Consider the following 71,157-nt stretch of genomic DNA (forward strand, 5'->3'; position numbering starts at 1 on the left):
CTGCTTATTTAACTTATATGCAGAGTACATCATGAGAAACGCTGGGCTGGAAGAAGCGCAAGCTGGAATCAAGATTTCGGGGAGAAATATCAATAACCTCAGATAAATAAGTCTAAGGAGCAGGCAAATTACTTACATGATATAAATGTTGCAGAAAAATCAGCTCATCCACCTTGCAGTGTATTGGCTAGAATTCTACAGGGAGGACAGAAATTGAGTATCTTTTACATGCTCTTAGGTAAATGGCAACCCACTCCAGTGTTCTTGCCTGAAGAATCCCAGGGATGGGGGAGCCTGGTGGGCTGCCGTCTCTGGGATCTCAGAGTCAGACACAACTGAAGCGACTTAGCAGTAGCAGCAGGTACAATAACAATATATACTACTCAAACTAAATTTAAAGAGTACAAAGTGGAAGATGGCGTGGTTTGCAGGAGGACGTGTAGGTTCTCACAGAGGACTTGGTTTGAAAGAAGTAATTGAAGCAACGTCTGTCCAGAGCTGTTATATCGTGACCTTCTGAGGTTTGGAAGTTTCATGTCCTTTGAATCTTCATCGCCCTTGACCGTTCATCTTCCTCCATGTTGGCAAGGTCAGGTTAGGTGGCAAGAGATGAAAAGATCCAGGAATATCTTCTCACTCCCATCAGCTTGTTTCTTTCAGTAAATCTATGTTTATTGTGCGTCTGCTATTCCCTATGCATTGTTTTAGAGGCTAGGGAGTAACAGTGACACCTAAAATAGGAGGCTCCTGCCAGGCCTCATGAAGCTTAAAGTCAGAGGAGACATCTCCCAAATAAACATATGTTAGGCCGTGACTGAATGCAGTGAGCAAGAACGAAGTGGTTGAGTGAGGCATTCGACTCACTCAAGTGAAGATAAGTGAAGTCCTCTCTGAGGAGTCGGCATTCGAGCTCTGATCTACGTAGAAGGAAAGAACAAGGTCTGAGAATATGAGGAAGGACATTTCCAGCCTGAGATGAGCCGATGCAAAGCCCCTGGGGTGGGCATATGTGAGGCCTGTTCAGGGAACAGCGAAAGGGCTGGTTTGGTTAGTGAACATCAGGGGAGAGGAAAGTGATGGCAAATGAGGTTGAAGAGGAAGTACAAGGTTGATCAGGCAGGGCTTTCCGCTTTGAATTTTTTCCATCCCGTTAAACGGGGAGCCTTTGGAGGGTCTTGTTTTGGGAAGTGACTGGATCTGATTAACTTATGAAGAGAAAGAACTCAGAAGGGGGCAAGAGGGGAAGCAGGCAGCACAGCTAAGAGGTCGGTGCAGGAGTCCAGGGGGACTGACTAGTGGCTGGACAGGGTGGCACCAACGGGCGTCAGGTGAGGCTGGACTCAGGACAGAGTCTGCAGGGTTTTGCTGCTGAATTGGGTGAAGGGGATGAGACAAAAGGTCAAGAATGTCAAGAAATCTCTGTCTGTGATTAAGTGAATAATGCTGCCACTTTATTTGGGGAATGATTAGGGTTTTATTTTATCTACATATTTATTTGGCTGCACCAGCTCTTAAATTTAGGCTTGAATCTTTTTGAATTGCATCATGTGGGATCCCGTTCCCCGACCAGGGATCAAAACCTGCTTTGGGAGCACAGAGTCTTTGCCACTGGACCACCAGGGAGGTCTAGGAATGATTGGGTTTAAAGAGTAAAATCAGGAGCTTATTTTCAACCGGAGATGTTAGCCTGCTGTTGCATAGACTAGTTGGAGTTCAGTGTGGGACTATGGTAAGCAACTGAAGTAACCCCTTCAGTGGATAGAAAGATCCCAGGTCTCCCCACTTATTAACATTTATTCACTCAGCCAATATTTTCTGAGTACCTACTGTGTCTCAGACACTGCACCAGGTGCTAGCAACACAGCACGGATTTGGACAGAAACAGTCACTATCTTCATCACAGCTTAATTAGTTCACTGCTTCTGAGATACTTCTCTGAATGTTGTGTAAATATGTAGAATCAACTCTCAAGAGTTATAAATACTGAGATGTTCTCTGACTCAGCAATTTGGAAGAGCTCAGATTTTCGGAAAGGAGCCATATATAGATTTGGACCAAAGACAGATTTACCTAATAAAATATCTGAAGACTGCCTTAAGATGAATCAGAAGAGACTGTCTCAACCAAATTAATGTTTATGAAGAGTCAACTTGGTGTAATGGAAAAGCTTACAAGGCTGGAAGGCAGAAGCTCGAGGCCGGTCTGTTCTGCCCCAACTAGGTCACATGTGTGACCTTGACTGAGTCCCTTACTTCTCGAGCTTCAGTTTTCACTTCAATAAAATGAATCCACTCAAGTCAGTGTTTTCTAAAGAACTTCTAAACTATTAATTCTTTTGCTTTGCATCATCTCTTTTACTGGACTCTTATTCCTCTTTCTAACATTTATTTTAAAAGAAAACCCCAAAGTGATTCTTTTCTTGAAGGGTTCATTTTTGGAAACAAAGTATTTCCTTTTTGGAGATGAAAATTGTTTTTTCCTGATTGTAAAATGATACATGATCAGGAAAGCAGGAAGAGAGTAAAAGTCTCTTGGATGATGGCATGGGAGGAAACTGTGTTTTCAACATCAGCACCTCTGCAACATGTACCATACAGCAGCAGGTGCTCAATAAATGTTGAGTGGATGACTACTGTTAGTACCTTGTGAAAATATCCTTTTCAGTCTTCAGACCCAAAGAAGAATCCTTCCTCTAGGGCTCTTTAGCCTCTAAAGAGGGATCACTGATAGTCACCAGAGACGGAAACTGCTGGGACGTTTATTAAATCGCTCAGATTGCATGTTTCACAACGGCTTGATGTCTGATATACATGGAATGTAGGGAAACAAGAACACTAAATACACCACTCTGATGGCCATAAACAATGTCAAGGGTGGCTCGGTTTGAGCAGTATCAATAGACTGCAAGACAGTTCACGGTCTAACCAGGAGTGGCTCCGGCAGCAGCTGCCCGACAGATCCTCCCACATGTGGGCCCTCTTCCTTCCCTACACCATCAGGATGAGGCTTAGTGGGGGCACCCGAGTTCAAGTCAACAATTTTATTGAGGATCTAGCACCCTCTGGATTGTTAACTCCCTTCTCAGTAAACCAAGATGGTCTTCTGATTGCCTCTGGAAATGAAAAGAAGCCAGATTTTGTTTGCAGACACCTGCGGCATCTTTTTTTTTTTTTCCCCCTCAAATGTAATGTGTGGCTAATGTTGAAAAACTGGGACACCACACATGTGGATCTGAATTTTCAGATCTTTTGAAAAATTATTGGATTTGGCACCACTGGCCCCTTATCTCCTGGGGCCATCAGCTGGCAGTGAAGGATGGCCTCCCACCTGACCCGAGGGTGTGCTCTTCAGCTCCCTGTGAGACCATCTGCCCCTACCGTGTTACAGCCTGCCCCCCATGCTCCTTTACCCAACTTGCCACCTCTGATTACGTGAGGCATTCAGGGGGTACCCACTAAGCACCAGGCACTGTGCAAGTCCCTTGAAATAGGTAAATACAACCTAGCTCCTTCCCTGGAGGAGCTTGCAAACCAGCGTATAAACTGGTGAATTACAGTGCTGCCAGCTAAGTGCAGAACAGAAGAAGGCATAAACATGGTGGAGCATAAACAGGGAATCTGCCCCGAGAAGCTGGCTGGAGGTCACTGAGCTGGATTTTGAAGGATGAATATGAGTGATTCAGGCAGGTGGTTGGTGGGGAATACTGCAACGGCGGGGATGGAATGCAGAACATTCGCATGGCCTTCGGTCCATCTGCTGCCTGCTGCACAGGGGAACCTCTCAAGCCAGCAACTGCCTTTCCTGTGCCAGGTGTCAGGTGGGAGGCTGCCCTGATTGACGTTGGTCTGTCTACAACCCTCTGCCCAGGCCCTCCTATACCTTCCTTCTGTCAAAACATCAGAGAAGTTTCACCTCTACCAGGAAGAACCTGCCTGACTAATCCCCATTCACCTCCAGTTACTTCAACTAAGCCAACACTCCCATTCTGGGAAAACTGGTTACCTGAAGGTGATTCTGTTATTTGAGCTCTTTGTTTTGGAACCGCTGACATTTGAAGACTAGATGAGCATTCCAAGTAATTCTAAGTAAGTGTTTATCAAGTACCTACATATTTGATATGAAGGCTTTCTGTTATATGTATCATTTTTGACTCCAGCAACAACCCAGTTGAGAAAGAAGACAAACACAAATAAACTAAAAACTGATTGCAATTCAGAAAACATTTATTAAATGCCTGGTATTCACAATTTTTAAAATCCCTCCATCCATCCAACATCCACTGAGCACTAACAGGGCTAGGCGGTGCACTTGGGATCTGGAAATGGAGATGCACTAAATTTACAAGCTAGCAGGTGGAGAAGGCAAGGGCACCCCACTCCAGTACTCTTGCCTGGAAAACCCATGGGCAGAGGAGCCTGGTAGGCTGCAGTCCGTGAGGTCGCTAAGGGTCAGACACGGCTGAGCGACTTGACTTTCACTTTTCACTTTCATGGATTGGAGAAGGAAATGGCAACCTACTCCAGTGTTCTTGCCTGGAGAATCCCAGGGATGGGGAAGCCTGGTGGGCTGCCGTCTATGGGGTTGCACAGAGTCGGACACGACTGAAGCGACTTAGCAGCAGCAGCAGGTGAGATGGACAAATAAACCCCTTACAGTAACTTTCCTGCCAGAGCAATGTTCAAAGTACAGCAACAACTTCAAGGAAGAAGTGTTTCGACTGCTCCCAGGGATACTGGACAGATATTATGGGGGATATAAGCTCTAGCCGCTTATCTTGTTGACTTTGTATTATAACATTTTACCACATACAAAGAAATACGGAGACTAGCACAACGAATCTCCACATATCTATGACCCAGCTTTAAAAGGAGTAACTCATAGCCACTTTGATTCATTTATACCCCCACCTACTTTCCTCCTTCCCTTCATATTGTTTTGTAGCCAATCCTAGATGTTTTAATCATTTTATCCATAATACTGATCTAGAAATGTCTGGATTTTCCACTGTGCTTAGTCACTCAGTTGTGTCCGACTCTTTGCGACCCCATGGACTTGTAGCCCACCAGGCTCTTCTGTCCATGGGGATTCTCCAGGCAAGAATACTGAAGTGGGTTGCCATGCTCTCCTCCAGGGGGATCTTCCCAACCCAAGTCTCCCTATTGCAGGCAGATTCTTTATCATCTGAGCCACCTGGGAAGTCCAAGAACACTGGAGTGGGTAGCCTGTCCCTTCTCCAGGGGACCTTCCTGATCCAGGAATCCAACCGGGGTCTCCTACATTGCAGGCTGTTTATTTACCAGCCAAGCCACCAGGGAAGCCCTCTAGTAACTTCCTTCTCCCTATCTATTCTTTGGTCAGTGACTCCACCAGTTAAATATCCTGATTCCTGCCAGTAACCCCAAACCCCTGGCTGGTTCAGGATAAAGATGCCAGACATTATTGGGGCCTTTGAGCTGGCTGAAGGAAAAACCTAAGCTGATCCACTGAAAACCCTATCCCTGCCTGTCTGGAATACTGACCCTGTTCTTTGGGCCTTTGGCCCTGGTAAAACTGCTAATTCCTTAGGAGCTTGTGGAGTCCCTAACGTTTGGACAAAACGGGGGCTACATTTCACGTTCCCATGAGGCCTTAGCAGCCTTCCCAGAAATCTCTGACAGTACAGGGCGTGCTCCGTAGACAAAGCTGTCCCATATTTGCTTCCTGTCAGCCCCTTGATCCTCACTGAATGGGGAGCCTGGTCACACCTGTACAGAGCCCACATCTGTCTGGGCTCTCTACCTTCCACTCCTTCAGCGTTTCTGTCTCTCTCTGAAAGGTACCAACATCACGCAGCTACTCAATCCAGAACATTATCCAGGACTCCCTCCCCCTCCTAATTCTGCCTGTTCTTTTAAAGCCATCCGCTACTGCCCACCTCCATCATCACCCTTCCATCTAGGCCACCAGTCCCTTCCCTCAAATAAGGCGATATTTAACCACGTTTCTACCGCTGGCATCCAATCCCACCCTCCAGTGCTCCACGCAGCAGCTGAGTGATCTTCGTGAAAAACCCTATCACGGTTCCTAACATCTATGGGATCAAGACCAACCTCCCGACCGTAAGTCAAAGAGGTCTCGCTTACGTCTTCAGCTTCATCGGCTGCATCTCCCTCCCGGGCCCGCAACCCAAACGCTCTTTTCGGGGATGGCTTTCTCGGATCTCTGTGCTCTCACCTGGGAAGCGCCTTTTCTCTCGTAAATAATCAAAGCTACACCTAGTGCGCCCTCTTTTACGTGCGGTTATCTCACATCAGCCAGCAACAACACCTAAGAAATCATCTTCATCTTGCAGAAAGACAAACTGCGGATGGGACCTTACCCATGGTCACACGGCTAGTGAGCGGAGGAACCGAGGCTCGGATTCAGACTCACGGCGCCAGAGCCACGGACTTGACCCTAGAGCGCCGGCGCGCGCGCATACCGCTTCAGCGCTGCAGAGATCGCTCTCAGCCTCGGACCCGCGCCCAGGCAGCGCCAGTTCCGGGATCTGGGCATTCGGGAGGGGGACGAGGCTTCTGATTGGCCGCCTCCGGCGACGGAGGGCGGGACAGAGAGAGAAAGAGAGGAGGGAGGGCGCGGGGGCGTCGCGGAGAAATGACGCAACGCCGCGGCTCCTTAAAGGCACCGGCCGCTCGCGGGGCGGACGGCGCAAGCGCGTTCCAGAGGCTCGGGCTGGATCTCGCCTCGCCGAGCGCGGGGCCGAGCGGGCGGGGCGCGCGCGGGCCGAGCGGACTGGGCGCGCGCCGAGCGCAGGCGGCTCGCGAGGTCCGGCGGGGCGACTTCCAGAGCCTCCACGGGCGGGCGGAGGAGCGTGTGCCGCGATGGCCGAGGGCAGCGCCGTGTCCGACCCTCAGCACGCCACGCGCCTGCTGCGCGCGCTGAGCTCGTTCCGGGAGGAGTCCCGCTTCTGCGACGCGCACCTGGTCCTCGACGGGGAGGAGATCCCGGTGCAAAAGAACATCCTGGCGGCCGCCAGCCCGTACATCAGGTGAGGCGGGGGCCGGGCGGGGCCGCGCAGCCCCGGGCCCAGGGGCAGGGAGAGCCGGGCGGGGCGCGGAGCCCCGGGTCCCCAGTCCCCGCCGGCCGCCGGGGTCCCAGTGGTCAGCGCTCGGCTCGGCGTGCCTCCCGGGAGACGCCCCGGCCGCCGGGCCTCACCCCCGCCCAGGACAGCCGCCCCGGGGCCCGGCCCTGCTCCCCGGAGGGGACCCTGAACCGCAGTCCCCCCCGCCCCTGCCGTCCCTCGCTCCTCGGGTCTCCGCCGCCCGGCCTCCGAGGCCCCCAGACGCCGTGCTGGGCCGGACCCAGGGCCGCAACCGCGCGCAGGGCGGGGCGGCGCCGGGGAGAGCCTGTCCCCTCGCACGGGGCCCGGCCCGCGGATCCCGGCTCAAGTTTGCCGGCCCGTTCTCCTCGGAATCGACGCGCGGTGGCCCGGGTCCCACGCAGCGAACGCGGCCAGGGAGCGCCCCTCCCACGGAGAAGCCGAATGCACGCCTCCCCTCGGATGTGGGCAGAGGGCAAACCCATCGGATGTTTTTCTTAGGATGGACGGCCCAACCCGCCCCCCCACCCCCACTCCAGGCCCGGGCTCTTCGCAAAAGTGGCTTTGCCACCCCTTGTGGGTCCTCCGTTTAAAAAGAAGGGCAGTGTGTTATAGACAGACATTACAGTAAGCTGTCGCACATTTCGAAAGACTTACTGTAATTCTCAGGATGCTGTTATACAATCCGAGGACCATGATGAGATTTTAGCGATTTAGAGAAGGCATTTTAAAACGAAGATCAGCCTGTTTCGTCAGCTCAACTAACGTGATTTGAAGGTGGATAGGACAGTGTTCATACAAGGGTATCACATCTTGCAGGGGCTGGTATGTTGTAGGAACTTTCTTGCAGACTGAGTTGCTCTTTTAATAAAAGGGGGGAGGGGTGGGGATAAAAAAAATAATAATAATAATAAAAGAGGGGGGAAATGCTAAAAGCTGGAGAAACTGCCCAGTAAGCTGGTTAAATATAGACTAATAGTAGAGAATGTCACTAGAATTGACAGGTCAGAAAAAAAGCAAAATGATGTGTGCTGTAGTCTCAATGCCTTGTCCTGGCGGACCTCGGCACACAAATTGCTTTTTAACCTGTGCGTTGAGACATCTACGCCTAGTCAGAAGCATTTCAACTAATTTCTGGTAACTTCTCCTGACTCTTCCTGGCTCTCTTTCTTAAAATCTATTTGCACTCTGTGGATTTCCAAGGTGGGCTTGGGGTGAGTTGATGTTAGTGTGGGGTTTAGATTGCTCACGTGACAGATAGCTCGCGGCTGGCAGTTTAGAGCTTTTGAGCAATCAATATAAAATTGGAATCAGCAGGCTAGCATCTTCCTGTGTACAGAGAATTCCTTGTTTGATGAAATGCTGAGGAAAACTACTTTAGATGCATTCTTGTAGTTCTGTAAGTGGCATCCAGCTGGCTTAAAAGAAAATCGTGAATCACCAAATACATGCTCTCTGTTCCCTTGGCATGCTTCGTTTTTCTCCCTAGCCCTTAGCCCTTACCATGATAATATACCCTGCATTTTACTCATTTACTTTGTGGTTCTTCCCCAACCACAGAGTAAGCTCCATGAGGCCAGGGACTTTGCTTTTGTTCATTTCCACATCCCTGGCATGCAGAAAGACCAGTGCCTGGTGGTTAGCAGATGAGTGGAAGCAGGGACTGCCCTCCTTTTTGCCACAGCAGACTGGACACGAGGGGACCGGTTCTGGTGCATTTCCATCTCAGACACGCAGTTGTCCCTGATGGAGAAGAGCCCTGCACCTGCTTTCTGCTCCCAGCTTTCACTCTTTTTCGAGTTGTCAGTAGATGACTTCATCTCAGCTTCCGCTCACTAGTCTGATCAATGAGGGATAAAATGTGTCTTCCTCTCATTTAATCTTGGACCAACCCTGTGCAGAAATAGGTAATTGGGCTTTAAACCCCTCCCAGGTCTGCACACAGGTCTCCAGAAGTATCACTGGTAAGGTACCACTGCTATATCTGCCAAGTTAGGAAAGATGGTGTATCTGCTTGTGACATAGTGGCACAGATGAGAATATTTAGTAATATTAGTTTATACTAGTAGTAATTTAGGTGTGAAATATTAGTGATCATACTAGTAGAGCCAAAAGGGACTTCAAACGCTCTAGTCCAATTCTGTTAACCTTCCAATTAAAAAAATAGAACACGGTGGGCATTAGTGATTTATATTACAGTGAGGTTACTAGCACTTAGTGGTTCAACTAGGATTAGACTCCAGGTTAGTGATGCCTAGTCTCCTTCTTGTTTACTATACCAGGTTAAAGCATTACTTGCGTTTAACTAGTCTTTGTGTAAACTCTCTTACTGACTTTGTTTATTAAGTACTTTCACATACTGTCTCATTTTGATTTTTATTTTCAGCCATCTTGCACAGTAGGTAGGGCACTTATTTTTGACATTTTCTAGGTAAATATGAATTGGTCAGTGTGTGTTTTTTCAGGGACTGATTGACTGCTGTAGGTTTATTTGGTCATTGAAGCTGTAGATTTGTTCCTGGGGTTCTTTTAAAATTATCAGTCTCAAGGCTTCTTCAAAGTAATATGACTAATTTATATTAGTATTTAGAAACGAACTGTTTAATTTTTGATGCTGATTATATTGGGCTTTTATAATATCTCCATTTTGTTTGAGTGAAACTTTAAAGAGTTATAGTGAAACAAAATGAATTTGTATGTTCTAAGGCAATGGCACCCCACTCCAGTACTTTTGCCTGGAAAATCTCATGGATGGAGGAGCCTGGTGGGCTGCAGTCCATGGGGTCACTAGAGTCAGACGCGACTGAGCGACTTCACTGTCACTTTTCACTTTCATGCATTGGAGAAGGAAATGGCAACCCACTCCAGTGTTCTTGCCCAGAGAATCCCAGGGACAGGGAAGCCTGGCGGGCTGCAGTCTGTGGGGTCACACAGAGTCGGACACAACTGAAGCGACTTAGCAGCAGCAGCAACAGAACTTGATGTTTCTTACTTTCCCTTTTGAAGCATAAACACTTAGGCCTGTGATGTCATTAATGTCCAGACGGCAGCCCACCAGGCTCCCCCATCCCTGGGATTCTCCAGGCAAGAACACTGGAGTGGATTGCCATTTCCTTCTCCAATGCATGAAAGTGAATAGTGAAAGGGAAGTCGCTCAGTGGTGTCCGACGCTTCATGACCCCATGGACTGCAGCCTACCAAGCTCCTCAGTCCATGAGATTTTCTAGGCAAGAGTACTGGAGTGGCTTGCCATTGCCTTCTCCAAATGTATGGATTGGGTGTTTGTAAATTTGGTAGTCTGAGTTTTGTTTAATGTCTCCAGTTTGCCTGGTTTTGGTAAGTGTCCCAGGGATGGAGCCTGGTGGGCTGCCGTCTGTGGGGTCTCACTGAGTCGGACAGGACTGAAGTGACTTAGCAGCAGCAGTAAGTGTTATAGGCCTCTGAAGTTGTGTGGCTTAGAAACAATGTTATATATTGTTTCTGTATCATCAGCCAAGGGAACCAATCCAAGTTTGTGGCACTAGGAATTGAAGCAAATCATTTGACATACTTTTTACTCCGTATAAAAAGTCTTTTAGCCTAACTTGGTTTTAATCTTTTCCTGTGCTTTATCTTTGGTTTAACATTTGTTTTTCCTCCTGATCGTCTTAGCACTGGAGGACTTTCATTATAAAAGGAAAAAGCCAGGAAAACCTAAATTCAGCAACAAACTCCTAATGATCACCTGGAGGAAGGCTGGGGGCGGGGGGGGGCATCTGTCACACCACTGAAGATTGAGGTGCTCCAGGAAGGGCGGGCAGAGACTCCCGGAGCTCGTCACTCCCCGCAGCTTACCGTGGGATGCTGCTTTCCCAGCGTGCCCTCTGCCCAGCACTTTCTCAGGATCCCTGAATGACATTTTCCCTTTGGTTTGTTGGCAAAAAAACAATCTAAACGTAGCTGATGACCTTTAAGAATGATGACATTGAATTCAGAGCTATAATGACGACCCACAGCAACCCTTTCCTTTCTCAGCAACCATGAGACCTTCTGGGAAAGGTTCCCTGAGGCTTGTAGGAAATTTCCTTTTCTCCTGAGTGTTGCAGAGTTGCACAGTTCCCTTGATCTGGTGTGGAGTTCGCCCTCCTCTCTTTCGCGAGCTGTGGCTCTTGGGGCACGATGTCTGTGAAGGAATTTGCAGGTGAATTGCCGTGTGGCTCTGTGGTGGTGTAACAGGGCTCTGTGCAGGATCCAGTCCCATATCCACTTTGGGGAATTTTGGGTTTTCTAGGGAATCTGTTGGAACAGGAGTTTGCTTAGATTTTAGTCCCAGAGAGTAAAGGAAAAAAAGATTCCCAAGAATTTGGACCCTGTGATAAGTTAGCCAACAGTAAGAATGGCGATTTCTGTCCCTTGTGTTTTGAGGAAGAGCTGGTCTGGTGGGTGTGGAGTGGAGCCATTGGGCCTAGACTCCAGCCTGGATCATCTTGGACAGTTCTGTGGGCCTTAGTCTAGTCTTCTTGTCTGTGAAGTGAGGCTGATTGGGCTTTGGGCTGGTTTTGCTCTGCTCTGTGTGTCTGTGTCGTGAGGAGGCAGAGGTCTGTCTCCGTCTTACAGCTCCGTTGGACCGCCTGTAGTTTTCCCTGGTGGTCCAGTGGTTAAGATTCAGACCTTCCACTGCAGCGGGTGCAGGTTCCATCCCTGATGGGGGAACTGAGATCCCTCATGCTATGCAATGTGGCCAAAAAGATTTTTTTTTTTGATTTTGTGGCACATTGATGTTACAGCCTTCCCTTTGCCTTGTCATGCAGGACTTGGTTGCATATTCTGCTGCATAAATCTAGCTCTGTAGAGTTCTTTTGTTACAAGCATTTACTTTATCCTGTTAATTTGGATGCGTTCCAAGGCCTAATTATTGATGAGCCTGTTTTGCCATTTAAATCTAAAATTTGACTCATCGATGATGCTGATGAAACTTCTTAACGAGACTCATATGATGATCTTTGTGGGAGTCCAAGTTTCGTGGTAATGTAGAAATTGTTGTCATCCTTTCCTTGGGTACTTGAAACCCGCCCTTTAGTTTCTGAGCACTGATGTCTGCTAGTTTTGTCTGCTGTGTGCAGAGCAAGCTTTCAGTCCTGAAGTCTCTTTTCTTTCACTTGCACTTGAGTTCTTAGTTTCCTCAAAGCAGCTCATGAATGATTATCTTAAGGGTTTTGCATAGTGATTGTAAGCTGTTCGGTTTCTTAGTCCTCACGGGTTCAGCTGGAAACTCCAGGTTCTGAGATGCTTACTGAGTCCTGAGCAATCTTTAAATCAACTGTACCTACTCATGCTGCGCTCTGGTGGTGATGGAAAATACACTGGGCTTGACTGTCTTATTAATGGATCTAGGCCGTGTTTGGCCTTGTTTGTTTCTATCTGTTTACTGTAAGGCATCCCTAACAACTGCTTAAAAAGGTGAAATCTTGCCCTGAACAGCTTACAGTCACATGCTTCAAAATGATCATCTCCATTCTCTTCCTCCTCTCCTTCCCCTCCCCCCACTTCTCCCTCCTCTTCCTCTTCTTCCTTTAGTATTGGATTGAACCCTGTTCTTAATGTGAGATTTTCCAAAACCAATACTGAAGCATGTTCTCTTTCAGAAGATCAAAGAAAGATTTTCCCAGCGCTCCTAAGAAAACCAAGAGCTTGTGAGTTGGAGCCCTAAGTTTAACATAGATCACTCATTTCAGCTGAAAGACACACGTTTATTTATACAAGGCAGCGGTTGCCACTCTTAGTAGCAGTGAAAGCTCTAATTCTGGACAGGTTCTCGGAAGGTTTCAAATGATGAAACAGATCAATAAAATTCTTGTTGGACTAAGGGATCTAACATTAAGTGAAGTGTTGAATGTTTAGACTTACTGTATAGCTTTCCCAGGGCTTGTTACTTTGAGCAAAAAGCAGTGTGACAGAGGTGCATCTTTAATCTTAGCTCCACTGAATGCCGGCTGGGAAGCTCTCCCTGTCTTACCTGCGCCCTCTGACTTCTGCCTCTTCTTCCAGTTGGCATTTTCTTCTGCAAGTTCTCTTCAGTGTTCTTAAAGTGATTTTTATTATATAATTTAGAGAGTTGAGCGAAGTGCTTTTCCGCATAGAAATTCTGGCTTCGCAGATTGGTTGTTGTTCAGTTGCTAAGTGGTGTCTGACTCTGTGCCACCCATGGACTGCAGCGTGCCACGCTCCGTTGTCCTCCGCGATCTCCTGGACTTTATTCAGATCCGTGTCCATGGGTGATGGTGATGCCATCCAACCATCTCATCCTCTGCTGCCCCCCTTCTCTGTCTGCCTTCAGTCTTTCCCAGCAGCAGGATCTTTTCCAGTGAGTTGGGTCTTTGCATCAGGTGGCCAAAGTATTGGAGCTTCAGCTTCAGCAGCAAGTCCTTCCATTGAATAGTCACTGTTGATTTTCTTTAGGATTGACCGGTTTGATCTCCTTGCTGTCCGAGGATAATATAGACCAAGCATCCAGATTATAAAACCACCTTATCTATTGTTTAAACTGTTAATCAGTCTGTCTCATGATTTCAAAGTGAGGCTTAAACTCTATTTATATTCCATAAAGAAAACATAATTAGGACAAATAAGGAGTCGTTTTGCTTCTGAGTCCTTTGGGGAGTGGCTTCATCGTTTGGAAGAACACAAGTCTATCATTTTGTATGCTCGAGCTATGATATAAATGAATAATTTGTAAGTTGGAATTCTAGGTTAAGGGTGGAGATGCAGGGGTGTGAGTGTGACAAGGGGCAGGTTATGGTTGCAACCTTGAATTCTGAGTGCTTCCCATGGGTCGTCTGTCTCCTAAAACATGATGAGTCCAAAGAAGGAAGGCAATCAAAGGCTCTAGTAAAGCTGGCAACCACAGCTGTGTGGAGGGTGAAGGTGGTGTGTCCTTCTAAATGTCCTTCATTGCTCAGCTTGAGTTCCTGACCCCTGTGCTCAGAAGAGCAGAGACTGAAGTTGTCTCCCTAAGCATTTATTGCCAAAGAATGTCTTCACCGTAGAATGATGGTCTAATGTTTGCTGCTTTCAATTCTCTATGGGAATAAATTGTAATTTTTTTACCTTCTTTTCAGAGATTTTAGGAAAATAAGATCTCCGGGAAATATTTTGTTAGATAAAAGAGTTGGCCTTCAGGCAATAAAGCTTTAAGAGGCAGCACATATCAAGTGGAAGTGGGGAAGACTGGTTTTTAAAAATAGACTGTTGTAATGGGGTATAGACCAATACAATGTGCTTCGTTTTTCTTTTTACAGTTAATGTGCTAATGGATATAGAACTTTAAATGTACATTTTTGCTCATAAGTATTTTGTGATTCTTTTTAAAGTTCATTTGGCACTTGCAATTTTTGTTTTAACATGAGTAGAAATATTGTAAAACATAGTTTTATAGTCACATTCACATTCATCAGCATCCAAGTGCCTCTGCCTCTGAATAATTCTAAATTGTCATGTATTATTGAGCTCAAAATATTTTCAGACCTTTGTCACTTGAATTGTTCATATCAGTCAGTTCTCTGAATTGGAGAAACCTCACATTTAAGGTGTGAGTTTGGTCTGCATCTCATCTACCACTTTGAGCCCATTCACTGTGAGTGGCTGGCCGTGTAAGGAGGTGGGATTGGGAAGAGCAAGAAAATCCTTAGAAAGCAAAGTCAGTCATCACTGTTTGCTGCTGTCTCCTTGCTAGAGCCCACTTCTGCTTCAGGGATGTGAGTTGGAGGCCAGCAGAAGCCATCGTTGTCTTGAATGTTTCATCTGTTAGTCATGGGAAGAGTTTCCCACACCCGTCCAGCTTTTCCTCCTCCTGTGTTCCAGCTGATGTGGGAAGTTCAGACTTACCCTCGCAGATTAGAGACTTCCTACAGGTGGTTGGTTGGTTGGTCCTTACGTTTACTTTCCTGCCTGCCTCCTTAACACTGGTGCCCCATGTGAACAGAGCTGCCTTTGCCTGAAAGGAATGAGGCCTGCTGCTTGCAGACACACCAGGATTCTCGTTTCTCTCACTCCTGCAGTGGAGCAAAAGCAAAGGAGAGGCTCTGCTTCCTTACTTCCTGGTCTTTTTACCTATTGATAGGAAGGGGAGTTAGGAAAATGGACATCACCGTCACAGCAGTCAGTACATTCTTTAGAAATGTCATCACCCTTTAACCCATGTGCTTGTGAGCTTGTGCTCACCAGTGATAAAGTCCAGTTCAAGAATTAGCATTGTCTAAAATAATTGAGATGTGCTGTGTATTAAATCAGAGTTTCCTATAAAGAGACCTTATATAACTAGTGTTGACTAATTAGAGATAGACATTAATTCAAAAAATACATCAGAGACCCTGGGTATCCACAACTGGGTGCTGGATGGAGAGTCGGGGATCGGCAGGAGCTTGCAATTCAGGGCTTATGGAACGTTACGCCTTCCCAGGTTCCATTGTCTCGTGTGCTGGGTGCCATTTGACTGTATATTCAGTGATCTCCCACAAACAGTGTCAAAACTGCGACTGAGCACGTGGAGCTTGAAATCACTCAACTTATTTTTCCCACCTCTGGGGGGGCCAGTAAAGGAAAGAAACATAAAACTAACTAGTGTTAAGTTATCTTTGATGTTCACTTAATTTTTCACGATATTGTGTGGTATTTTACGATATTGTGGTAGTACCAGAATTTCAAGAATGGAAAAGGAAGAGATTGATTTTATTTTCAGAAGAGTTACTTCTGAAAGTCTGCTCTAAAAGTATACTTAAATGACTCATCTAATCATTCGCTACTGTGTTCGTAACCCCCATTCATTACATTTACAGAAACAGCTGTTTTTAAGTAGAGAATATAGATCCTTGGTCAAAGGTTTCCTAAATGCTTGATCATTCATTAAACTTTTCTTGAGCATTGCATTTATGCACGGTGTTGCCATGCCCTGGGCCTCCAGGGCTCTGGATCTGTGGAATTCGGCTGGCGAGGCAGACAGTGAAGAGATCTCGTTACAGAGAGATGTGAGGGGTGGACCAGGTGGGGGAGCATCACTCTGAGGAAGAGCTGTCTAACCTGAGATCTGGAGGGCGTGTGGAGGAGGGAGAGTCGGTGTGAGCAGAGCTGGGGGCCACAGGGAGAGCACAGGGATCCGAAGTGCTGTGATCCGATTCAAGGTTGGACTGGAATGCCAGCCCGAGGAGATGACGCGCAGCTGGTGGAGCTGCAGGAATCCAGATTGGGGCAGCAGGGCCTCGTAGCCCTGAGTTCAGAGTGGCGTGCACACTGCTCCCCCCAAGGCCCAGCTCCCACTGGAACACTTCCCGGAGAGCTGTATGTTGGGAGCTAGCTGGGCAGGTGGCAGATACAGGAAAGGGACCACAAACCTTTTTTTTCCAATATAGTTTAGTTTGTGTGAGATAGTTTAGATTTTATCAGAAGAGTTTAGGTCAGGTGTTGATGAGAGGCCTTTTGGAGGGTGCTAGAATGGTTCATCATGCAAATTGCTGGGCTGGATGAAGCACAAGCTGGAATCAAGATTGCCAGGAGAATACGCAATCAGATATGCTTTTCAGATACACAGATGATACCACCCTTATGGCAGAAAGTGAAGAACTAAAGAGCCTCTTGATGAAAGTGAAAGAGGAGAGTGAAAAACCTGACTTAAAACTCAACATTCAAAAAACTAAGATCATGGCATCTGGTCCCATCAGTTCAGTTCAGTCGCTCAGTCGTGTCCAACTCTTTGCGACCCCATGAATTGCAGCACGCCAGGCCTCCCTGTTCATCACCATCTCCTGGAGTTCACTAAGACTCAGGTCCATCGAGTCCGTGATGCCATCCAGCCATCTCATCCTCGGTCGTCCCCTTCTCCTCCTGCCCCCAATCCCTCCCAGCATCAGAGTCTTTTCCAATGAGTCAACTCTTCTCATGAGGTGGCCAAAGTACTGGAGCTTCAGCTTTAGCATCATTCCTTCCAAAGAAATCCCAGGTCTGATCTCCTTCAGAATGGACTGGTTGGATCTCCTTGGAGTCCAAGGGACTCTCAAGAGTCTTCTCCAACACCACAGTTCAAACGCATCAATTCTTTGGCGCTCAGCTTTCTTCACAGTCCAACTCTCACATCCATACATGACCACAGGAGAAACCATAGCCTTGACTAGACGGACCTTAGTCGGCAAAGTAATGTCTCTGCTTTTGAATGTACTATCTAGGTTGGTCATAACTTTTCTTCCAAGGAGTAAGCGTCTTTTAATTTCATGGCTGCAGTCACCATCTGCAGTGATTTTGGAGCCCAAAAAAATAAAGTCTGACAGTGTTTCCACTCTTTCCCCATCTATTTCCCATGAAGTGATGGGACCAGATGCCATGATCTTCGTTTTCTGAATGTTGAGCTTTAAGCCAACTTTTTCACTCTCCTCTTTCACTTTCATCAAGAGGCTTTTTAGCTCCTCTTCACTTTCTGCCATAAGGGTGATGTCATCTGCATATGTGAGGTTATTGATATTTCTCCCGGCAATCTTGATTCCAGCTTGTGTTTAATCACTTCATGGCAAATAGATGGGGAAACAATGGAAACAGTGACAGACTTTATTTTCTTGGGCTCCAAAATCACTGCAGATGGTGACTACAGCCATGAAATTAAAAAGACGCTTACTCCTTGGAAGAAAAGCTATGACTAACCTTAACAGCAAATTAAAAAGCAGAGACATTAGTTTGCCGACAGAGGTCCATCTAGTCAAAGCTATGGTTTTTTCAGTAGTCATGTATGGATGTGAGAATCGGACCATAAAGAAGGCTGAGTGCCAAAGAATTGATGCTTTCAAATTGTGCTGTTGGGGAAGACTCTTGAGAGTCCCTTGGACTGCAAGGAGGTCAAACCAGTCAATCTTAAAGGAAATCAGTCCTGAAAATTCATTGGAAGGACTGATGCTGAAGCTGAAACTCCAATACTTTGGCCACCTGATGTGAAGAACTGACTCATTGGAAAAGACCCTGATGCTGAGAAAGATTAAAGGCAGGCGGAGAAGGGGACGACTGAGGATGAGATGGTTGGATGGCATCACTGACTTGATGGACATGAGTTTGAGCAAACGTCAGGAGTTGGTGATGGACAGGGAAGCCTGGCATGCTGCAGTCCACAGGGTCTCAAAGACTTAGACACGAATGTGCGACTGAACTGAACTGAGAATGGTTCAGACAGGAGATAGGAGTTCCCTGGGCTTGGGTTCATCAGTGGAGCTGGCGTGGCTGGAGTAGAGGGATTAGCAGTAGGACCTGGTGAGGAGAAGGGAAGAGCCAGGAGAGCCCAGGTTCACGTCCTCTTCATCAGTGAACAACGCTGGTTGTCACTTACTGGACATATGAAGGACAGCTTTCAAAGACTCTGTCAAGTACAGGCTCCGTCCTCAGAGGTTACAGCTCAGGTGTGAAAGAACAAAGTGTGGAACCGAGGCTGTTTTATTGGTACAGATACTTCCAGCCACAGGCGTTCCAAGGAGGAAGGGCTGCTTGCTTGACCCTTAAGGTGCCAAGGAGGAAACAGTGAAGCCTGGCCTTGGGCATGAGTCAGAGGTAGAGGGCTGGGTGGGGCAGGTGAAGAGAGCGGCAAAGAGCAGGGTCCACGTTAGCACAGGTGTGCATGCAGGGGCTCAGGTGTGTGCTCACGATGGTAAGCACGCCGCGCGGGCTGGACTGGAGTGGTGGGAAGTGTGGGTGGACGGCCGATCGGGATGGTATTCTCCAGTGCCTGACCAATTCGTCTAGAGTTTCACTCAGTCATTCACCAGGATTACACCAGTAATGGAGACGGGGCTGTGCTCTGAGAAGGCAGCTCGGTGGGGGTTTGTTCCCAGGGCCACAGAGGGACCAGAGCTGCTGCCTGATTCGGGTCAGCACCTGGGCCCCGGTGTCAGTCGTGGCTGAGGTAGACGTTACGGGAGAAATCAACCAACCGCTATTTGGATGCGGGAGTTAGGCTGAAGGAAGAAGGAAGAGCTAACAGGTTTTGAGCCCGCTGCCTGTGAAGAATGGGGAAGACTACGACCTATCTCTGAGGTGTCCAGTTCAAGGTAGCATTGCTCTAGAAACACTTTAATTAGGCTCTTTCAGTTGCTGAAAATCCTACAGAGGGTGACACGTGTCTGAATGTATGCGTTTCTTGTCTCTGCCCCTTTTAACCTCCTGCTTTTTTTCCTTTTCGTCCTTCAGGACCCAGTGTCCCTTCTTTTGTAATGTCTTTCCTGTTCTGCCCAACAATCACTGCCTCCCACAGGCTTCTTTGTGGTGGATGGTGGGTGCCTTCAGTGACACGTGTGACTCTTTTATTCAGTAAGGAGAAACAGGACAGACAGATGGACTGGGCGCTCTTAAAGCGTCTTTTACCTCCAGGGCCAGAGGCACTGATCCATTAGGAAGTCTGTAGGTAAGAGAATTGAGTTGCCTGCAGTCTAAGTGCTGAAGAGGAAGTAGGGGATGAGAGTTCAGGATGCTACATCTTACGTGGAAGTGAGATGAAGCTTTTGGCCGAGGCGTTTTACTACATAGCTGAACGTGTATCGAGGACTTGGGGAGAGGGGCAGAATAAACCATCTTAGGACAGATTTTAACCCAGAAGAGAGCCTTGAACTTTGTTCCGCTTTAGATGGCGCAGCCAAGCTCAACAAAGTCCCATTTCTGGTGCCAAGAAACCTGGGAGCAGGAACCAAATTCTTGCTTCAAAAGTAGTAGCTCCAGAGAGAGACCATTTTGTCACAACATGGCCAGAGAATTAACAGAGAAGCATTCGTTCCTGTGACAACGTTTTGGAAGGCTTTTTCGGCGTCAGGTTGTTTAGAGAAGTTTATAACAGATTATAAATGAAGGCGGCGCCAGAAACAGAAAGAGCATTTTGAGATGCTGAAGTGAAAGTCATCAGACAGAAAATGAGCTGTCTCTCATTTATTAAACGGTCTTGAAAGGGCAGTGGCGGGGTGTGGGGTTTTATTTCAGGCCGTAGTGGGTTTTTGTTTTCCTACTCCCACTATCTTTAAAAAGAAAAAGAAAAGTTTTTAAGCACCATGTAATGCTTTGGTTTGAACTGCTTTGAAAGGAAGAATACAAAGACATGAAAATACATTCCTAGAAGTTCTTACTTCTTTGAATTTAAATCGGGAGTCCCATTTTGCCTTGGAAAAGGTAGACCTTCCTTCTGACTATGAGAAGAGGGAGTAGAAAGCGAGGAGAAATACGGACCTACTTCTGCGATAAGAAACTTCAGTAGTATTCAGTGCCATTTGTGTGCGGCGGCAAAGAAGAACCAGATCCGCCAGTTTTTAATTGGAGAAGACTTGTGAGAGTGCCCCCGAGAACCTCCCCAGTGGTCCAGTGGTTAAGACTCCGCGCTTCCAACACAGGGGCTGTGAGTTCGATCCCTGGTCAGGAACTAAGACCCCATGAGCCATGTGGTGCAGCCAAAAAGAAAAGAGTGCCCCCAGACCAAAGGGGCTTCCTCTTGAAATGGCCATTTCCATGGGCTCTTAAGGTTACAGGAGGAGGCTCTTTTAAGCAGCACCTGAAAAATCCTACCTGAGTAGAAAATCTGGAACTGTTTGACAGGTTAAGGCATGAATGTCTTTCTTTTATTTCTAGAAGGCCAGGGTGTGACCAGAACAAGGAATCAGGTTTGTTTCATCCTAGAAGAATTTTCTGCTTCTCAAGTTGCTGCGTCATGTTCTGTCTTTGAACTCGTCTTAAAATTTTAACATGCATTTTCAAACCTTGTCTTTTAAAAGGTGAATTTTTATTGACTGCTTTACTTGGAAACATATAAGAACTGGATTTACATTTTAAGAATCTTTTTTTTTATGCAAAAGGTTTTATGGGAAACCACATCAGAGTTCAGTTATTTACGTCTCCCAGAGTTCCGGTTCTGAACAGTGCACTAATATATTGTCACGGTTGCAATTTCTCTGTATATATATACACACACATATATATGTAATTTCTGGTTCATCTTTTCATTTGAAGTCATTTTGTATCCCTCTAATATCTCAAGGTAATGCCCATAATCATTTTTAATAGTTACTTGTTATGACATCATTGCTGTTCCATCTAATTTGCTTCATCATTCCCCTTTGACCTTTTAATTTTCAGTTCCTTTTTTTTTCCTCCTGAATAGTAGCACTAAACAAGTTAGAAACAAAACAAAACAAAATTCTTGGTTCTTTTTTCTTGTGTTTTTTGTGGGTAAACCCACTTTAGGGACTTTGTCCCAGGCATATCTGTATCTGAAGATAGAACAGATTTGTTCTCGTTACATGAGACCAGATTACTGTCCAGGAAGACTGGATTATCCTGTCAAGACCCTGACAGTATGTATCTGATTTTTTTTTTTCCTTTAGATTTATTGCCATTGCCTTGTCACTTTTCCAGATTGTTTCTCGACGTTATTACTGTGTTACATATCATTACTATTTTGTTAGGCTGAATTTTCAAATGTTATATGTTTGCTATTGTGAAAACATTTAGAGCAGGGTTTGGCAAACTTTTCTCTAAAGGGTCAGAAATATTTTAGGCTTTCCAGTCTGTATCCAGTCTCGGTCACATATTCTTTGTTTCTTGTTTCAACAACAATCTTTTAAAATATTAAAAAAAAAAAAACATTTTTAGTTGAAAGGGCATACAAAAACAGGCTGTGGTTTGTATTGTGTCAGCCGTGATCTAGAGTGTCTGACTTTTCAAAATTTGGATATGAAGTCTTTAACTCCGGAGATCGTCTTTAGTGCGGTTTACATGTCGCGTGATGATCTGCATGCCAGTCTTCAGAGAGCAGAGGCTGGCAGTCAAGCTTAGTTTTCCCTGGCGCTCTCTCCCCTGCTCTCCTCCTGCCCCATATTCATCTCCTCCTTCTAGGACATTCTGTAGTGTATCCTTTTCCTTGTCCTTAAAAAAAAAAAGGTAATAATTTTCATTCCTTTCTGGCTCCTTTTCCTGAGCATAAAAGTATGCTTAAGTCCTTTCCAGCACCCAGAACATAGGCAATGCACAAATGTTAAATAAATGCATCTGATAAAAGCAAACACACTCTGCATCCTCTTCCAACAAGTGCACGATTTTCTTGACTTTGTGCCGACAGTCTGAAGGCAGCGTGTGTGTATCTCGTCCTTGGTCTCACCTCCTGCTCCCCTCTGCCTCTAGGCACATGTCTTCTCACTCCATTAAAACTGTTCTTCTAAAAACTGCTAAATATAATGGCCACATCGGGTAAAAAAACAAATTTTTTTTAGAGTTGATTTAGAATGTTATATTAATTTCTGCTGTACAGCAGAGTGATTCAGCTACACATACGCACACGTTCTTTTTCATTGTGGTTTCTCCTGGGGTGGTGAGTAGAGTCCCCCGTGCTGTCCCGCAGGGCCTTGCTGTGTGCCCGCCGCTCGTCCGCTAGCCCCCGCCACGCACTCCACGCTCCCGGCCCCCGCCTCGGCCACCAGCAGTCGGTTCTCTGTGTCTCTAACTGTTTCCGTTTCATAGAGAGCTTCGCGTGTGCCGTATTTCAGAGACCGCGTATAACTGACACCTTACGGCATTTCTTTCTCTTTCTGACTTAAGTGAAAACTGCTAAGTGCCTGTCCTCCTCGACCTGTCTGCTGTGTCTGCCATTCTTGGTTTATCGTGCTCTCGACAGCCCTCATCCCATTCCGCCGTCTCCTTTTCTGGTCCCCCGTCTGTCCCCAGACGTGGTGCGGCACCGGCTGTGTCCTCGGCCTGCCCTCTCCCCACCGCAGTCGTATCTCCTCCTCTGGCTGAGCCCCAAGCACGTCCATCTGATGGCCAGCCGCACGGCCACCCCAAGCCCGGCCCTGCCCGCTCCCTCTGCCCCCAGGCAGGTGGTCCTTCCTCTGCCGTGATGGCGGCTGTCCTGCCAGGCTCTCCAGCAGGACCCGGGGGCTCCTCGGGGAGGCCACCTCCTCCCTTTCCCTTCAGCGTCAAGTTAACGCCAGGACCTGTCGTTTCATCCTCTCAGGTCTCTGAAAGCCGTCTCCTCTCTGCCGTCGCCGCCACTTGGGTTCGAGCTTCCACTGTTGCTGAGTTGTGACAGGCTCCCTGCTGGCCTGTCTGCCTCTATGCTCAGGCTCCACCCGTCTCCCAAAGCTGCCGCCAGAGTGATGTTTCTAGAATGTAATTAGATAATGTTCGAAACTCCAGTGTCTTTGGGGATGTGCTTGATTCAGGCACTGGGGCAGGAAAAATAGACTGTGTGTCTGGAGTATTTGTGCCAGCAAGTAAGGAGGGCTCAAAAGAACATAGAGGCTTTTAGCAGGAACATGGAGCTGCCCTGAAAGAAATCTTGATGGCCAAAGCTGGAACGATTTGAGTAAGAAAATGAATAACAATAACATTGGATTGTAATCCATAGAATAAAGAAACACTGATGTATCTGAGGATGGATAAATAAATAAATGGGAGAGAAGAGACAGTTCTTTCTTATAGAAGAAGCTCAATTAGTAAATGTAGAAGAAGCGATAAGAGAATCAGAAGCCGTCAGTTGAACACCACGTTAATGTTGCCGGCAAGAGCTACCAGTGGCAACTAAAATTAGTGGGCAAGAGTTTGAGGAGAAAAAGGATATTTGCGTGTTCTCGTATTAGCTCCTCCAATGTTCTTATTAATTACAAAAGGGAAAATGGTAACTTACAGTGGAGAAACCCAACAAACATCACCTAACCAGGTGGCCACAGTTAAGGTCAGCAGTAACAACACGTTGACATCATGTTCTCGCTGATGTGAAGGACACAGTGTTGCTCTCATAGTGTCCCTGCCAGAAATGCTCAACCTCAGTCTAGTTGTAAGAAATGCAGTTCAAGTTCAGGGACACTGTACGAAATAATTGACCAGGGCTCACCAAAGCGTCAGGTCTCGAAAGGTGAAGAAAGATTGAGGAAGAGTCGCAGGTTAGGGCCACAGTAGCTAAGTGCAGTTTGGAACCCTGGGTTGGGTCCCAGAACAGAGAAAGGACATTAGAGGGAAAGCTGCTTAAATCTGAATAAACTTACTAGCGTTGTGCCAGTCTTCATTTCTTAGCTTTGGTCATTGTACTAAGATTATGTGTTAGAGGAAGACAAAGGTCAAATGATGTGGCTTATATGTGGAATCTAAAAGGTAAGGATATAAACGGACTTATTTACAAAAAGCAGAAAGAGATCCACAGAGATAGAAAACAAACTTATGGTTGCCAAAGGGGAGAGAAGGGGGGATGAATTAAGAGTTTGGGACCAACGTATACCACTGCTGCATGTGAGATAGATCAGCAATATGGACCTGCAGCATAGCACAGTATAGAACTCTAGTCGGGATTTTGCAGTAACCTGTAAGGGAAAAGAAACTGAAAAAAATATATATGTATGTGTAACCGAATCACTTTGCTGGACACCCAAAACTGATACAACATTGTAAGTTTGTTTTATAAAATCTTTTTTTTTTAAGATCATGTAAGTTTATTAACATTAGTAGATATGCTCCATGAAGAGTATACAGGAACCCTACAACTTTAAAAAAAAACTTTGCAGCAAGTCTAAAATTATTTCAGGTTAAGAGGTTTCTCCATTTCCCTTCCAGGTGAAGAGCAGATTCTTTTGCATGGCCTTTCGACTTGGGTCTATTTGATTTCTTAAAATTCAGTGGAGGTTCAGTTCAGTTCAGTCGCTCAGTCATGTCCGACTCTTGTCCACCCAAACCCATGTCTAGTGAGTCATTGATGCCATCCAACCATCTCATCCTCTGTTGTCCCCTTCTCCTCCTGCCCCCAATCCCTCCCAGCATCAGGATCTTTTCAAATGAGTCAGCTCTTCACATCAGGTGGCCAAAGTATTGGAGTTTCAGCTTCAGCATCAGTCCATCCAATGAATACCCAGGACTGATCTCCTTTAGGATGGACTGGTTGCATCTCCTTGCAGTCCAAGGGACTCTCAAGAGTCTTCTCCAACACCACAGTTCAAAAGCATCAGTTCTTCGGTGCTCAGCCTTCTTTATTGTCCAGCTCTCACATCCATACGTGACCACTGGAAAAACCATAGCCTTGACTAGAGGGACCTTTATTGGCAAAGTAATGTCTCTGCTTTTTAATATGCTGTCTGGGTTGGTCATAACTTTCCTTCCAAGGAGTAAGCGTCTTTTAATTTCATGGCTGCAGTCACCATCTGCAGTGATTTTGGAGCCCCCCAAAATAAAGTCTGACACTGTTTCCACTCTTTCCCCATCTATTTCCCATGAAGTGATGGGACCGGATGCCATGATCTTCGTTTTCTGAATGTTGAGGTTTCAGCCAACTTTTTCACTCTCCTCTTTGACTTTCATCAAGAGGCTCTTTAGTTGTTCCTCACTTTACTACATGTTTCTGTCAAGAAGAGCACAGGGGCGATGGCATGTCCTCCTGGGTGCGTGGTATCAGGGGCCCAGGATAGCCACTTGTCCTGACATTGGGATAGCCACTTGTCCCGACATCGTTAGTGTTGGGTTGATCACATGGTTAGAGATGGTGTCTCCTGGATTAATCTCAGGCCTCTTCTCTTTGTAATTAACATGTAACTTACAGGGTGAGGCTTGGAGGTTATGTGCATATTCTATTCCTCACCAACTTTCCATCCGTAGTTTCAGCGTCCCTGTGTAACCATCACTGCTTCTGTGTTTATTAGTCAAGTCTCCTAAATTTTAGGGGTAAGCAGCTGGGCAGGAAATCAAACGATTATGACGGTAAGGACAGCGGAGGGAGAAACAGGCTTTCAGCAGACGGAGACAAAGCATTTATTATAGAATAAAGTAATGGGTACTTTATCCAGAGGTTTCAGACGAGGAAGTTTAAAACTCAGGACTCCTAGAAATGGCTGGCACCATTTCATTTCACTGACAGTAAACCGTGGTTAGAAGTGGGGCTGGTCAGTTTCTCAAGGGTGGGGACCACCAGCTGGTGGAGGTCCAGTTTTTAAATCCACGCCCGGTGCTGGATGCTATGCAAAACAGTCACCATCTTTATGGGTTTGGTTTTTGTAGTCTATACATCTTTCCCTCTGGTGATGGCCGCATTGCTGCAGGAATAATTAATGTCCCGCACGGTCGTGTACACCCACTGTCCAGCCCTCCCTGTCCCCCAGATTCACACCCTGACTCACACTCTGCAGTTTCCTTGAGCTGTCCCTGTTTGAGGGGTACTTCACACTTTTCCACATTCTCTTATTTCAGGAGACATCATCTTCCCTAAGATAGATTTCTCTTTTGTTCAGATCACACGACTCTGGAAGGCAGATATTTTGTGTTTTCACATTTCTTCCAGATATTGATGTCACTGGATGTGGTTACTCAGAGCAAATCTAAATATGAAACACTGTATTTCATCTTCAGAGCAGATGACGTGATAAGAGGAGGAAGATGGAAAGCGCTTTTGTGAATCCTCGCGGGCTCTGAGGAGGGGAGGTGGTCAGGGGCGGGTGGAGACCGTGGAGGCATCCTCTACGACGAAGTGGCTGTGCATCGGCCTCATTACTGGGGGCTGAGTGGGTGGGCTGACACCCGAACAGTAAACCTTTGGTTTCTTGGAACCCTTTCCTAAGCTTCATACTTGCCCATCACTCTGTAGCTGCTCGTTTTCCACGTGGTGCACCAGAGACGTGAGGGGATGGCGCTGAAGCAGGCAGGATGGAGTGCCGGGCAATCAGGCTTATGCACAGAGGACAGGCCTCCCCTTCGGCCACTGTCCATTTGGGCCTCAGCACAAAGGCCGATGATTTCCTCGGGGGCCTCTGGGTGGTGGAACGTTCGAGCTTTCAGTTTTGAATTGCTGACTGCAGCACACCCGGGTCGGATGCCGGCGAGAGCGTTGCCTTCCCCCAGTGTGGACCAACCCGCGGGCGCCGTGCCGGGGAGCGTCCAGCTGCGTGGCTGGGGGATAATGCCACTTCTGAACATTGGTGCTGCTTTTGTCTTGGAGCCAGACGAGCACAGTAGCTGATCACTGCAGCGCTGAAGCCCACTGGCTGTGTGCTGTTACCAAGTCCCTGATGTTTCCCAAATCCCCATTCAGACGCTTGATGGGGTAGAGCAGGGAGCCAAACAGAGTCCTTGCTTTCAGAGGTGCAGGCGTGAGACAAACACCGTCTATTTGATAGTGGCAAATTCTGGGAAGAGAAATGAAGCAGGGAGGGGACAGGGGTGTTATTTTAGATAACACAGTACCTGGGCCGCTCTTTGTGGGTATTACCGGAGCAGAGACCTAAAGTCAGTGAAGGATTAAATCTTCCCCTGATCAGGCAAGTGGGAGGCAAACAGAATATTCCAGGCAGGAGGGCACACATCAGACTAAGCTGGGACACTTTGAAAATATGCACAGTCTTGGACCTGACATCATTGGTCTAGGACCTGCTTTATCTGTAAAAGCTCTCCAGAAGATTCTGGGAAGCAGGTTGGGGAGCTGCTCTTAAAATCCATTAAAATTATGAGTCATGCCAGGATCTATATGAGGGGGAAAGTTTTGATGGTAAATAAGTAAAAACCACACTCTCTCTGGGTGAAAAAAAAAAAAGACTTGGATGCAGAGAGAAATGAATAGAGGAAATTAAAGGAAATAACAAAGGAAAAGAAAAAAAAGACTAAAAAAAATCATTTGAAAAGTAGACTTTCTTTTTAGAGTGAAGTTCATAGGAAAACTGAGAGGAAGAGAGAGGTTCCATAGCCTCCTACCGGCAGGTGTGCAGAGCCTCCCCGACAAAGAGGGGAACCTCAGTCACAACCGACAGCCCTCCACTTCCCTTCACCACCCAGGGTCCATGGCTGACACTAGGGTTCACCCTTGGTGTGCATTTTGTGGGTTTGGGCAGACACAGGATGATCGGTGTCCACCATCATGGTAGCGTACTGACCAGTGTTGCTGCCCTGAGATTCCTCTGCCCGAAAGGCCCAATTTTCGTATGGCTTTGAGGAGTTCATGAAGACTTGAAGGGAGGGCGTCCGTAAGACAGACTCCCCGCAGTGCAGGCGTCATCAGGGGGGCCTCCGTGGGCATACGCACTGCTGAGCCCTCGGCCCTCTGCTCTTGGGAGCTGCTGGTTTGACGGGAATCATTGGAAACAGTGTGAGTAACGCCTGTGAATTGCCCTCCCTGGAGTTCCTGTGAAGCCTGACTCCCTGAGCACTGCTTTCTCCTGAGTCCCGTCTGAGTAGGTTTCTTTCTCTTTTTGGAGACAAGCCTTTGCAGCTGAGGGGAAGGAAAGTCACTTAGATGTCTTCCGTGTCACCCACCTCGAACCCCAGTGTCAGCGGTGTCTGCGGGGAGGAGGAGCACCAGACCCGATGATCGGGTGCGCGTTAGCACATCTAGGCTCAACCGAACTCTCCGGCCGTTGGAAGCCGGTGAGGAGAGGACCGTGTATAACCAGCAGGGGCCTTTGTGCTTGCCGAGAGTGGGTAACTGGAGGGAAAGGGAACTCCCACCATGTCACCCACAGGAGGCGTGTTATAAACCCTCGGGAACAGATTGAGTTGGCTGGACTGTATCATCTAGGACTCGACAGATGCGTCTCCAGAGCAGAGTCTCCACAGTAACTCTTGAGTCTGTTTCAGCAGTTCAGCCCAGGAGTGTTCAGGGATGGGAAGCTCTCAAGTCACCTCATTTAACCTCTTCTCTCTACAAACGAGAGAACAGGGATGGTGAGGAGGGAGCGCCTGCCCTGGAAACAGAAAACTGGGCAAGAACGTGACAGGCGTGGATGTTTATATCTCAGCACCGGAGGCCCCGTCTTAGAATAGTCCCCACTCTTCCTTGTTGTAAAGAGTCTTATGACATTCTCAAAGCGATATTTTAAGACTACCGCAGCTTCTGGGAGAGTTTGTAAATTGACGTCACATGGTAATAAAAACAAGGATATTGTGACTTCCGATGAATTCATGTATGATTCTAAACCTGGGGCGGAGACGGAAAACGAGAAAAGAGGGAGAGCAGCAGTATAGGTACAGTCCGTTATCTGTAAAGTGATCTACAAGGATATATCATACGACACAGGGAGTATAGCCAGCGTTTTATAATAACTGTAAGGGGCCTGTAGCCTTTAAGAACTGTGAGTCGCCATATTGTACACCTGCAGCTTATATAACATTGTGCGTCCACTATACTTCAATTAAAAGAGAGAGAAATCAGAAGAGCTGATTGACTGCCCTGGAGGCTCAGTGGTAAAGAAGCCACCCACCAATGCAGGAGGCCCGGGTTCGATCCCTGGGCTGGGAAGATCCCCTGGAGAAGGAAATGGCAGCTCACTCCAGTACTCTTGCCTGGGAAATCCCGTGGACAGAGGAGCCTGGTGGGCTACAGTCCATGGGGTCACAAAAGAGCTGGACACGACTTAGCAACTACACAACAACAACAAATATCTGGACTAACTATAGAAACAAAGCTGTCAGTTATTAGCTCTTTGGCTTAGCCTTTTCTTTTTTAAAATTAACTCGTTCAGTCCAGCTCACTGAATTTTCAGTTATATGCGATATGTGGCAAGGGACACAGAAACGATGTGAAAGGTGAGAAAGTTCTGGATAAAAAAGGGAAAGTATGGAGGAAATGATAGATACGATAGATATTGGGAAGATGAGGGTGCTTACTGGAGGAAACAAACGTGAAACAATGGAACAGAGACTGTAGAGATTTAGTGGGGAGGTAGGGAAGTGAAGACAAAAGGAAGGGGAATAAGACAAGTTTATAAGGTTCATCGGTGAGAAAGGATGGTGACTATCTAAGAAATGAAAGAAGGAAGTCATTGCAAATGGTCATGGGCTGCGAAGCAAGACAGTTTCACAACAGTTCTGAAAGACTCTTAGCGTCTCATGGGAAGGGACTAATGGCCAACTTTGACTACTTCCTGACAGACAAATGGACATCAGCCTCTTGGAACCTGCAGGATGGTCTGTGAGTTGTCACCTGCCCATGATAATATAAGAGGGACAGGAAGGTGGGAAATTTTGGATCTGAATTTAAACCGTAATTAAAATAAAGTTTTGTGATTTGACCCTCAGACATTTAAAGACTTCAATAGTGCAGTGATTCAGTTTCACGGACTCTGAAAAGGGTCAGATTTTATGGACGTCTGAAATGGTCAGTATTTAAGGAAGTCTTTTTTTTTTTCTGTCCTCTTTGCCACTGGGATTCCCTGGTGGCTCAGATGGTAAAGCATCTGCCCCCAATGCGGGAGAGCCAGGTTCGATCCCTGGGTCGGGAAGATCCCCTGGAGAAGGAAATGGCAGCCCACTCCAGTACTCTTGCCTAGAAAATTCCATGGATGGAAGAAGCCTGCTGGGCTACAGTCCATGGGGTCGCAAAGAGTTGGACACGACTGAGCAACTTCACTTCACTTAGCCATTGTCTATACTCTGCCAGCTGCTGAAATAAAACTGTACCTTTAAAATATATATATATATATATATAAATTCAATTTTTTGCTGTGGTGAGTCTTTGTTGCTATACACGGGCTTTCTCTAGATGCGACAAGTGGCATGTGGGCTCAGTAGTTGTGGTACACAGGCTTAGTTCCCTCGCAGTATGTGGGATCTTCCCTGACCAGGGATCAAACCCATGTCCCCTGCCTTGACAGGCAAATGCTTAAGCACTGAACCACCGGAGAAGCCCCAGGAAACTGTACTCTCTAAAAGCGGTTCTTTTCCATTGTGAAACATGCGGCAGTAGTTGACCCCTAAACAATGTGGGTTTGAACCGTACGGGTCCACATGTGCGGGTATTTTTTTTCAGTATTGCATGGGTTTACTGATACACAGGTTAATTGAAGAAAACCTACACGTAAGTGAACTCATGCAGTTCAGACCCGTGGTGTTCAAAGGTCAGTTCTGCGTGACCCATGGTTGGTTGACTCTGTAGATGCAGGTGCGGGGGACTGGACAAAGGGACTTGAGAGTCTGCAGATTGTGATATCTCTGTGGGTCCGGGAGTCATTCCCTCAAGGATACCGAGAGATGTCTATAATCATCTGAAAAAAAAGTCCAGTCACATGGCTGAAAAGTAGAAAGGGGGCACGCTGATCAGCGTCTTCATAACCTCTTTCCCCATCAGCTCGGTCCCCTCCCCCTATGCCGTCTGCAGCCCGTGGGCAATCACAGCCGGCTCCGGTTGGAACCACTTGAGTTCTAGGTGGCGCTCCTCTGTGTGAACACATTTTGGAGCTAGTGCCTTTAAATATGTTCAAGACTGCATCTAATCAGGATTAAGAAGCCACATAGTAATCTGAGCAACAAAAGTTTAAAAAATTTTAACTATAACAGAGAGATTGGCCACAAAGAGGAAACTCTGCAGATTCAAGGCGTAGCTGACGTAAGGAGCAGCTGAGATGCAGACTTGATCGGCCAGGACAGATCAACGCGTGGCAGAGAAGCCACGCTGGTGGAATTTGCTTGAAGTCAGCCCTCTGGAACGCGCCAGAAATCTGTCCCCTGTGGTGCCAGGGAATGCCTCCAGGAGTTCCAGGGCATGCTGCGGGGCACCACGGGCAGCCGCACCCCCAGGAGGCTGCCCCGCTGCGGGGCCAGGGCCAGGCGGCAGACCCTCCCCCTGCGGTGCCTCCCCAGCACCCTCCACTTCAAACGCTTCGCACCCTGCCAGTTCACCCTTTAGAAGGCTCAGATCAGTTTTCACGGAGCCTGCAAGAAGGGTGGACTCGGGGCCGAAGAGGCGATATGGTAATCGCCGGCACGGTGAGTTAGAAATACGAATACTGACACCATCCTCAGTGAAACATTCCCTGAGGACGCGTCTGCGTACAATAGATTGTAGAGCCCAATATTAGTGACTTCAGTGTGATTCTTAGCACTTCTGCTGTCTTTCTTGATTGAGAATTGACTGAAAAATTTTTCTTCACTTTTAATAAAAGTGTCACTTGTATAGATACACCTAGAGTGCAGCAAGCAGAAAAGACATGCCTTTTGAGTAAAATTATTAGTTCAGGGGAAACTACAGAGGCAGGAACAGCAGATACGGAATATAGGGGGGGAGCAGAGTTGTCTAAATACCCTCTTTCTACCTTCAGATGCGGTATATAGTCCATCGATTTCGCCTGCCTAAAGGCCTCCCAAGGCCTCCTGTTGGACCAGAATGAGCCAGCTTCCTTCTGCTGGTGCGGGGCTGTTACCCTAGGGCCATCCCTCACCATTCCCTTCCCTGCTTTCCTGTGTTGGATCCTGTCTTTTTTTTGTTCAAAACCTTCCTCCTCCTGGATGTTTTCTGGGGCAGTTTTCGGAACAGCATTCTGAGAAGTGTTGCATGGGAGATCATTTGTTTTGAGACTTTATATAGATGAAAATGTCTGTTCAGTCCTGATATTTGGTTGGCATTTTGACTGGTTAAACTACTCTCTCCGTTGCACACCCTTCAGAGTACATCAGCCTTCCACTGGAGCCGGGCAGCCTCCCTCAGCAGGGCAGGGGAGTCGTTCCCTCCGTGGAGCAAGGGTCTGGGAACTCACCTGTTTGCTAAGACTTAGTCCATCCGTTGCTCTGCACTCAGTTCATCCTTCACCCTCCTTCCACGGCTGCCTTATCCTGCCAACTCCAGGCCTTTGGGCTGCTTCCTAACTGTGACTTAAGTGTGTCTTCACTTCCCTCGCTGCTAAATTAGGAGCATCTTTTAGACCTTGGGTAAAGGACCTGTTCTTAAACAAGACCCAGAAAGCACTGACTGTGAAAAATTAGTCTTCAAGTTGTTCATCACCTTCAGTTCAGTTCAGTTCAGTCACTCAGTCGTGTCCGACTCTTTGTGACCCCATGAATCGCAGCACGCCAGGCCTCCCTGTCCATCACCAACTCCCGGAGTTCACTCAGACTCAAGTCCATCGAGTCAGTGATGCCATCTAGCCATCTCATCCTCTGTTGTCCCCTTCTCCTCCTGCCCCCAATCCCTCCCAGCATCAGAGTCTTTTCCAATGAGTCAACTCTTCTCATGAGGTGGCCAAAGTACTGGAGCTTCAGCTTTAGCATCATTCCTTCCAGAGAAATCCCAGGGCTGATCTCCTTCAGAATGGACTGGTTGGATCTCCTTGGAGTCCAAGGGACTCTCAAGAGTCTTCTCCAACACCACAGTTCAAAAGCATCGATTCTTCAGCGCTCAGCCTTCTTCACAGTCCAACTCTCACATCCATACATGACCACAGGAAAAACCATAGCCTTGACTAGACGGACCTTAGTCGGCAAAGTAATATCTCTGCTTTTGAATATGCTATCTAGGTTGGTCATAACTTTTCTTCCAAGGACTAAGCGTCTTTTAATTTCATGGCTGCAGTCACCATCTGCAGTGATTTTGGAGCCCCCCAAAAATAAAGTCTGACACTTTTTCCACTGTTTCCCCATCTATTTCCCATGAAGTGATGGGACCAGATGCCATGACCTTCGTTTTCTGAATGTTGAGCTTTAAGCCAACTTTTTCACTCTCCTCTTTCATTTTCATCAAGAGGCTTTTTAGTTCCTCTTCACTTTCTGCCATAAGGGTGGTGTCATCTGCATATCTGAGGTTATTGATATTTCTCCCGGCAATCTTGATTCCAGCTTGTGCTTCTTCCAGTCCAGCGTTTCTCATGATGTACTCTGCATAGAAGTTAAATAAGCAGGGTGACAATATACAGCCTTGATGTACTCCTTTTCCTGTTTGGAACCAGTCTGTTGTTCCATGTCCAGTTCTAACTTGCTTCCTGACCTGCATACAGATTTCTCAAGAGGCAGGTCAGGTGGTCTGGTATTCCCATCTCTTTCAGAATTTTCCACAGTTTATTGTGATCCACACAGTCAAAGGCTTTGGCATAGTCAATAAAGCAGAAATAGATGTTTTTCTGAAACTCTCTTTTTCCGTCACCTTAAGGAAAAAAAAAGTATCAAGTCTGCCAAGGTTTACCAAAGAAGGCCTGCACCTCGTTATGAGGAGGGCAGTGAACTCAATTAAAAATGAGACTTGAACTGAACGTGTATTTCATGAAGGAGGAGCCACGTGTGGCCACGGACCTGTGAAGAGATGTTCAGCACCTGGGTGGTGAGGGAAGACGGGCCACAACCACATCAGAGACCACACTCCACTCACCGACGGGCAGGATTAGGAACTGGGACAGAGACGAGTGTCGTAGAGTTTGCGGGTCCACACCAGATGAGGCCGAAAACAGCTCCAGCTACTGGGCAGAGTAACAGAGTATCAGCTCATACTTTGGAGAAGAATTTAGCTTAATTCTACCCCCAGGGATAAACCCAAGAGAAATTCTTTAGTATATCACGAAAGGAGACAGACACAATACCTAGCAGAACTGTTCCCAATACCCCAAGCCCAGCCCAATACCCACAGCCCAGGGGCCCATCAACAGGAAAGAGGCATATTATACAGCCAAAAAAAAAAGGAAAAGTGTGATACTCAGCGAGATGAATGGCTCAGCAATATAACAGTAAATAAAAACAGCCCCAGATTACAGACAGCATGAAACACTCTTATAAAATCAAAAACTTTAAACGGGAAACTTGAATACAGCATTTGGTTTAATAGTTACTTCAGATGAGGAAGGAGGGGAATGAACCGATGGGGAGGATGATTTGGTTAGAAGCAGGTTGTTGTCGAGGTCCTAGCTTTTGTTTTGGGTGGTGGATGTGTGGGGTCCTTGTTACATCATTGAAAATAGCTGGATAATTAAATACAGGGAAAAATAAGCCTAAAGGGCCTGGGGTTCCCCAGGTGAAATAGAGACCCTTACTCGCATGCCCTTAGTGCTTTGGTTGTCTGTTTTGCTTGTTTTTTAAGAGGAAGCACTGAACCCTTGAACAAGTACTTTGCAGTTGAAAGTCATAGAACATATGTTGCTCCAAAGTTAACAAGCCAAATGTTCTAGATAGGATTCATATATCGATAAGTATCATATACTTTGTAGAGTATTTAGTGCATAAATATTTCTAGCTATTTCTGTTCTTTCATAGAAATTTTACATTTTTTTCCCTTTCTTAGGACAAAGTTAAACTATAATCCTCCAAAAGATGATGGATCAACCTATAAGATTGAACTTGAAGGGATATCGGTAATGGTTATGAGAGAGATCCTGGATTACATCTTCAGTGGGCAGGTATGCTGAGACCCAGAGGAAGGACTGAGTAGACCCTCAGGCTCAGGGTGAGGCCGAGCAGTCCCGTCCCCTCCATCTTGCATCACCGCGGGCTTGACTGGCGTCTCCTGCCCCACGCAGCACCCGAGTGCTTTCTTCCGGGGTCTGCCCTTGAAAGAAAAGCAGGCTAATTTACCCAGATCCCAGGCTTTGTCTCTCCCGTTCTGAGCGCCACCTTCCAGTCTGAGACGTGCACACATGGGATGCCCCTCACTGCTGGCTGCTGGTGTTTAAGCCTCTATTCCAGTCTTGCCCTGGACCCACACTCTCAGGGAACTCGTTCCATCTCCATGGCATGGGCCCGGGAGCCTCTGTGGGTGGTGGGGCTTATTCTCTAGAGGTAAAGACTTCAAGACTCAGGTGATGGGCACCTGCCTTGTGTTCTCAATGCCTCGGTCCTGTCCTCCCCTCATTCTTTCCTGCTCATTTCCCTTTACTCTCTGTACCCGCTTACATTTCTGGAAATTTCATGAAACCCAAGGAAGGAAGTGATCAGTGGCTAGGGACCCTTTCCTTTTCTCTGCCCTCCTCTGTCCCCCCGTGCCCCGCTATTCATGTGGCTTAAAGGGCAGCATGAAGACTCAACGATCTGGTTCTCTGCCCTCCTCTGTCCCCCGTGCCCCGCTATTCATGTGGTTTAAAGGGTAGCATGAAGACTTAACGATCTGGGTTTGAATTAGGAGGATGCTGATGTATTTTATGCCTGGTTATGCAAGAGTGCGTTTTCGCTCTGCTCCTCTTGAGGGTGCGTGGCCTGCTCTCTCTCTCTCCTTCCTTCTCCTCATTCTTCTGATTTTCCTTCTGTAAAGGCTCTGTCTCCTGCATAAGTATTCTGAGTGCACTCCTTACTTTTCTCTCAACGTTCATTCTGTCCAGAATCACACTCGGTGACCATCATCCTCTTTGAAGCTTTCTATTTCATTTCACGATGTTACCACTTTCTCGTTTCTCTAAACGCTAGGTGGTGAGTGTGTGGAAGTAAGGTTATGTGAATGATTATTTAAAATAAATGCACTTAAATCAGTTTGGGGACAGCCCTTAAAATATTGGCGATGCTCTGTAGCATCACAAAACCAGACATAGGACCCAACTCTTACCTAACTTGTAAAATCAGTTCAGTGACAGTTATGACAGGTTAGAAGCCAGTTAGAGCATATTCATGTTCAAGCTTGCATTTGAAACTTGGAGCCCTTACCTGTGGTACCAAACATGTGCATCTCAAATCGTGGTAAAATGTTTCTTGCTGCACTTCACTATGAAATCCCTCCTTCACGTTTCCTTGTGGAGTGGACCGTTTGTGATCATGGCAGTATTTTAGGGGCCTGTGTCTTTATGTTGCCTCACCATGGCGTAGAAAAACTGTGAAGGGGGTGGAGGAAGAAGCATCAGTAAGAAAACTGAAGAAAATTAAGGAAAAGTAGATGTCCGCAGTGGAATTCGGGGGGATTTATTCCAGAAGGTAGCTTTGAGACCAAATGGTATCTTTCACACTGAGTGCGGTGTTTGGTGTCCCGAAGGCAGCCGCTCAGGCAGCGTGGCTGTCCCTTTCTTCAGGGGGCCCACATGGTGTCTTTCGAATACCGTGTGGCAAAAGGAGGGACCCTTATTTATTTGGAGGAAAGATTTTCATTAGTTGAAGTGCTTGCATTTATAGAAATCCCTCTCCGTCTACCGTAGAATTGCAAAACTTGCGACTTCCTGATAAGCATTTCAGTCATTTAAGGTTTTCCTCTGAGTTAAGCATGAGCACTGTGGACAGTTCACTCAGAAGGGCTGTTGGTGGTTCATGTGGGTAGAGCGAGGGAAGGACTGGGAGAAGCTGACCAGCCACGCACGGTCTGTGTCGTCCCCAGGTACCTTGGGGCCCTCTGTCTGCTCTTGAAAGCAAAGCTGAGCTGAGTGAAATCCGCCAGACCTCAGTCGCCTTTGACCTCCCACAGTGGAGCTCCCGTGTGGTCTGGCCTGCTAGATTAGTGGTGTGGGTCCCAGACACCCACTCTGAGACGCAGACTGTCCCCTGCGGCCCTTCCAGATCCGGCTGAGCGAGGACACCATCCAGGACGTGGTGCAGGCGGCGGACCTGCTGCTGCTGACGGACCTCAAGGCGCTCTGCTGCGAGTTCCTGGAGGGCTGCATCGCCGCCGAGAACTGCATCGGCATCCGGGACTTCGCGCTCCACTACTGCCTGCCCCACGTGCGCTACCTGGCCACCGAGTACCTGGAGACCCACTTCCGAGACGTCAGCAGCACCGAGGAGTTCCTCGAGCTGAGTCCTCAGAAGCTGAAGGAGGTGATTTCCCTCGAGAAGCTGAACGTCGGCAACGAGAGATACGTGTTTGAAGCGGTCATCCGGTGGATAGCGCATGATACAGAACTAAGAAAGGTGCCTTGTAGCATGCCCTGACTTTGGCGTTCCACTCACTCCTTCGTGTTCGTCTGTTCTCCACCCCAGTTTTACATGTTTTATCTTTCTCCTCCAACTTGAGAAACGTACAGAGTGGTGATCTAAACCACGACCTGTTAAACATCTTCCCATAGGCTCTCTAAAGCGGTTGGTTTTTTTCAGATCTGTCCACCAGAGTGAGTGTAACTCATCATATAGCAATGAAAATATTAACACTTAAAAGTGACTTGACATCCTTCGAATGTTGTTTTTAATGGGAAATGTGTTAGAGGATATCACATTCAGGGAGGGTGCTTTAGCCTTTACATCACAGGGCTTTGAATCTCGTGTGTGTGTTCTAGAGGCTAGCTCCAAAATAAATATATTAGATTTCGGAGAGGCTTTCAAAATGTGTAATTGCGTTGTTACTTGTTCTTGGTAATCCTCGGTTTACATGTTACTGATCAGCTTGTAATGTTTAAATTCTGTGGGCCCATAAGCTGTGCCCGCTTGGAGACTGCATGCTTAGTCTCGGCTCGGTTGGCACAGTTAGTGTTCTGGTTTCCACGCCAGTGGGTGGGGTAGCTTAGGAAGGAGGAAAGGAGAGCTTCCACCTTGACAACACCACTGAAACAGCTTCTCTGTGACCCTCTTCTTGCCTTAAAGTGATGAGGGTGTCAAAGGTGGAGTGGCTGCTGGGAAAGAAAAGGCAGTTCCTCATCCTTTGGTTAATCCCAGCTTAACGCTGTTAAGGACTGCTGGCCTTTACTACTCAGGGTATAGACAAGTGGACCTTAAAATGATGATTCCAAAGCCCAGAAAAACTAGTCGCCTTACATATGTAGAGTCCTGTATTCATTTGGTTCAAATTTAATGATTGAGCATGAAAGGCATGTAATTCATATTATACATGTTAGATCATTTTTAGTAGTAATTCCTGAAGAAATGATTACATAGTTGTCACGACTTTTGTTTTTGGAACTTGGGCTTTTTCAGATTTTTCTCATAACTAATGTTGGTGCATTTTCATTATCTAGTTGACGTATTGTGTCAAGCTCTTTCTGTAATTAATATTTGTATAAATGGGGTATAACTCATAGCACATCCAAGTTAGTGAGGTAAAGTAAATCATAGCAGAGATCTCGTAGGTTTTCCTGTTGCAGTGGGAACCCTGTAGGGTGTAATGGAGGCTTCTTAAAACTTTGCAGTGATCCAGCAAGTATGAATCTGAAGTGATGCTGTTTTAAGTTAAACTTTTGTTTATCGAGGCCAGAGGAAGTAGAAAGGAAAGGGGCCGCCTCACACATTCAAACAGCACTGGCCCTTACTCCTTGTCTGTTGATCATCTGACTTGTCAACAGTTGTAGTTTTCTATGAGTCGGAAAATGTGCCTTCTAAATGCACACTCTCCCTTTCTCTTCCCCGTGCTTTCTGCCCTGCTCTGCAGGTCCACATGAAGGATGTCATGTCAGCCCTGTGGGTTTCAGGGTTGGACTCTAGCTACTTACGGGAGCAGATGCTCAACGAGCCCTTGGTCCGCGAGATCGTCAAGGAGTGCAGCAACATCCCCCTCAGCCAGCCGCAGCAGGGGGAGGCCATGCTGGCCAGCTTCAAGCCCCGCGGCTACTCGGAGTGCATCGTGACCGTGGGTGGAGAGGAGAGAGTGTAAGCGTGGCCGTGAGCCGTGGTCTAAGTAAGGGAAGAGAGATTTCCATGTGCACAAGAACTCAGGACAGTTCTCAGTGTCTAAAGCCTATATAGCAATCGATTTTTTTTTTTGTCTTAATGTTTGAAACATTCTTGAGAGCAGTAAACTCGTGGTTATTCTAAGCAGAATATAAACATATTAACTGCTAACTGATCGTCTGCCTCCTCTTAGCTCGCGGAAGCCAACGGCAGCGATGCGATGTATGTGCCCCCTTTACGACCCCAATCGGCAGCTGTGGATCGAACTGGCCCCTCTAAGCATGCCGAGAATCAACCACGGGGTCCTCTCAGCAGGTACTGTGCCCTCATCTGCTTCACTTAAACACAAGATCGAGGGAGACATAATTTCAGTGCTGTGCAGGATGGCTCAGAACCTCTTAAAGATACTGCCCCTCTGTGGGGACATGTTCAGCGCGGCTCTAGCTTTCAAGACTGTGGTAAGAAGAGTGTCTTCTGACCAGTCCTTACTGTTCCCAAGTCTTAACTATGCAGCTATTTTTAAGACGTCAGTAGCGGAGCATTTTTATTGGCTGACTTAACTGCTGGAAGAGCAGAGCCGAGTGACTCTTACCACCCACTGGCCGGATGATCACATCTGAGAACCAGACTTCTTTGAGCCATGCTTGTGCCCCAACTTGGAGAGCCCGGCAGTCTAGAGTTATAGCGCGTAACACACATCCAAAGTAAGAGTGTCGTGTAAGAGCAGGCATTTCATAGGAGACTCGAGAAAATATTACCTAAATTAGTTCTAGCATAAGTTACTTTACTGTAGAAAGAATGTTTTGGTTAACCTTTGCACGTTTGGAGCGTTATTGGAAGTTCTCACTACCTTGCTGGCGTCATCCCGCCGGTACCATTTCACTTCGTTCCAGCTATTGTCAGCAGTCTTCCTGGAACTCTTTCATAGTCTCTGTTTGCCCACTAACAGTACGTTAACATTTTTAAGCTCTCCCACATTGTACTGTATTATAGATATGGCTAAAGCTGTGGAATAGAAATGAAGCTGTAGGTTCCACAATTATGGACGTTTTCATCAATGGTAGTCAGCTGCTGAATGGAGTGGTGTAGGCAACGCAATATGGGTCTGATTTCTCTGTTCTTTTTCTCAGACTTACTTTCCTTAAATTTTCCCCCCATAATGTGTATAGTTGTACATAATTTTCACACATGCACACCTACCACAAAGGTTCTTGTATCACTAACTTTCAGGTTTCCTAGAGGGGTGGTTGTTTCAGAAACTTGAAACAGTGAGGAGAGGAATTGTTTCCAATCATGTTGACCAAAGTTGTGAAATGACTGAGTAGTTCCTATATGTCCAGCCTATTCCATGTTTCTTCTTTTCCTGCCTTTTTTCAAAAAACACTTGATCGAAGTCCAGAGTTAATCAGTACATTTATACTGTTTTTCATCTTCTACAGTTTTACAGTATTAAAATATGTGGTTATTTACAAGTAAATATTTACATGTTTGTGTGTTTTGTTAATCTATGTTATATACACACCTATAGGTAGTATTCATTTAGATTTATCCACATATTTACCAACTTCTTTGTTTTTTCCCTCTTACTCCTCAAACTTTCCATCTGGGATCATTTTCCTTCTCTCTGAAGTTCATCCTTCTGAATTTAACATGGTCTAATGATGGCAAACTCTAAGATTTGTCTAAAGATGTCATTATTTTGCCTTCATCCTTAAAGGATATGTTTGCCGGGTATAGAATTTTAGGTTGGCCTCTATTATTGTTCAACACACTGAAGATATTTTTCTTCTGACCTCTGTTATTCCTAGTTGTTAAGTCAGTTGTCAGATATAAAACTTGTCTTTTCTCTGGACTATGTTTAAGTTTTTTGTTGTTTTTTGTCTTTTTTCCCTGTCATTTCAGTATTAGGTAAACATTTTATTTGAAATTTTACCATATTGGGGGATTGTTGGGCATCTTGACTCTGAAGGTTGGCCTATCATCAAATCTCGAAAATTTTTATTTATTATGTCTTCAGATGTTGTCCCTGCTCATTCTCCTCTGTCCCTCTGCTTTTGGAGGTCAGATTAAACGTGGCTAGACCTTTTTACTCCATCCCCTGCCTTCCGCCTTCCTTTTGTTTTGTTTTCTTTGTGATGAATCTGCCATTGAATCCATCCATTGAATGTTTTATTCAATCTATTTCATCTTTTTTTCCCCTCTAGAATTTTCTTTTTTTCAAACCTGCTATGTCCATCCCTCCATATAGAGTTATCTTTAAATAACATAGTGAGCATTTCTGTTTTATCATCTCTCTTATTACTCTGATATTTGAAATTTGCAGTCTTTTTCTAGATTATTTCCTGTTGTCTGTTTCTACTGCTTCATCTTCATAGAGCCTAGTTCCTTTGTATACCTGAGTATCTTTGGCTGGGTGCTGATCATTTTATTAAAAATTATTTGTGGGAAAACTTTAATGATTTAAAATCTTAGAATGTTAGATTCTAAAACTTAGATAAAGGTACTGTCTTCCATAGAAGTTTTGCATTTGTTTCTGCCAGTTGCCTAAAAACACTAATTTGTAATTACTGTAAATCAAATTCAAATTTTGAGATTTCCTAGATAAGCAAGGATATTTAAATTTGGCTTCTCATTCTGGTTGGCCTTCATCCTGAGGGTTAGAACTTCGAAGAGGCTTTCCTGCCAGAAACCACACTCTCTGTGGGCCTGGGATGTAGATTTCTATCTTCTTCATGCCCTCAAAGCCATTAGGAAAAAGCTTGCATGTTTCCCACATTGCTAATACCCTCAGACCAAAGTGGCTTCCATGCATGGTAACCTCTCCAGCCTACATTTCCCTTCGGTTTTACCAGTGTCTCTTTGGCTGTTTCTCCTTTAAGAAAACTATTTTATTTTAAAATACGGCTGGGGAACAGAATAGACAAACTGAGATAACTTGAGTCATCTGATGACTGGATGGGTGGGGTCAGTTTCCCTTTTAAGCCACAGAGAAGTGGGAATCTGCTCAGAGATTCTGAGTGAAGTGAAACGGTCAGGGTGACTGACAGATTAACTGTGTCATCAAGGATTGAGTGAAGTGTGACGAAGATCTCAAGTCCCTTGTCATCAAAGAAGGTGCCTCCACGTACTGTCTGCCCTCACGGCATTTGCATTCGCCTGGGCGTGGGTATTGAAAACTTATGCTTCAGCTTTCTTGTGTGTCTCCTTTGATTTTTTCAGAAGGGTTTTTGTTTGTATTTGGGGGCCAAGATGAAAACAAGCAGACCCTGAGCTCAGGAGAAAAGTATGACCCAGATGTGAACATGTGGACCGCGTTGCCGCCGATGAACGAGGTAGATAGAGCATTGCTTCTTTCTGTTTGACGTTGCTTTTCACCCCCAGTAGCACTTCGGTTTGCTTCTGCCTCTGAGTGTGATGACAGAGACCCCTGCCTGGCGTGCCTGTGCCCTCCACCCCACCTCCTGGAAACACACTTGCTTCAGTCCTTTGCCAGGTACCCGCGTGGCACGCTGCCCGCCTCCTTCTCAGCAAGGCCTCCCCGCTGTCCCTCAGCTCCCCTTTCGCCTCCCTTGCTTTCTTTCTCTTCATACCACATCGCCCCTCCTCACACACTGGGCCTTTTAAGTTGTTCGCACAGACTTCTGGATGGCAGGGGCTTCTGAGTGGTCAGTGTTGTGAGTGGGTGAGTGTCACACTGCGGGCAGCCTTCGTGCAGGCCCGTACACACCACCCCACCACCACCACGGGCGGGCCTGTTGCTGGGGCTCTTACACAATTTCACACGTCAGCTGGGAGCCACTACTACCCATGCTGAACAAAAATCAGTTTATGGAATCGGGCGGTAATCGTTCTTTTTCTTGTCATGAGCTGACTTGAGCGAAAGATAAGGATTTTACCCGGGAGTCCACCTCGCATGAAATTCCCTTGTTCCGGGAAATTCCTGGACTTGGGTTCTCTGTCTCTTGTGATAGAAGAGTGAGCTTCTGGGGAAAGCAGAACTGTTTGAGAGACACAGTTCTGAGTCTTGTATTTCTTTGCAGGAATGTAATGAAAACCTGTCATTTGTATTAAATGTGTGATTATCAGCTTTCAATATGATAGTCGGCCTTTTGTCTACAAAGCTCTTTAATGTTTTTTCAGGCAAGACATAATTTTGGAATTGTGGAGATAGATGGCATGCTGTACGTTTTAGGAGGAGAAGATGGTGAAAAAGAGCTAATTTCCATGGAATGTTATGATATTTATTCTAAAACCTGGACCAAGCAACCTGACTTGACCATGGTTAGAAAGGTGAGAACTATGCCTCGTGATGACTAATTCACACACTGGGTTTTAAAGTTAGTTTCTTCATTTCTCACAGATGCATTTTAATGCAATCGATAGTGTTAAAGCATTAACATTAAAGAAGTCTGCCTTTGCTGGTAGCTTCTTGCCTTCACTATTGCCAGTCACATACCAAGCTGGGGAGCTGTGTGAGAGAGTCCGCAGGGGGAGGTGGGCTCTGGGCAGCGCTGTTGCGTCTGTGGCCCACACCTGATGAATGCTGCATGATGGCGCTAACCTAGACAGGAACCAGATCTCCCAGACCTGTTTTCTGAATCGTCGTGCGCGCTTGGGAGGAAACTTTAATCCATTGATCCAGAGGTAAAGAACTGCCATTGGTGTCTGAGAAGAATGAAGACTAAGGGCTCGCATTAGCTGTTCAGGGCTTGGTCTGTATTTCTGCTCCCTGGTGGAGACGGGCGTTCCATCATCAGGCCAGAGCCCTTCTAGTGCCCTGGGTATTTCACACCTTGGTACTGGGACTCACTGGTAATATGATCACTCACTGTGTGTGTGCCCTTCCAGCTGACTTAATCTGGGGCAAGAGTTGAGTGACATCTTTCTCTGTGGACTCTGCGTCTTGGACTCTTCAAATAGTGGTGAAAGAAGAGAGCTTGGAAAGCGCCTTTAAAAGCAAGGCTTGTGTGCTTGTCTCACTTAGAGGAGTAGTGCTAGGTGGCGCTGACCCTTCCCTGAGGACAGTGTGTGTATCAGCCGTGCTCTTCCCATTTTTGAAAGCCTCCGTCAGGCCCTTTTCCAAGCATCTGCCAGGGTCCCAGCCAAGCTGGTGCTGACCAGCCGACTGTAATGATGAGCGCTGCCTCCCCTGCTGCTTCCTCCTCCCAGATTGGCTGCTACGCAGCTATGAAGAAGAAAATCTACGCCATGGGTGGGGGATCCTACGGGAAACTCTTCGAGTCTGTGGAATGCTATGACCCCCGGACCCAGCAGTGGACCGCCATCTGCCCCCTGAAAGAGAGGAGGTGAGAGAATGGGGGTGTGGGCTGCGCAGAGCCCCCTTCGCCTGGCTTTCGCGTCTCCCCTCTTTTAAATGGATCTTTTATTTGACTTGCCATTTGGTTCATGTAACGCTAAATGAATAATCCACACCCTGAAAAAGGAAGACTCATGTATTTGTGAAACACTGAATGTCACAGAGCTAAGACAAGCAAAAGAGGAATTAGGGAATCAAGTCCTGAGATATACTGATGAATCCAATGCTTAGTATGAATACATTGCATGGCCTTTCAGGTTTGGAGCGGTGGCCTGTGGAGTCGCCATGGAGCTGTATGTGTTTGGGGGAGTCAGAAGTCGAGAGGACATCCAGGGGGGCGAGATGGTAACTTGCAAGTCGGAGTTCTACCACGATGAGTTTAAAAGGTATTTATGAATGGTTTCATGTGGCTTCTGCAGCTTTCTCTTTATGCTTTCAAAGGCGTGTCTTCACTTTATTTAGTTTTGCTTTCAAATCATTTCGCTGAACTTAGCTATTTATGTCTAATGCATGCCGGATATTTATTTAGTGACTTCAGAAGTCTTGGTAACTCATAGGAAAGCCAGAGAAAAATGTTTCTCGAGTGCAGAGCAGTACTTGATGCTTCTGATAACTTTTAGGAGAAAGTTTAAACTCCTTAACTTAGCAGATACGGCTTTTTGTGATATGACCTGTGTGTACTCTTTCTGCCACTGTGCAACCCAGGTGCTTCACTTGAGTCCCACTGGGTGATATTTTCCCTCCACAACATGGTATCATTGTCCCAGCTCTGTGCTTTCATACTTTTCCTTTTGCCTAAAACTTCCCTTCTCACATTTATCCAGTTAATTTGGCTTCTTCAAAACTCAGTTTAATGATCACCACCAAGAGCGAGAAGGCCTTCTCATGTCTCCCAGTCTTGAGTTAGGCTCCTCAGTCTGTGACCCCATGCCTGTCTTTCTTGGATTGTGACTGTGAACTGATGCTCCTTCAGGGCAAGTTCCAGCTCAGCTTTGGGTCCTGGCTTCTGGCCTCACCCCTGGCCTGTATCAGACACTCAATAAACGTGGTATCAGAGATTCTTAAATCACCTGACGGGCTGCCATACATGTGCGGTGGAGTCGCCAGCAGTGGTCCAATCCCCCTCACTTCGCTCCTCTCACCCGTTTTATTATAACCACCGAACAGCATTTTTCTTGCAGTAATATGTTCAAATCCTACAGCAAAATTGCTGTGCTAAAGTTAATCTTGTGATAGCATTTCTATCGTGTTGCCAGAAGGGGGTGCCAGAATATAATGTTTAATTTCATGTTATTTTAGGGTAAACAATGCACAGTTGCCAAGATTTTAGAAATATGTATGTTACCTATTAATGTATTTTAATTTTATGATGTTTACATAGCCTATTTGTTTTTTTCCCTTCAGTTACTGGGGGCAGACAATCTTATGAAAATTTTCTAGACAAAGTGTGAGAGCAATTTGAGAATGCTTGCTACTCTGGTCGGGACAGGGGCAGAATTTCAAAGACTTTTCTATACCTCTCTTCCATAATGTGTTACTGTGAGGGCTGACTGTTCACGGTACAAAGTAGGGTATGAATTTCCTTCCCAAATGAATCTCAAAACAGTTGCCCAAGTTAATTAACAAACAGGGGTCAGTACATTTGGTTTCTGATAAAATATTGATATAAGCCTTTCTCATAATGACTGAATTACTGTTTGGACAGTGTGAGCTAGAGAGCTGTATCTTACTTGCTGGAATAATCAAGGTTGCTTATGGTTTTACCATTTCCTGTTCCTGTTTTGATTGTATAGGACTTGAAGCTGGCTGTGAAGTTTTCAGTCTCCCTTGATATGCGATCGTCATTAGAACCTTAAGATTTCTCTCAGGTTGTCTCCTGTTTATGGAGTATTGAGTAATAAGAGTATTGGGCTTCCCAGATGGCTCAGATGGTAAAGTGTCTGCCTGCAATGCGGGGGACATGGGTTCAATCCCTGGGTCAGGAAGATCCCCTGGAGAAGGAAATGGCAACCCACTCCAGTACTTTTGCCTGGGAAATTCCATGGATGGAGGAGCCTGGGTAGGGCCAGTCCTTGGGGTCGCAAAGAGTTGGACATGACTAAGCAACTTCACTTTCACTTTTCACTTTCAGTAAGAGTATTAACTTGCTTTCCTTCGTAATTGTTACACATGACTATTACTTCATTGCTGTTTAAAGTACTTCCCAATAAAATTCACTTATCTGTAGTTTGCTTATATTCAAGTTCTCAGTGTTTGTTCACAAATAGAATGAAGAGAGCTTGATTTCTGTTGTCAATATATAGGACTCTTGTTTAGATAAAGCTAAACATAAACATACAATACTAAGTGCCATATATTACCTCGTTTAACACATTTAATCTTCAAAACAGTCCTCTGAGATATAGGTACTCTTTCATTCCTGTCTTGCATATGAGGAAATCAAAACACAGAGAGGTTGAGTCATGTGCCCCAAAACACACAGACAGCATGTGGCTGAGCTGGCATTTGAACTCGGGCGTCCTGGCCTCAGAGACCACAATTTCAGATACCACACAATAGTGCCTAAAAAACTTAGTCTTTCCCACGAAAACCTATAGAAGGGGGAAAACATCTGTGAGTAGTTTCTCTCTTTAAAGCTCAGATGTTTCCAAGTGTGTGGTATTTGCATACTTTGGAAGCTGCTGCCAAGTGAACAACCTGCCTTAGATGGAAGACTATTTATTGTTTTTAAGTAATCTCTTGTCTTTCCTGTCTTTGTTCCCTATTTTTAGGTTAAAAGTTTCCTGGAAAAATGCCACATCTTACTATTTTCTGTGTTTCTGACTAAAAGCAAAAGTGTTTGAAGGAAAGCAAAATTTTTTTAAAAGTGCCCGTATTTATACCAAGTCACAGTAGCAACTTCATGTATCCAGAAAGACAGTGTATCTACGTCTGCTCTTTGCATCCCTGGTTCTAGGACTGTGCTAGACTGGTACTGTCGTCCTCCTGGTGGTCTGTGTTCTTTTTAAGTCATCTTTGATTCTCTGTTACGCTTCACATCTCATGAGTTGCCAAATCTTATTTTTTTTTAAACTCTATAGTGTTTTTCACACACACCCACCTTTATTTCTCTGCCACAACTCCAGCGAGTTCCCTGTCATACGTGCGGTGTCCTTGGCCTTCTAACCAGTCTCTCTGATACATTTCACCTACTAGTGCTTTTGAAAGATTAGTCTGCCTTTGGTCATTTTGTTCAGATGGAGATTATTCCTAGTTGCCTCCTCCTCGGGGCCCTCCGTGATCTGAGGTTGAGAAGAACATCCGGCCTTTTCCCCTTTCTTCTTTTCCCGTGTTCTGGAGCGCAGCTCACTTCTTACATCCATCCTGTGTCTTGTTGCCTCTGTGCATGTGCTCAGCCCACGTGCCCTCCCCTTCTTGTTTTTAATAAATCAGTTAACTATTCTCTGAAGTCAAGACCTGTCAGCTTCATCTTTTGATGAACGGATACTTGACCGACATCTCTGACCACTGGCCACATCCCCATATGGTTCTCTGACCTGCAGGTCAGGGACCATTACGGGAGCAAGGGTTAAGTGGAAGTCCCCGGAGCGTTCCTCCCCTGCCAAGGTCGAGAACCAGGGGCAGCAGTGCACGCTGAGGAGCATGCAGACCTCAGTGCCACCATCAAAGACTCGCAAGTACAAGGGTGGGGCCCCACCACATCCCCACGTAATTCACTTAGAGTAAGTAGAAAAGTCAGCTGCAGTTTCGAAAATAGCTGTCAGCTTTCCATAAACTTAAACAGGTGGCTAGGTGGTCACCGACCTAATGATTAACCAGTAGGAGGAGTTAACTGCTAACCTGTGAGAGGAGACTCTGATGAAAGCAGAAATAGCCAAGAAAGAAGTGCAGCTGCAGCCTTTAGGACCGAGGGAAAATGTCCCAGGAAGGAACAAGCTTGGAAGTTTGCCCCCCACCCTGCAGGGCTGGGATTCACCTCTGTAGAGGAGTGGGCGCAGTGGCCCAGGATACAGCAGAGCCCTGGGATGCCGGGGCCAGAGCTGGTGCGCGAAGCTGCTTGCTGGCTAGCAGAGCACCTCCCCGCAAGTGAGCACCTCCGGGTCCCCTGCACACTGGAGACGGCAGAGCCGACAACCGGCACCAGGAAAGAAGCCCTTTCCTCTCCGAGCCTTGCAGTCCCTCCAGCGCCCTCTGTTGACAAAGTTTAGCATTGTACTTACCTTCTCAAAGAGCCCGCTCCTATCAGTGTTCATTTTCTCCATTGTGTATTGTTTCATTGGTTTCTTCTCTTGTCTTATTTCCCTCCTTTTACTCACTCTGGGTTTATTTTGTTTTTCCTTTTCTACCTTCCTCAGGTAGCATATTAGATTTGTAAAATTTCTCTGCCGCAGTCTCCTACCTTCCCATCATAAGCCTATTTTCCTCTTTCACTTACGGAGCATCGTTGTGCTAGCTGTGTCCACATCCCTGCTTGGCAGATAATCCCATCATCCGAGTCATCAGAGTTGGCGTCTGTTAATTGTTTAGTGCCCTGAGAAGGGGCTCATTTATCTGGCTCTTCTGTTGAGTACGCCTGGGTAACGTCCGGGCTCTGTGAGCAGGACACTCTTGCGGACCTGAGGTCTCCTCTGGCACTCCAGAGAGGGGCTTCCAGCGCTCTGCAGGCAGTGGGCGTGCTCAGACTTGGCGGAGCCTCGGGTGCAAGCATTCGTGGGTCCAGTGCCCGTGAGACATGAGGTCAGCGATCGCCCGATTTCGTTTGCAGGGATAGCTCTTAGTTTTTCCCTTTCCCTGTTCATTAGAGGCAGCTCAGAGGCAGGGGCCAAGTTGTATTCCCAGTCCCACAAACTGCTTGATACCAATCAGCTTTCAGATATTCGAGGAATCAGATCTTCACTTTATAGCAGCTTGGTCTCTGAGTTGTTCTGTGATCTCGGACAACATTCTGCTTCTACATTTCTTGGGATTCAAAATAGGAAATGTACCACTCTGTAACAGTCTGGGGAGAGTGTGCATTGGGAAAAAAACAGAGCGCTGCTCTTAGTGAAATAATTATACGTGCTCCAGTAGTGAGTGGAAGCCTGGACATTGGTGGTGCTAAAGGACTTGCATACATTTCTTCTAACTGAGGTCTGCTCTGACCTGGCTATGCTTTTAGCTATGAAAGGGAATTGATCAAATTTACTTAAGTGAACATTATTATATAGCAGAGTCTAGTTTGTTTTGTTTTAAAGTAAAAAAAACAAAAACCTTTTATTTGGGAATAATTTTAGACCTGTAGAAAAGTAGCAAAAATCGAGTTCCCATAAGCTATTCACCCAGCTTCTCCTACTGTTAACATCTTACATGCTGTAGTATTCACTTTGGTACGGTATTATTAAGTAAACTACAGACTTTATTCGAATTTCACCAGTTCATCCACTAATATCGTTTACCCAAACTGCAGCTGACGTTTCTAGTTGTTCTAAGTGAATTAAGTGGGGATGCGATGGGGCACCACCCTTGTGCTTGGGAGTCTTTGAAGGTTATTGGATGGTTTTTACTAGGATGTCTCTCCACCTGGGCTTGTCTGACAATGTCTTGTGATGAGGCTGAGGCTGTGCGTTGGAGGTGGGGATCCCTCATAAGCACTTCTGGGCCCTTCTCTGCGTGGTGTCAGGGGGAGAGGCACTTTGTTCCGTCACTGGTGACGCTAATCTTGGTGACTTGGTTAAGGCGCTGTCTGTGGGGTTTCCCCCCTGGAAAGTCACTGCTTCCCCCTTTGTAATTCATGAATATCTTGGGAGAGATAATTTGAGAGTATGCAAATATACTGTTTTTCCTTAAAGTTTCCCCACTAATGGAGCGCCCTCGATGGACTGGCCTCACGGAAGTTAGAGCCGTGCTGTTTGCCTCCGGGGGATCTTTCTGCTTCCCTCGTTCCTTCTCCCTTTGTCAGCTGGAATTCTGTAAAGAACACCTGTCCCTTCTCCCTATTTTCTTTAATGGATTCAGCCGTTTATTTATATCGGTATGGACTCACGGATATTCATCTTACTCTCTGAGTTGCCCAGCCAGGACTGTCGTTGACTGAGTTGCTCCAGCTGCTCCAGCTGCGGTCGTCAGTAGCTGCATGCTGGCTCTGTGTCCTCTGACACACCTCACCCTTTTTGAAGCGCTTCCTCCATGGCAGCGCAAGATGGTCCAGGCTCATCTTGTGTTTTCTGTCTCAGCTGTGGAATCAGCCACTTCATGGAGCTTTGGCTCCTGTTCATGGTTATTAAATTGATTTTCAACAGAAGAGCCAAGGCAATTCAGCGGGGAAAGAAATGTCTTTTTAGCAAATGATGCTGGAAAAACTATCTATCTATATGCCTAGATATAAGGATAAAAAGGACTTGACTCTTATACCTCACACCATATACCAAAGGTAACTTGAAGTGTATCATAAGACCTAAATGTTAACACTGAAACAATAAAATTTCCAGAAATTTTAATTTAAAAAACTTTTGCAACTTTGGAATAGGCAAAGATTTTTCTAGAAGGACATAGATAAGCGTGAACTATAAAAAGAAAAAAAAAAAGATAAACTGGAATTCACCAAAATTAAAAAACCGCTGTTCTCAAAAGTCCCCATTAAGATAATGAAAAGACAGTCTACATGCTGGGGAAAAGGATCTGTGATACACATATCCAACAAAGGACTTGTAACTGTAAAATAAAAGAGAATCTTAAAATTCAGTAAGACAGAAAACCCAGTTTGAAAAATGAACAGATCTTTGAGCAGACATTTCACCAAAGTAGATACACAAGGTGTCCAGTAAGCACACACACAGATGCTCAGCACCATTAAAGTGAAAAAAGACCGACAGTACCAAGAGCTGGCAGAAATGCCCAGCAGCTGGAATTTTCACATGTTGTTCATTGACATGCAAAAGAACACAACACCCTGGAAAACAGTGGGCATTTTCTTATCAAAGGAAATATACCTTTAACCGTATAAACAAGCAATTCCATAGCATAAGCCCACAAAAGAGCTTTGCCCTCTAATGTCCAAAATAGCTTCACTCAAAATAGCCAGACACTGGATAGTTAGTTAATCCCATAGTAGTGTCAGACTCTGATTCCATGGACTGCAGCCTGTCCTGCTCCTCTGTCCATGGGATTTTCCAGGGCAAGAATACTGGAGTGGGTTGCCATTTCCTTCTCCCAGGGATCTTCCCGACTGGGGAATCGAACCCAGGTCTCCCACATTGCAGGCAGACTCTTCACCAGCTGAACCGCAAGGGAAGGTTGACACTAGAGGCTGCCCAAATGAACCTGAACAGGTCAATGATTGACAAATTCTGCTACACCAGTGTAGGGCAGTCCTATGTAAAATAACAAGCAATGAGATAATGATGAAGCCACAGCATGGGTGAATCTCAGGAACACTGTGCTGAGGGACAGGAGCACACTGAATAGTGGTCTCTGTGATTCAATACATGACACCTTCCGGAACAGACACGCCTCAGTCTTCAGTGACAGGAGAGAGATGAGCGTTTCCCCAAGAGGGGGTGTGGGGGTCGTGCCTCCTGTTGGCAGCGCCCCGAGTTTTGTCATCTCAGCCGGCCCAGAGTCACGGGCCATCTTCTTAGCCTCCTTCATCCTGTCCCTCTGTTTTCAGGTGGATCTATCTTAATGACCAGAATCTATGCATCCCGGCCAGTTCGTCTTTCGTGTACGGAGCCGTCCCCATAGGCGCCAGTATCTACGTCATCGGAGATCTCGATACAGGTCAGCGTGTAAGAATGATCTCGCGGGAGCCGTTTCCCGGGCAAGGGGTGGTGCTCAGGGGCCCCAGGGGCCCCAGGCGCCCCAGGCACCCCAGGCACGGTATGTCACCTCTGCTTGTTCTCCTGGGGCGCAGGCACCAACTACGACTACGTGCGCGAGTTCAAAAGGAGCACGGGGACCTGGCAGCACACCAAGCCCCTGCTGCCCTCCGACCTGCGCCGCACCGGCTGCGCGGCCCTGCGCATCGCCAACTGCAAGCTGTTCCGCCTGCAGCTGCAGCAGGGCCTCTTCCGCATCCGCGTGCACTCGCCGTGATGCGCGGCCGCGGGACGCGCAGCTGCTGACCTCGCCCCGGCCTCCGTGCGGTAACGCGGGTGGTTTTCTAACGCCTTGAAGCCTGGGCTTCAGCTCTTGTTCCGGAGAAAACGTAAACTGCTGGGAAAAAAACTACCAATGGGGGGAATCCATTTCTCCCGTAGTTGTGTCCCTAGACCAACCGGGGCTAGTCAGTGTCCCAGGAAAAGGGAAGTGGGAATCCTATCGTGTAAAATATGGAAGTTAAAGCCCTAAGGTGCATTTTCCCTGAGGGGATATCATATCTGACTGACCGCTGTGTTCAAGTACCTGGCTTTGGTTGGGGAAAAAAAAAAAATCCATATATGCAAATCAACATATCCAAACATACCGGGATTGCTTTTCCACTGCACTTGGAAGGAGATATTATGCCTAACTCTGCCCAACCATTTAAAGGTTTGTGCCTAAAAATGTTAGTTTGGACTCAATGCCAGTTAGTCTCCACTTAACTACTAGTTCTCTATCCTAAGAATCGTTTTTGAACTAAATTATGATGAATCAAAAAACTAAGATAAAATTTCTCTTGTATGACATTCTGTCTTAGTAATCTAAAGGGTCAGTAAATTAAGGAGTCAGGTGGCAGCCCCCCTGTGACTTTAAAGGAAGTTGTAACTTCTGTGTTAATTCAGAGGAAGATGCCTCATGCTGTCATGTCTGGGGTTGAGAAGGATCTCCTGCAGTGCCATTCTTCCTTTGCAACTAAGCAGAACCATTTTATAAATCTGAGGACATTAGTAAGTAGGAGATTTTATAAAAGAAGGACCCGAGTCAGACAAATAATAAAGGTCTGCTATGACCAAAAAAGAAAAAAAAAAAAAAAAAAAGGTCCAGAGAAAACCATATAGGGATCAAAAACTTACAAAAAAAAAAAAAAAATCTGCCTGAAAGCACACACAGTCTTGTTTACTACTGTCTAGGGTTTGAAAATGTCTTAGAATGCGAATCCATGTTAAGAATCAAGCCTTTGTAGCAGAATTTTCTCAATGCCGTTCACTAGTACGAGTTTCTGACTAATTACATAACAAGTAAAGTTTGGCTGGTAGAATAAACTACCTCAACTTAATTTCATTCTGTTCATAGTAGAGCAAATTAATCCTTTCCTCCTTTCCTCTCTCTCCATGTCAACCCACACTGACCCCACTCCCCATGGGGGAAAAAAGTCTGTCATTAGTGGCACTTAACCTTGTAAGATACTTTGTTTTCCATTTGAATTATGCCACTTTCATGTGAAACCAGGGACTTCAAAGTGCTTGATGACTTTATCATTTGAAATTTATGCAATATCAGATTTCTAATCAATATAGAGGTCTTTATTTCTAATTGTTTTCTACAGCTTTTTTTTCCCCTCCCTCTTAGTATATGGCTGTAAGAAGCAGCATTTAAAGATTAACAAATGTATCCTTTGGTTATAAATTTGAGAATAGGAATTTCTTCTGGAAACTTCCTGCCTAGAATGTTTGTATGCTTTTCACATGCATATGAAACATCACTTGTGTTCTTCCACCCAGAGACAGTAGAAGGGGGCCTGTGTGCAGTCTTTTTTCTTCTACTTGTTAGAAGTCAATCCAATGCTAGAAAAGGTCGCTGAGCAGCCTTGCCTGTGGGGATTCTGAAGAATGCTATGTGTGCACATTTGCTCTCCATCCTGGCAGAAGACGTGGGTCACAGAGGCACGGGGTTTCCATCTTCTCTATCAGAGGCACTAGGCCACTCAGTAGCAGATCTGACCCCTAAGTCAAAGCCAGCCTCTTTGCTTTGTGCCGTGTACCAGTCACCTGTTGTCTGCACGCTTTCCCCAGGATGTCTTGGATGTCTTTTAATCAAGGCAAAATGCATGGCCACTGCAAAGAAAGAAAACTTTCTTTGTACAACTAGATGTTAATTTTATGGGAAATAAACTGCCGGAAAAGTAGGTTTTCTTTGGTAAAATGCCCCATACAGAACAGAACCTTGGCCTTCAGAAGCCACCACTGAGGTGCATTAAAGTGGTAACCGATGTCCTGTTAAAGCTGTGACAGTCAGCAATTCTCTCTTCTTTAATTTCTGAAGTTTAAAATTCTTTCCAGGCTACGCCAGGCCTCTCCAAGGAGACAGTTCATTGTTCAGGAGTGAATGAGTCCCTGTTGCAATACTATCAGTGCCTGCATGACTCGGTCAATTCATTTTATAAAAGTTTTATTATTATTCTTTAGTTCGTTGACACTGTAGCTGCAAAAGTTAGGTAATGTTTTCTAAAAGTAAATTTGCCACATAATATGGGATGCAATAACCAACAAAAGCTGCTAAGTGCCAAACTGTTATTTTATTATATATAAATATAAAAATATTACATTGAAGTGTTGGGATATATTTAATTTTATTATGTTCCAAAATTAATCATGACTTTCTTGTAAATCACAGTTACGTCAGTATTGTGAAGTAAATTTGAACTCATTTCACTCAAGTTTGTGTTTTAACCATCCACTTATGCCTTGAAACATGCTTTCTTGGTAAATTTTTGATACTTCTTTTAACAGAAGGCACTTTTACCAGGTGTATGTTGAAATTAGCGGCTAAAGATCTTAAAATTTTAAATACAATATCTTGGGGGGAAGTGCAATTTATTTTCATTATCCAAGTTGTCTCAGGTTAGAGTAAGTGAATAGTGAAAGGATTTCTTCTAGGCTACAGTCTAAAGTAGGTTTGTTTGTTTCTTTGTTTAATACATCCAAACATAGTTGTTGGTTGTTTTTTTTTTTTTTTTCAAAGATTTAAGTGTTTAATTTAAAATGAAGTTTTAAATTTTTTTTTGATAGTGCTTATATCCTGTGAGAGATAAAAGTGTGTGTGTGTGTGTGTGTGTGTGTGTGTGTGAGGGGGAGAGAGAGAGTGTGTGTATGTGTGATGTGATTTGGTATGTCTGTTTATATATGTTTACTTTTGGAATTGTCATTCCAAACTACATACATTATTGTCTCCTGGTGCTTCAGAGAAATTCTTGAGCCTCTGGCCCTTCAGCTTATACTACTGTGTTAAACTCATGTTGAGTGAATATATTGATGTATTTGTAGTTTGTGGTAAGTTTTACTTGGCATTTGCATTTCTTTTCTTTAGCTTAGTAAAAACAGTGCTTACCAACTCATAGTTGGTATACTGTAAAAATTTGGCCCAAGAAATTTCTAAATTCATCGTTTGTTTCACTAATCCGTTCTTTGATCGCCGTCAGGAGTTGATAGTTAACAGTAGGCTTTTTTCAAACTGTGCAGCAACCAAAAAGGAATATTTGGGGGATGTTGGACAGTATACTGTTTGTCGTGAAGTATTGTCTCACCTTGCACTACCACTTTAGTGATGGCACTTTCTTCAGTGACACTTCGGAAGTGCCATTTTGTCCTTTATGAGCGGGGAGTTCCCTGGGCGACGCACCAGAGATACAGCCTTTGTATTGACGTGGTAAAGACAGGGCTCCTTTGCTGTAGCACTGCAGTTACTCAGGGTAGCAGGTTAGGGTTCTAGAGAAATATGTTAGCTGCCTTGGTCCATTGGGTTTCTGCCTGGTGTGTTCTTACTACAGTGCACCAGACCAGGGATCCCCCAGAATTTTCCAAGGAGCTCTAAAAACACTACAGTATTACCTTCTAGAATGTTGGCTCTCTTGATTCAAGAGGAGGCTGCCTGTGGTCAGATGAAGACATGCAACTGTCCAGGGAAAGAATGAGGTGGCATTTCCAGTGCATCAACTTTGAAGGTGCTGGAACCCCCTCACAGAGCACCCAGTGGGAGGGAAGGGAAGGGTGAAGCTGCTTGGATTCAGGGGCTGCCCTTTGTGCTCTGAGAGAAGTGATCCCGCTTGGCACAGAAAAGCCCGCCCTGGGTTTAATCACCAGTGTTGACTGAGCTCCTACTCAGAATTCTGCTTGGGCTTCTGAGGAGCATCACAGCGAGGCAGGTGAAATACGGCCCTCCCTCTAGACTATAAACTCCTCGTGGGAAGGACCCTACCTTAGTCTTCTGCTAATCACAGTACTTGGCACACAGTAGGTAGTCATTTATTATGACCAATGAATATGGTGTCCTTGCGATCCAAGTTAACACTCTTCACAGGATTGAAAGTGACTTGCTGTTAAGTGAGATTTTCAAATGAGAGAAGCTTTGTACATGGATGGGCCGGCCTCCTAACATAGAGCCGGAAACCTGTACAGAATACAAAAAGCAAAGTGCCTGACCTGTATTATGCACAGCTCTGTGGTCTCTGTTTGTGCCATAGGATTTTTGAGACCCTATCTTCAGCATACCTAATAATGTCTATCACATTTAATTTTTTTTCACTGCTTTTTATCTGGGGCTCAGAATCTTCCCAGAACATACTCTTTGACCCTGACTTGCCTGTAATAGGTGCAGTGCTCTCTAGCGGACAGAAAGCATCCCCATAGATACAGCTTCATTCCCCACTTCAGATGTGAATGGAAACCAAAAAGTGGGATCCAGTCTTTGGACTATCATTTCACTGTTCAGCCCATTAGAATATCACTTAATATTATAGGCAGGCAAGTATTTTAATCATATAAGAATCACTTATAGTGTAACTTAAACTCCCAAACATAACCTTTACAGGTTACACAAATATAAACTAAAAGATCTTTGGTTTTCTTTGTCAGTTAGCTGTGGGAAATTTAAGAATTTACTGAAGTCGTAAGAGCAGAGGTAATAAGTATTTGCGTTTGAGAGAGAAGCTGTTTTTACTTTGAAAAGCTGAAGCTTCACTTACCCTTCGCTTTCTTACCACATTTAGGGGAAAAGATACTGTGTCTTAGAATGCTGAGGAAAGCATTTTTCTGGTTTTCTAGCAATCCATGAAGTATTCTTTGAGGCTGGTTCAGAAATGATAGAAGTTCATGCTACAGCGGTGAGGAGTGTGGCACACGTGCTGCGATCTGAGGAGAGCGTGAGCTCGGGTGAGCCGGCCCTGCTGTTGCCAGTGAAATTGAGCTGGCGGCTTCAGCTATTCTTTTTTTTGGTGGGGGGGCACACCACCTAGTAAAACTTGTAAATGTTTTGTATTTTTTCAGAGGTAATTCTATTATTTTAATTTTAAACATGTCTCAACTTTGTCACATTGAGATATGTGCCATGTGAGAACCTCACATGTAACTCTATCTCCTCTGGTCTGATTCAGACCCTTTAGGAAAATTAGTTCTTGCTCAGTTTTCCCTTTGAAGCTCTCTAAGTGGAAGGACTTTTCAGCGCCTTCCCTTTCTTATGCAATTAAATATCTACTTTCTTGTTGCTCAGTCACTAAGTCTTGCCCAACTCTCTGCAACCCCATGGACTGCAACATGTCAGGCTTTCCTGTCTTTTACTATCTCTCGGAGTTTGCTCAGATTCATGTCCATTGAGTTGGTGATGCTGTTTAACCATCTATCTCATTCTCTTGCCCCCTTCTCCTGCCCTCAGTCTTCTTACCCAGCATCAGGATCTTTTCCAATGAGTCGGCTCTTTGCATGAGGTGGCCAAAGTATTGGAACTTCAGCATCAGTCATTCCAGTGCACACCCAGGACTGATCTGCTTTAGGATGGACTGGTTGGATCTCCTTGCAGTCCAAGGGACACTCAAGAGTCTTCTCCAACACCACAGTTCAAAAGCATCAGTTCTTCAGTGCTCAGTTTTCTTTATAGTCCAGCTTTCAAATCCATACATGACTACTTGAAAAACCACAGCCTTGACTATATAGACCTTTGTCAGCAAAGTTTTGTCTTCACTTTTTAATATGCTATCTAGGTTTGCCATAGCTTTCCTTCCAAGGAAAAAGTACCTTTTAATTTCTAATAACATTTAATATCTAATAACATTGCTTAATTAGCTAGTGAGACATATCTGTTGCCTTTTCTTTTTCCTGTTGAGATAAAAAATAATCTTCTAAAATTGCTACTCAACTGAAGTTTGGGCTGATTTTGATATTGGTGTCCCCAAGGCCCAACAGAATTGTTGCAAATTCTTAAATCACTGTGATTTGAATTAGAGAGGGTGCAGGGGATGACAGCCCTCAGAGTCTGGGTACACACTGCATAAGATCACGTGGGGAAGACTTAGCCACTTCCTGTGACCCAAGTGAATGGCCGCTTCAAATAATTCAGACCCCAAGTGGCTATAGGTTCATCTTTCTGGTTGGTGAATTATATTTATTATAACTTCATTTTTAGCATTGCAGTAGAAGTTTTTAAGGACTTTATTCGTATTCCTCTCACTCATCAGTTACAAGGTATACCTTAGAACCTTGAAGTACACTTTTTCGGGTTACACGGAGGAACTTGGTTCAAAGATGACTGTACAAATAGTTTGCTTCATCATGTTTCCTGTTTAATTGGATGAGAATCACACATGCACTTATTCCCTTGTTCTTCGTGTTTATAGGAAAAACTGTTCTCAGCTACCTCATTATGTAGTGTTATGCTTGATCCCCTGCCAACTGAGAAGAATTCAACACATTCTGTCCTTTAACAAAAGCCTGGAAGCAAGCAGTAAGCGGCCTTGAGGAATACAATTCTCTAAGGCGTAGTTTCCATTTTACTTTTAATCAGGAGGAACAATAATTCTCCTAGAGCTGCTGCATAGTGATTACTTGAAATTCGACTTGAACTTAAAGAATCTTTACAAGGCTCTGTTTTCGTAGCATAGAAAAGTAGTGTGTTGCAACACCGCTGCTATGTAAAATAGAGGGCTTCATTGCCACGGTCATTCTCAGCAGATACGAAAACATGTCTGTCTGCCATCTGACCCAGTGGTTGGGATTCAGATGCTTGGGATTGCTGTTCTTCATATTCTATAAGGTGCTAGTGGGAGCAGTTTAAGGATCTAATAGGTGTATATTCGTGAATTTGTTACCCAAGATTCTTACCTTTGATGAAAGTATAGGGCTCCTCATGAAGTTCCTCTGTTCTGATAACCTGGGGTTTTACAATGAAACTGAAAGTGCAGAGTTGAGTTGACCAAACAACACAGAACTGCATTATACTTAAAATCACAAGTGATCGGATTTGTCTGGTGTGTCAGTGGAATGTCCCCAACTTCCTCCTGTACAGGGTACACCTGGGCGCTGTCCTCCCCAGCACCGGTCAGCTTACCTGGCTGGTGAGTTAGGGGAAGCTCTCAGGTCCTTCAATTCTTGTAGACAGACCTTCCCTTCCAGGGATGATTTCTTATTAGGAATTACCTAGGACCCCTGATGGCCAAAAAGAGTTATGCCCGTTCCTGGCATACTGGAATAACTTACATACCAGGTAAAATCTAAAACCTTCACTGTCCCTGTGCATTAATAAGATACAATGGTTAGGCTTGTGCTTTTCATACTAAAGGGCTTGCTCCCCTCAGCAGGATTCTGGCAAAGTTCTTCTCAGGTGGATCTAGCCATGGGCCGTGCCCTCTTTTTGGTTTCCAAGAGAGCCAAGGTTCACCCCCGGACAGCCCCAAGCTTCCCTGGTTGTAACGATTTTGAGGAAATTGTAAACATTCTCGGTACGGCGCCAGGCGAACCCGGTGGTCGTGAGCATGCGCGGGCGTCGGGGGCGCGGTGCATGCTGGGTTTAAAGATGGCTTCCACCGCCTCGTGCCCCTCGAAGCCCGTCACCCCGGAAGCAGAGGACGGGTGTTCAGCTGCCGGGGATCCTCTGGAGAGCCAGCGGAGTGAGAACCGTGAGAGCTTGGCGCCTTGCGCACAAATTGGGGGTGGTTGGGACCTGGGCTGCAGTTGCCGCCCGTCTCAGCCGCAGTCTCCCCTCGCTCAGTATCCCGGCCTCAGAGCTGGCTTCATGCTCGCGTCTGCCGCCACGGGATACACAAGCAAGCATACGTTTGCTTTTACAAGATGCATATTTTTTGGATCCGGGTTACCGCTCTCCTGCTTTTCTAAAACCTGGAATTCAGGATAATTCTAGACAGTGGAAACACCCCAAGATACGTGTTTAGGATATTTAGAGTGGTTATGAATATACTTTGTTTCAGGGTTTGCTTGATGAAGTACTCTAATAATAATTAAAACTTTCTGGAAGTTGAATTTTTCTTTTTTCCCTAAAATATAAAAGGTAGTAGTCAGTGCTACTCAAATAAATATTTTCTAGGTCTGTTTGAGATCACTAGACCTAAACTACTTCTCTGAACTTGGATGTTGTGTGGAACCTAAAGACAAACTTTGTGGTGTGTGTGTGTGTGTGTGTGTGTGTGTGTGTAGAACTTATATACCTTCAACTAAAGAAGGGTTATTTAACAGCGATATCAAGAGTGAGCTACTTAACCCTTTTATAAAGTCGCTTCCTTTCCAGTTCAGATCATGGACTGGACTGCTGGATTTAGTGGTACGTGACTTATCCAGCTCATTTTGATTCAGTAAGACATTTTATAAAGTCATTCTTGATATTTTTGTGATTGAGAAAAGGAAGTAGAAATAGGTTTAAAGGAAGTGAGAAATAGGCGCTATTGATGAGAATGGTCCTTGTGTCCACACGGATGGGAATAATCTAGCAGTGTGCATTCTTAATGTTTTCTTTAATAACGTATAAAAATATAGATGACAGAAGCATTGGGTGTTAGGTGCTTATTTTACACTCTAATAACATGGCTAAATATAGTCTTATGTCCAGATTCACAGAAGACAGTTCCCAGTTGCAAGGGAAACAAACAAACTGGGGGATGGGGTGGAAATCATTGATAATTTGAACATAAGCCAGCTGTTTAAAGTAGTGCCCTAGTCTGTGTGTAGGGGTTGGTAGTCAGACGAGGAAGTGTGTTTTGTCCACCCCCTGCACTGATGGGCCCTGGGAACCAGCATCCAGGAGGATGAGAGCCAGGCTGGCGGGCGCTCTGGAGGCTCTAACAAGAATCTCTGGAGGCCCCAGGCTCTGGCCTGCTGGGTTTTAGGAGGAGCAGTTGTGCGTGTCCCAGAGCACTGCCTCCTTGCCCAGGCCAGGAAGCAGAAACTATAAGAGGTAAAATGTTTCTGTCACTTTTAGAACTTTCTAAAATTGCCTCATAATAAACTGGGTGCCTCCTGTGGTTCAGCGTGCTTGGCTCTGAGGATCACCCCAAAGCTGCCCTCTGCAGCTGTCTCTCGAGAATGACAGAGTCAGCCATGGGAGTCTTGCATGGTGTGCAGATATTGTCACAAGCTCCAGAGCTTGGAGGTTCTATGAACAGTTCAGTTTAAAAAAAAAGAGGGGGGAAATGTTTGTGCCTCAGCTTTCACATTGTTTTTGAGGGAGAAGGGTCTTGTTCCTCTCGTGTGTGCCGTCTCCCATTCTCCTCCCTGCCCTCCACCTGCTCACCATCTCCTGACTGTGGCTGCTGGCCTGAGGCACAGCCAACTTGAGTAGAACCTTCATAAACAGACAAATCTCTAGAGACTTCCCTAAAACCATAATTGTCAACTAGACAGTGATTCTTGTTCTTTGTATATTTTTTGTTATAAATCTCTCAATATCTCTGCAGAGTTAAGAAAGCTAATAAGTCAAAATCGTATTATTTTAAGCAGGGCTTAGGTGACCTATGGCCTGGGATGCCATCGAGGGGACCGTGCAGTGGGGAGAGTTGGGTTGGCCGACCTCTTCCAGCACCTTCTGACTCCAGGAATGGGTCCCCTCACTAGTGGGTCACTTTGTCATCCCTTGGGAAGTGTCTCCAGAGGACCTGTCTCCTGCCAGGCTCTGTCTATCCCTCTTCCGTGAAAGCCATGCAGCGGGGGCTCCACTCCCTCTGTGTGTCTTTCCCGATGCCACTTGCCCCAAAGCGCAGGAACCGAGCAGAGGCTGGGCCGGGCACACAAGCCCAAGTCGTCGGGAGGGTGTCCATGTTGTTCTCCAGATCTGTGTCTTCTGCCCATGCCCTTGGTCATCTTCACTCACTAATAATCTTTGGTTTGACCCAGTGTTGATTTACCTCCCATGCCCCATTGTGCCCACACGGGCTGCGGGCAGCATCTCCAAGGATGCAGGCGCTTCCCACAACTTCTCCCTGGGCAGTCGAAGAACTTTAGTCAAGGGAGAAGGAGATTATTTTGGTCATGTTCTCAAGTGTACCCTTAGTCATGTACTTTTGCAATCGCATCTCCACCCTGCCCTCTATTCTCATCCCATAGCCTCTCCCAGCCTGATTTTTTTAGCTGCTTGATTTAAGTATCCAAGAAAAGGGCCTGGGGTGGGGACGGGGCCCATGGTGGTGCTGGGGGCGGGAGGGCGGGGCGGGCGGACTCTTGGGTTCCCCAGCCCATTAGTCTAACAATATGTGTTGAAAAGGCATTCTTCTGGGAGCCCCTGACTTGGCCTTTATGACCAGCACTTTCCGCAGCCAGAGAGCCAGAGTGGTCACCCAGGCTGGGCAGCCTCCAGGGTCTGCACCATTTTGACAGCCGGGGGCGGGGATGCAGGGAGCAGAGCCTCAGATCCCCCCGTCGTGCTGCCCCAGGCGTGGCCAAGCACATCTCAGCGGCTCCTTAAGCAACTAGACAGGAACAGCCTCCCTGGGGCCCAGGTTGTCCCCACCTTCCACAGCTGCCCTGGAGGTTCTCAGGGCTCCTCCTGGAGCCCGGGCAAGGGGTCCTCGTGCCGCAAGTTCTACCTCAGCACCAGCCACCTGGCACCATGCAGGGCCCACCTCTTCCTTTTCTCTTATTTAGCTCTGCTTAGAAACACACTGCACTCCAAATGGTGAATAGGATTGGAAATTAGAATTACTCGTTTACAATAAGAAAGAGACCCATCTCTTCATATTGTTGTTTTTTTTAAGGAATTTTTGCTTCAGAAGAAACTCCAGAACATAAATGTATTCTTGTTAACCTAGGCATATGCTCATTGAATTTGACTATGCTTTGTAAAAAAAAAAAATATGTAGTAACATAGGGCAAAAGGGTATCATCAGCTTAAAAACAAACCTTCAGTGTCGGTGGGTTTAGCGTTGTTTTCCTGTAGAGGACTTCAGAAGTCAAGTGCTACATGAAAACCAAGATCAGCCACGTTCCACGGGGTAGATGATTTTATGGTGGGAAATATCTCAAGTGGCCTTCAGTTGAAAAAAGCACAGGCTCTCCTAGCAGCACTCAGTTTAAAAAAAAAAAAAGCAGTATCAGTGGCTTTTTCTGCTGATGGAATTCTTTTCATTTTGACTCATCTGTAGCACTGCTTTTGTCTGGTTCCTCATTCCTGTGCCCCTTCAAGTCACCGGTGACATAGAAACACTTGTTTTGTTTTTACTAATACCCCTTGTGAATTGGTACGACCATAAAAAAAGGAATCCTGTTCTCAGCAGAACTTTTGAAGTCCCATCACAGCCCATTCTGCAGTTGCACCAACAGAGCTGAGAGTGATCAATGGATTTAACCAAAGCACCTCCCTCCTCCACCCACTCCCCCCCATCCTCATCAGGCCCCCAGCAGACTGCTTTCTCACTGTGTTCCTGGTGACGAGAGATGCTCGTCCCTGTCTGTGGATGGGGCCCATCCATCACTCGTCCTAAACATGTAGACTCAGTTTTCTCTCACTGACCCCACTGTCCCACTGTGAGACAAGCCTGCCAAGAGAATTCCTTGAAACAGGGCCACAGGTTCAGTGTGGCTCTCCAGACTCAGGGCTGACCCTCACAGTGGGCCCTGGCCCGACAGAGCGACCAGCAGACACACTGTGGCCAGTTCACCTTGATGTATGGCAAAAACCCGTCACAGTATTGTAAAGTAACCCTCTGATTAAAATGAAAAGCAGAAAACACTTCTGTTGGCTGGTTGCCTGTGCAGTACCAGCCACCATGTGTGACAGTCACCCTTGTCCAGGACCAGTTTGTAGCACACTCCTGATTTGTCATTCTGATGCTTTTAATGCCACAAAGCAAAGTCCATGAATACCAAATTCCCAAAATGCCATACCAAAATTCATCCTGTTCTAAATGCAGATCTTTGTTTAGTTAACGTAGCTGCATTTTCTGACTTGGTACATATAGTAGAGTTTTTCATTTAAATCCTGCCGCTTTTATTACCTGGTAAGCTTCCAAGTTGACCAGTCTACTTAGACGTGTTTTCAGATGAGGTTACATTGTGTGTGATAAGGTATCCTGATCTTTAGAGAGAGACCTACTACTGAAAAAAAAACTAGAGATTTGCAATGAAACATATATAAGCTAGACAAAAGACATTCTAGAGAAAGTTCAAAGTATTTCAAGTACCGGGAAGTTGCAACTTGTAGAATTATCCTCCCCAAATTCAGTAGGCTTGCAGAGAAATTGTGCTAATGTGATTTCATTGAAATGTCACGTCTCAAACATTCTGTGGTCCAAGTGTACTAGTTTGTTCCGTGGAGTAATTTTCTATTCCGTTGCTGGTATGAAACTTTAGTGAACTTGAAGTAAATTTGAATTAGTAACCTTTCTTACGAAGTTGCTCTGTGGTTCACAAGTAATCCTCATGCAGAGAGGCTGTGTTAACTTTCTTAAATTAAGTAGCACGCACTTTGTTTATCTGCTTCGGTTTATTGTGGGGTAACTACGGGGTCACCCCATCTCACGAGCACAGGATTTGTGCTTTGGGAGCATACTGCAGTTGTGCTGTCCTCTAGTACTAAGGATCAGTGAAAGTGTTTTATCTTTTTTATGTAGTTTGTACTGACTGGATTTTATAATTGTAAGAAAACAGAAACAGAGTGTTGTATTTTGATCTGAAATTTGTCTATGGTAAAGTAATTTTGTTTTACGTATTGGAAGTTCATTTAAAACTTGAAATATTTTCTAGAAGGGTACCGAACAAATGAATTGTCTTTAAGCTGTTTAATTAACCTAATAAAACAATTTGATGGGGAAGGCATTGTAATTGATTCTCGTTTTTACAGTGGTTCCTGCCGAGTTAGCACTGTCGGTACAGCTTGGCTGGACCTGGCTTCTGAATGGAACGTGGTCCTTGTACACCGTATCTTGCATGGTCTGAGCGTCAGGGTCCTGGGTCCTGGCTCACAGTGTAAGCCACACTCTCCTTGCCCATACTCCACAGTCTCTGCCTTGGTGTCTTCCATTCTCCATCTGGGTAAGTCTCCATTCAGTCTCCCAAAAGAGTTTCAGATTTCCTTTCCTTGGAGGAGAGAAAGACATTAGACTTAACGAGGAACAGAGGGTCTTAACATCAAGGGTCTAGTCATAGGTTGGAGAATTCTATGACAGGATTCTCTGTACTTTCTTGCTATCCTGCCCATAGACTGCACAGCTGCAGAGATCAGGGAAACTCTCACAGGCAGATCTCCACCGAAGGCGTGAGGGGGAGAGACTTCCCAGCAAGGCCAAAGGCACACATGTAAAGTCTGCCAGAATTGCTCCCGAAATCAGGTGGAAAGAAGAAGAAACGGAATGCTCCTCCTCAGTTGCCCAGTGTAGCGTCAGGTAGGTTTGGAAGTTGGTTTAAAGTTTTTCCACCTCCCACAATGACGGGAAGGTTCTATGGCCTCGTGGTCTCTCAGCCTTTTTATCTTTGGTGGGTGGGAAGGTTGCTGTGGAACCCTTTATTTAAACAAAGCCTTGGCCAGAAACCAGTGCCCAAGTTGGCTGGTTGTGGAAGGGTGTGGTCGGGGCCATCAGATCCTAAAGCCCGGCCGTTTGATGTCCAGGCCTCTGTCAGCAGCAGTCCATGCTGTGCCCACTCACTCCTGGGAAACCTTGGCAGTCTCTGCCCTCTCAGAGCCTCTGTTTCTTGTCTGTAAAATGAGACTAAGTCACTGGATTTCCTTGTCTGGAGGGCAGGGACTTAATTCCTTCTTACATAAAACCCTGGACTAGATCATACCAGGTCCCTTTTGTATGTACATTACCTGAGGTGTCAATCTGCTCACAGCCTGCCCTACAAAGGAACCCACTTCTGGGAGAATACACCCCGATTGCCTGTTCTTGGTGAGGGGAGGGGCACTTTGCTAGTTTTCATAGATGGGACATCAGGGGTTGACCGTGTCACCCTCCTGATACTGTTGCTGGTATCAGAGGGTAACACGTCTTGTTGACCAGCTGCGGACAGCGGCTGCTTCAAGCACCTCACATGTTACCTCACTTCATCCTCAGAACAACCCATTTCACAGCAGAGAAAACTGAGGCCCAGAGATAGGCACTTGGCCAGACTCCACAGATTAAGTGGTGAGAGGGCAGAACTGGATTCAAGGCCAGGTGGTCCAGTGGCTTCTCTAGAAGGGGGACAGACCTTGAAAGCTGCTCATGTGTTTGCTTAATGGCCAAGGGTGGAAAATTAAGTAGTTTCATAGCCAAAGGGGTCAGTCAGGGAAGGCTTCCTGGATAGGAGGCAAATTAGGAGGTCTGGTGATACTGCCACTATTTGTTCAGCTAGAATAGAAGCTGATGAGTGCCAAGACCAACTCTGAGTGAAGAGGGTGTGTGTGTGTGTGTGCATGTTGTTTCTTTTTAAAAGAAACCTGTAGCTTTCTAAAGAACTGAGTTCATTCATTTGTGTTCACTGCCTGTTGGGTTTTGGAGCAGCTTCTGAAATTTGGGTGTTCGCAGGGTATGCTCCTCATCACCCCTCTGAAAACAGTTCACACACACTGGGATGCTGTCGTGAAACAACAGCAACAGAAAATGGCAAGTGTTGCTGAGGGTGTGGAGCAGCCGGGACCCTCGTGCACTGCTGGTGGGAGGGGCAGCGGTGCAGCCACTGTGGGGAACCACTCGGTGTCTCCACCACAAGTTACCATGCGCCCCAGCACCTCCACTTCCAGGTGCAAGCAGCCAAGAGAGATGAAAACGGGCTCAAACCAGTGTTCACAGCAGCACTACTCACATTAGCCCACAGGTGCAGACCACCCACCGATCCACGCAGAGATGAGTGGATTCACCTCCTGTGGTCCGTCCATAAAACACGCCAAGTGAAGGGAGCCGGTCACAAAAGCCCACCTATATACAATTTATCTGAAACGTCCAGAAAAGACAGATCCCTGGAGACACGCAGCAGATTCACGGTTGCCAGGGCCTAGGAGGGAGGCATGGGGAGTGACTGCCTATGATGGGTTCCCTGCAGATGAAGAAAGGGTTTTGAACCAGATAGAAATGATGCTTGCACAATATTCGGAATGTACTGAATGCCACTGAATTGTGCCCTTTTGGATGGTTTGTGTTGTGTAACGTTTCCCTCAATTAAAAAAAAAAGAGGGATCGAATATGGGGAGCACATAAGAGAAAAGATCACCACTACATGCTGGGTCGTTGGGAAGATTGAGGAAGAGGAGAACCCACTTGCCAGCCCCGAGTGGTGTGTCCTGTAGACGCTCCTTGGGCAGGCAAGATTCAGGCTGGGGGGCTACGTGTGTGCAGAGTCAGCCACCTGTGTGTGTCCCCTGGTGTTTGGGGTGATCCACCGACTTCTTCCTTACCATCAGGAAATTGAAAATCTGAACAGATTTTTCTCAGATTCAATGGGAACCAGTCTGCCTGTGAAATACCAGACCACTGGATACAAAGCCAGTCGGCACCACCATCCCCTCCTTGGGGTACTTTCTTATCCCCTGTGCCTGGGGGACAGAGGCCTCATCCTGACATGTGGTGGGAGCTGAAGGGGCCGCGGCATGGTGCCCCACCCTTGCCGATGCACAGCACGACCCTGTGCTATACACAGGGCTCACCTCAGCTCTGTAGGGGCTGCTGCTTATAAACAGGACGCCTGCCGCGCTGCCTGGCCTGGCCTGCTGCTTCCCCAGTGGCAGCCCCAGCCTCCTCCTCCCCCTCCTAGAGCCGGATAGGCCTGTCAGACCCCTCGCCCAGGAACAGTGGCCACTCCTAAAATGTTTGCAGGGAAAGGCAGCAGGCGCTCCCTCAGGCTGGAGGCGGGGTGCTCAGAGAATTCCCAGCCTGAGGATCTTACCGTAAGGGTGGGTGTATTTTTATCCAGCAGGATATACTTATCAGCTACAGCCAGGAAAGGGGAAACTGACTTAACAATTCCAGCCCTGCCAGACTCTCCATCGCTGCAATGGCTGTGTTTCCCCAGTGCCGCTGGGAGGCAGGGAGGGAGGAGGGAGAAGGAGGTTATCACCTGCCTGGGGTGCTGGTGCCCCTCAGCTGGCTTCCCTCCGGTCCTCTAAGCTGCCCAGAGACTTCTGGGGGGCAGCATCCATCAGACACCTGCCGTCCAGTGGCAGGACCTCTGCTGCTGGTTACCCTCACAACGTTCCTGAGAGCATGACCCTCGCCTAACAGATTAGAACGTCACAAGCCATTTGAGTCACATGCTGCAAGTCATGTGGCTGGTCTGAGGCCAGGCTGGGATTGGACCCAGGCCTGTGTATCAGGCTGCTTCTGACAGTTGTCCTTTCACTGTTAGGCTCGCTCTCTTTGTCATTAGACACAACACTGGAGGCTCTGCACTAACACGGTCTCCACTCTGATGGGTCTGCACAGCACGGGCCTGGCGACATGGCCAGGAGAGCCAGCTGTGCTCTGGGGCCTCCCTTTGAGCATCCTCACCCTGCAGAGAAATCACTGCTGCTGCTAAGTCGCTTCAGTTGTGTCCGACTCTATGTAACCCCATAGGCGGCAGCCCACCAGGCTCCCCCGGCCCTGGGATTCTCCAGGCAAGAACACTGGAGTGGGTTGCCATTTCCTTCTCCAATGCATGAAAGTGAAAAGTGAAAGTGAAGTCGATCAGTCATGTCCGACTCTTTGCGACCCCATAGACTGCAGCCTACCAGGCTCCTCCGTCCATGGGATTTTCCAGGCAGGAGTACTGGAGTGGGGTGCCATTGCCTTCTCCGAATCTCTGAGATACCTTAACTCCTGTGGCCAACGGAACGATGCTTCCTGGGCCCCCAGGTATATCGATGTCCTAATCCCCAAACCAGTGAATCTGTGACCTGACCTGGCAGAAGGAACGTGGCACATGTGACCTGAGTTATCGATCTGAGATGGGAGGTGACTGTGGATGGTCCCGGAGGGCCCTGTCACAGCCAGGGTTCTTATGACAGGGAGGCTGGAGGGCCACAGAGAAGAAGTAACAACAGAAGCAGAGGTTGGAGTGACGCAGGCCCCCAGGCCAAGGACTGTGGCCAGCCTCTAGGAGCTCAAAGAAGAAACAGATCCTGCCCTTGAGCCCCCAGAACGACAGTCTTGTTACAGCTCAATTTTAGCCCAGTAAGACCACTTCTGACATCCAGAACTGTGAGGTAATAAATGTGTGTTGTTTGAAGCCATTTGGCATGTGGTGACTTGTTACAGCAGCCCTAGGAAACTCATTCAACCCCACCCTCCAGAAGTTCCACCTTGATTGGTGGTGGAGGGGCCCAGCCACAAGACCCAGGTGACTCTAATGATCAGCCAGCGCTGCGACCCACCCATCTCCCAGACGTCTTTCTTGCATCTGCCTCGATGATGCATAGATCTTGCATTTGTGTAAATGAGGCATCTGCTTCCAGTTAGCTCGACACTGCCAAGGCTTTCGTTGACCAGAGCTGGCCAGTCCTATGCCTCGAGGTCTGAGCCATTCCAACTTCCCGTCCTGTACAGGCTACAGCAGCAGGCCCTGGGCCACCCGAGTCGCTGGTGGTCTCTCTCTACCCAGGCTTCCTTCAGACAGACGAGAGTCTAGACAGACCTTGTCTTCAGCAGTGCCCTCTGCCAGTAGTCCCTCTCAACTTCTATAAAAACCCACCCCCAAATGGCAGCCCACGCCTTCCGCAATGTGCTTTCTCAGCCTTCGGGAATCCCACCATGTTACTCCCCAGCTGAAAAGCCCGTTGCTGATGTTCACTGCCTTGAGAATGAGACCTGACCATGCCATGGCCTCTGAACCACTGCAAGGGGCCCCTGCCCGCTGCTACAGCTTCATTCTGTGTCACCTGACGCCTCACCCTTCAGCCCCAGGGGCCCTCTGTGACCACAGGGCATTAGCACCTGCTGTGCCCCCTCCCTTCACTCATCCTGGCTTCTCATCCTTCAGGTGCAGCATCAGTGGCTCATCTTTATGGAGAACTTCTCTGCTTCTCTCCTCCGACTCTATCAGAAAGGGTGAAAGATGCCAAAAGGGTCTAAGAGCTAAAGTGAAGCAGAAGTGTAGAGAACCAACTGCTGATTCTCTGCAAATAACCAAACCTGGGCTCTTCTCAGTGCCATAGTCTCAGAAAGCGAATCATAAGCATATCATTTTTCCACAGGTAGGAACAATGTTGCACTTTCCTCCTTAGCCCAGCCCTACTGTCAGAACCACAATAGCTCAAGGGCCCTAAGCAGCCACAGACGCTTGACCTCAAGGTTAGAAATCAATAAGGAGGGACTTCTGTGGTGACCTAATGGCAAAGACTGAGCTTCCAGTGTAGGGGCCTGGGTTCGGTTCCTGGCCAGGGAACTAGATTCCACATGCCTCAGCTAAGAATTGGCATGCTGCAACTAAAAAAAAAGATCCCGCATGCTACAGCTGGAACCTGACATAGCAAAATAAATAAATATTTAAAGAAAGAAATCAATAAGGAGAGGTGAGAACTT

General features: G+C 46.3%; 1 protein-coding gene across 2 annotated transcripts; it reads left to right on the forward strand.

Annotated features, from left to right (window-relative positions):
* Positions 1-6,860: 6,860 nt before the first annotated feature.
* Positions 6,861-52,655, forward strand: GAN (gigaxonin). Of its 2 annotated transcripts, none has more exons than XM_068992959.1 (11): positions 6,861-7,027; positions 35,046-35,160; positions 37,232-37,582; positions 39,030-39,247; positions 39,462-39,583; positions 42,488-42,600; positions 43,409-43,558; positions 44,438-44,574; positions 44,843-44,971; positions 52,231-52,340; positions 52,474-52,655. In XM_068992959.1, exons 1-11 carry the CDS (start codon positions 6,861-6,863, stop codon positions 52,653-52,655), a joined length of 1,794 nt encoding a protein of 597 aa, XP_068849060.1. The 2 variants fall into 2 exon arrangements, with proteins under 2 accessions (XP_068849060.1, XP_068849059.1); XM_068992958.1 differs by having other exon boundaries at positions 6,861-7,018; positions 34,998-35,160.
* The last annotated feature ends 18,502 nt before the right edge of the window (positions 52,656-71,157 follow it).

This window comes from Capricornis sumatraensis, chromosome 20 (genome assembly GCF_032405125.1).
Source record: "Capricornis sumatraensis isolate serow.1 chromosome 20, serow.2, whole genome shotgun sequence".
NCBI classification, from domain to species: Eukaryota; Metazoa; Chordata; class Mammalia; order Artiodactyla; family Bovidae; genus Capricornis; species Capricornis sumatraensis.

What these genes read in the sequence shown, in the direction of transcription:
- GAN (XM_068992958.1), top strand. Translation starts at nt 6,861, where the DNA reads ATGGCCGAGGGCAGCGCCGTGTCCGACCCTCAGCACGCCACGCGCCTG. An exon ending in GTGGGTGGAGAGGAGAGAGT is followed by an intron (nt 39,248 to 39,461) that starts GTAAGCGTGGCC and finishes GCCTCCTCTTAG; the next exon opens with CTCGCGGAAGCCAACGGCAG. An exon ending in TACCACGATGAGTTTAAAAG is followed by an intron (nt 44,972 to 52,230) that starts GTATTTATGAAT and finishes CTCTGTTTTCAG; the next exon opens with GTGGATCTATCTTAATGACC.